The sequence below is a fragment of the Magallana gigas genome, chromosome 9 (assembly GCF_963853765.1).
Source record: "Magallana gigas chromosome 9, xbMagGiga1.1, whole genome shotgun sequence".
Taxonomy (NCBI): Eukaryota; Metazoa; Mollusca; class Bivalvia; order Ostreida; family Ostreidae; genus Magallana; species Magallana gigas.
This window is the reverse complement of record NC_088861.1, coordinates 29,472,624-29,542,225: the sequence shown is the minus strand read 5'-3', so window position 1 is coordinate 29,542,225 and position 69,602 is coordinate 29,472,624. Positions and strand designations below refer to the sequence as shown.

The following is a 69,602-nucleotide window of genomic DNA, read 5'->3' as shown; positions in this document are numbered from 1 at the left end:
CGTGAGTATAGACTGGACAATTTGACAAAGCCAAACACCAAGTCCATTAAAATCAGAAATCTATATTATACTGAGATGGCTTTCCAAGGGCGATAGAAGTAATTAAACCAACACATGCAAAAAAAAAAACCAGTGCGTAAACGGCGATAATCTACGCATTTAATGATATACGATTTATCAGGTGCATACTCCTATTGTTTGAATATCAAATTAGAGATTATATAAAACGGGATTTATTTATCAGATTTTTTTTATATTCTGCCTCCTATACTATTACTAAGAAATTGCTAAATAAGTTGACATCAAAACTCGATATTTATCAACTCAATGATAAAAACAAGTAAACAACACTTATTTGATTATTAATGTGCAACGCGTATAGTGATTTAGAAAAAAAAATACATGCATGCAGTCAATATTGTCAAATCATAAATACACCTTTATATTGAATGGGCTCTAACTTCACTAAAAATTTAAAAGTTCTCTATTTTAAGAAAGCAATCTTTGCCGTAGGTAATGTTATTTTAAAAGAATTTAATGGCAAAGGCCAAGGGTAAATAGTCGTAAACACTTACAGAAATAGAATACGCGGAAGATGTAATGTGAGACGAAACTGTATAAATGTAAACTATCAAGGTGTTTGATGGCACACGATGTTTGTTTGTGTTTAGTATCAAGACAACACAATTTTGGAATGTGCATGCATAGAGTGTATCTTAGCTGGAGGAGTGCATTGATAAAAAATGTAAGAAAGTTGCAAAAACCAACTTGATAGCATCACAGTAATTGAATAAATCTGCTCATAAAATGTGATTAAAAGTTATTTTGTACTAATGCATTACATTCTTTTTTTTAATTTTTGATTGTAGGAAGTGTCACATTTTAAATTTTGAATTTACCGGGTGGCAGTACATGACAGTAACATGACAAAAGGTAATATTTATATATTTTGTTCTAAATGTTATTTGGCTTACCTGCTGAATTCTAGCTCCAGAGGAGATTCGGTTCGACGCGGACCGTCAACCCGAATTTCCCGTCGAGATACAGTTCTGAAACTAATCTTAGACTAATACATGTATATGCATCCTTTTAAGAGGTCTGGATCTCAGAACTTACAGCTTTGACTAAATGTTGTTATGGTATACTGTAACTTGCTACATGCTCAGCTGTTTCATACTTTTAAAAATAAAATGTTGTCTAATTTACATTACATCCAGTGATCATGCAAAATTTAAGAAACAATATGTTCATTTTTGTCATGACTTTCACTTTTATTTCAAGGATAAATATATCCTTGAAATAAAAGTGAAAGTCATGACAATAAAGGAATTCGTCGTCTTTGGAAGCTTGTTAGATGTGTAAAAATCACAATTTTTTCTTCAAAATTTGATTTTAGCTCCGAATTAAATGCCTGGTAAAATCTTATCTATCTAGTGACTTTGTGATTTGTTGCTTATAATAACTTCTTGATTGGTTTATAACGCACGTGTTACAACAAAAGAGCTCAACTCGAATATAATTTAAATTCTTGTAATTTTTACTCCATTAAAAGCTTTTAAGCACCGTATCTTGAACCATTATTCTTTTTTTATTTATTGCATAATTCATAGCGCTTTTAAAATGTATGATACTATTAATAAATAATTTTTTTTCTACAAGTATAAAGAAAATAGGCCATGTTAATAAATCCTATGAAAATTGACCTATTCCCGTGTTAACACACAGGTACAGAGCTTGTCCCCCTAATCCTTGGGATTATTTTTATTGAATTCAGATGAAAGAAAACATTTAAATTTACACCTTACAAGGTAATGCCTATGATCCGTTTATTTTAAATTATATTATGTACTTATTAAGTCATGTCCCTAATCAACTGAACATTGCATTAGTTATTATTTTTTTCAATAACATTGAATTCATTCTAAATATTAACAATGTAGAGAAAATGAATTGTGTACAGTTGATAATTTCTTAATTGCATATTTAGGTCGGGTTGTTGGCTGCGAGACTTAGAGATGGAGGTAAAGGGGGGGGGGGCATAAACAGACACTAGACAATTCGCAATACATGTACGTGGTGCTAGCGAGGAATGCAATATATTTAAATATATAAAGCTCATCGCTCAAAAAAATATTAAAGAGAAAGGAAGTGTGGAAAAGGATTTTTAAAATGATTGGTTTTTATTATTCTTTAAAAAGTATGTACAAATCAACTTCCCCATGCCAACAACATTAATCTATTTTGTGTGTTTTAATTGGCCAATGGCCTAGATGAACATTTCACATGTATTATTTTTCACTGACAGAAAAACAAAAACAAAAACAAAACAAAACAAAAAACAAAAACTAAAAAGAAATAAAACCAAAATAAACTAATGAAATCATTGGTTTAAATCGAATTACATTTGTAGCATGTGCCTACTGAAATTTTATATAAAAGATATATTTAAATTCTTTATGCTGCGTCAAATAAAATGGCTTTGTGTGTGTATTTAATATATTTCATGTGAAATGTGGTAGAAAAAATATCATGAAATGACATCCATATCAATTTTTGGCGCAAAAATATGAAATAACTGAAAACTTTCATTTATTTTGAGAACCTCATGCAATTAAACAAACATGATTATCTTCGTAAACTGGAATGTAGAAAATATTTATAATTCCATTAATTTAGGAATAAAATTATCTGGATTATTGTTTCCCTTTAAAATTGTGCAGATTCTACCGGATAAGCATGATCTTACATGTATCTTTAAAATAATCCATTTCTATATTATTATGTGGTCCCTTGAAATCATATAAACTTATGTATTAAGTTTTAATTCAATAAAATGCAACAAAAAATCAAAATGTTTTGAAAAAAATAATCTCTAAGAGAATAGTGATGAGTTGACCTTATATTAGAATAATGTACAAATCAATGTAATCTGCATTACCTCATACTATCAATGACAATGATAATACAATTACCGTTAGAAATACTTACAGTAACGAACGCGATTCTTAATGATGATAGTAAAATGTTAAAATTCAAAACGTGTTTCTGAAAATATATTAAAATTTACCATAACAATTATCACAAACTACTTGTTTTCTTCTTCTTTGTGGTGAGTTTTTTTTATGCAAACAACCAGTGATTCATTTAACAATTACATATTTGACGGCCCATTTGACGCTTGCGTCATTATGATTTCTTGTATTTAAATGAAGTGGATACGAGATCTTCACTCAAACTACAATGCATTCATTAACTATTTCCTCGATTTGTGCTTACATGCATTTAGGAGTTATCTCGCTTCATCCATGGACATGTTTCTTCTAAAAGTATATAATTTTAGATCTATCTGCAATTAATTTTTTTTACTGCCTCAAACCATGGTTGTTTTGAAGGATTTAGTGTTGACACAATTTTTTTTATCTTAAATTTTGTGTTTATCACAAAAAATCTTTTCCAAAATTATTGAGGGGCACTTTAATACATACATTATACAATCCCACGTGTGTGTATATATATACATGTGTATATACTATATTTACTATATATACTATATTTACTAGATAAAAGCGTATACTATATTTACGCTTTTTCAGTTAAATCAATGACATTGACACACGGTTGTTTTCTGCATCATTGCATCATTCAATTCATTCCAATTTGTTTGCAGGAACAGTAGTCATACACATGTGTTTCTTAATGTTACTTTTTTTTTAATTTTGGATCCTGTAATTATAGCAACATGACCGAGATCTAGCTACTGTATACAATTTTGGTACGAATATTCCTCATAACAAAGACTAGAGTATCGACTGGACAAGTTGACATAGCCAAATACCAAGTCCATCAAAATCAGGATCCAAAAGTATACTGAGATGGTTTTGCAAAGGCAATTTTAGTGAACCAACACATGCATAAGAAAACCACTGCCCAAACGGTGATACACTACGCATTTAAAGGGACTTGGACACGATTTGAGATCAAAAATTTCATTTTTATTTTTCATGTATAAAATGGTTTACTAGTGCATTTTAAATGATGGACCAAAATATTAAATGTTATAGTCAAGTTACAAGCAAGATACAGAGCTAAGAATTGGTTGTTATGTAAACAAAGCTCGAGTCTTATAGTTGTATACAAAATATGTAATGTAGAGATTTACCATTTCTTAGACAAAATGACATGAAAAAACAATTTAAACTAACTCAGTATCTTCATAAATAGTATTATCAACAAAAGAAAGATACATTTGATTGAAACTTACTCTAATACAACACATATGAAAAAATGACAATATTCGAGCTTTGTTTACAAAACAAAGAATTAAGAACTCTGTATCTTGCTTATAACTTGAAATTTGACTTTCAAATTTTGACATAGCATTAAAAACTTCTATATTTATCAGTATAAACATTAAAAATGGAAAAATAAATTTTGAAAATTTTAAGTCAAATCGTGTCCAAGTCCCTTTAATGTTTAACTTTTATGATTTATCAAATGCATGCTTATTTTGTTTGCTTATCAAATTAGAGATAATAAAAAACGGGATTATAAGATTTTAAAAGTCTGCTTCCGAGCCACTATTACTAAAAATGTGCTAAATATGTTGTCATCAAAACTCTTCATGAAACCCCAAAATAAAAACAAATAAATAACACTAAACAGGTTATAAATATGCAACACGTATAGATATTTAGAGAGGAAAAACACGCAGTTGTTGTTACCAAATCATAAGTTCATCTCTATACTGAATGGGCTCTAATTTCACTAAAAATCTAAAAATTCTCTATTTCAAGAAAGCACTCTTTGCAGTAGGTAATGTTATTTTAAAAGAATTTAATGGCAAAGGCCAAGGGTAAGTAGTCGTAAACACTCACAGAAATAGAATACGCGGAAGACGTAATGTGAGACGCAACTGTATAAATGTAAACTATCAAGGTGTTTGGTGGCACACGAGGTTTGTTTATGTTTAGTATCAAGAAAACATAATTTTGGAATGTGTATGGATATAGTGCATTATAGTTTGAGAGTGCATTGATAAAGAGGCACGCAAAAATGAGAGACTGTCTCATCACCACAGTTGCTAAAACCAACATAACATCAGAGTAATTGAATAAATCTGCTCCCAAAATGTGATAAAACGTTATTTTGTACTACTACATTACATTCTTTTTTTAAATTTTAAATTGTAGGACGTGTCATGTTATAAATTTTGAACATACCGGGTGGCAGTGCATGGCAGTAACACGACAGAAAGAAATATTTACATATCTTTGTTCTAAATGTTATTTGGCTTAGCTGCAGAATTGTAGCTCCATAGGAAATTTGGTTCGACGGACCGTCAACCCGAATTTCCCGTCGAGGTACAGTTCTGCAACTACTATGGACTCATACATGTATATGCGTCCTTTTAAGAGGTCGGGATCTCAGAACTTACAGCTTTGACTTAACGTTGTTATGTTATAATGTAATTTGCTACATGCTCAGCTGTTTCATACTTTTTAAAAATAAAATTTTGTCTTTTTAGCTCACCTGAGCTGAAAGCTCAAGTGAGCTTTTCTAATCACATTTTGTCTGTCGTCCGTCTGTCTGTCTGTCTGTCCGTCTGTCCGTCCGTAAACTTTTCACATTTTCAGCATCTTTTCAAGAACTACTGGGCTAATTTCAACTAAACTTGGCACAGATCATTTTTAGGCAAAGGGGATTCAAATTTGTGAAACTTAAGGGTCACACCCTTTTTCAATGGGAGATAATTAGAAATAAATTAAAGAATTTGAGAAATTTTCAAAAATCTTCTTCTCAAGAACCATTAAGCAAGGAAAGCTGAAACTTGTGTGGAAGCATTTTCAGGTAGTGTAGATTCAAAGTTGTGAAAATCATGATCCCCGGGGGTAGGGTGGGGCCACAATGCAGGGTCGAAGTTTTACATAGGAATTAATATATAGAATAAATCTTTAAAAACCTTCTTCTCAGAAACTAACGAGCAAGGAAAGCTGACACTTGTGTGGAAGCATCCTCAGGTAGTGTTGATTCAAAGTTGTGAAAATTATGACCCCCAGGGGTAGGGTGAGGCCACAATGGGGGGTCGAAGTTTTACATAGGAATATATAAAGTAAATATTTAAAAATCTTCTTCTCAGATACTAATGAGCAAGGAAAGCTGAAACTTGTGTGGATGTATGCTCAGGTAGTGTAGATTCAAAGTTGTGAAAATCATGACCCCCGGGGGTAGGGTGGGGCCACAATGGGGGAGGTCGAAGTTTTACATAGGAATATATAGAGTAAATCTTTAAAAATCTTCTTTTCAGAAACTATTCAGCCAGATGATTCTTTGTGATTGTTAAGACTTTGGCCCCAGGACAGTTTGTCGGCCTCTCAAGAAGGTTCAGAGTTTGATGTAGTTTTATATCCCATATACATGTATAAACAATCGTTAAGGATCTTTTTGAGAACTGCAATACTCAACATGTGATATGACTATAAAATCATCCGGTTAGAAAAGGGATTAATTATTATAAACATAAGAATATCCAGGATTTTTTTTATACAGGATCTACATGTATTATTGTACATTGTCCAGATAGTTTGTATTATGACTCCATTGAGCTGATTTTATCATACCTATTGTTCCTCAGGTGAGCGATGTGGCCCATGGGCCTCTTGTTTAAATTACAACCAGTAATCATGCAAAATTTATTAAACAATATGTTCATTCTTATCATGACTTTCACTTTTATTTCAAGGATATATTAGCAATTTGTCGTCCTTGGAATCTTGTTAGATGTATAAAAATCACAATTTTTTCTTCAAAATTTGATTTTAGCTCCGAATTAAATGCCTGATAAAATCTTGTCTATCTAGTGACTGTGTGATTTGTTGCCTATAATAACTTTTTGATTGGTTTATAACGCACGTGTTACAACAAAAGAGCTCAACTCGAACATAATTTAAATTCTTGTAATTTTTACTCCATTAAAAGCTTTTAAGCACCGTATCTTGAACCATTATTCTTTTTTTATTTATTGCATAATTCATAGCGCTTTTAAAATGTATGATACTATTAATAAATATTTTTTTTTCTACAAGTATAAAGAAAATAGGTCATGTTAATAAATCATGTGAAAATTGACCTATTCTCGTGTTAACACACAGATACAGAGCTTGTTTCCCTAATTCTTGGGATTATATTTATTGAATTCAGATGAAAGAAAACATTTAAATTTACACCTTCCAAGGTAATGCCTAATGGCCCGTTAATTTTCAATTATATTATGTACGTATAAAGTCATGTCCTTAATCAACTGAACATTGCATTGTTATTTTTTTTTTCACTAACAGTGAATTCATTCCAAATATTTACAGTATAGATAAGATGAATTGTGTACAGTTGATAATTTCTTAATTGCATATTTAGGCCGGGTTGTTGGCTGCGAGACGGAGAGACGGAGGTAAAGGGGGGGGGGGGGGAGGGGCATAAAAAGACATTAGACAATTCGCAATACATGTACGTGATGCCAGCTAGGAATGCAATATATTTAAAAGCTCATCGCTCAAAAAAAAATTAAAGAGAAATTAAAAAAAGATTTGAAGGAAGTGTGGAAAAGGATTTTTAAAATGATTGGTTTTTATTATTCTTTAAAAAGTATGTACAAATCAACTTCCCCATGCCAACAACATTAATCTGTTTTGTGTGTTTTAATTGGCCAATTGCCTAGATGAACATTTCACATGTATTATTTTTCACTGACAGAAAAAAATAGCAAAAAAACAACAACCCCGAAATCATTGGTTTAAATCGAATTACATTTGTAGCATATACATGTACCTACTGAAAACATCATTTTATCAGTTATGAGGTTCCTTTCATAGCAGTGGGATGTATACGATCATAAGAGTTAGATTTCAAAAATGTAAAATTCACATTTTCCTTGCCAAAAAACAAAACCAAAAAAAAACCTTTAGCTAAGTGAGACCAGATTGTTGTTCGATAAACCCTTATAAAGGCCTGAAGTGATCTATGTGTTCGTGAAAATTAATTAGCCGTTTATTTTTTTATTATTGAGGTTACACATAATATATAACCAATATAACCATATTGTCAGAAAAATTACTTTCAAGTATGTTTATGATTCTATCGTACAATGGGGAGATCAGAGCGTGAGAGAGATCGGAATGTCTCGGCTATTTTCCTATCTTCTCTTTTTTTACGGCACCTACCCTCATTGGGGACTTTATATAATTATGGACTCATAGCTGTCAATCTTATGATTCATAACGTTCCTAAAAGTTAGGATAACATCAGTGAAGGAATTTGTAAAAGATAGAGAACAGAGGAAGGAAGGGGAATAAAAATTCTTGATTGTCTCGAGCGCTCTTCCAGGGCAGAAAAATTAATGATCTATAACTATATTCCCGCACGTGTTTTTTACTGCGTTTACATCGTTGAAATTGAAGAAGAAGAAGAAGAAGAAGAAGAAGAAGAAGAAGAAGAAGAAGAATCTGCACATGAGGAATTTGTACAAGAAGAATCTGTACATATATAATACTACAATTATTTAAAAAAAATATGTTCAAAATGTTCTGCGTTTGAAAAAAAAATCCCCCCTCGGTTTGCTAATTAAAAATTTACCCCCCCCCCCCCTAAAAGTCAATCAGTGATTCCTTATTAGTCCCCTACCGGTTTTCACCCACTTCACTTTCCACACTTTTTTTCTTTATGCGTTTGAGGAATAATATCAAATTTGCTGAACAGCTTCAAAATGTCAAACTACAGATCAAGTTTACACTTTTGTAGCGTCTGGTTGACACATTTTCGAGAAAATTAATTTTTTATATTCCAATTTTTTAATGTTCGGGTTCGATATTCTGCATAACGGTGCATCGTTTTCACAATTTCCACAAACCGGTAGGGGACGTGTATTGCTTATGCAATACTCTCAGAATGCTTGTTTCTTATGTAATTTTACATTTTATTTTTATAGTACAATTCAAGTTATCGATCGACATTTTACGTTTATTTTATTGTGTATCATTATACAAACATTAAACCCCAAGCAGTGAACGTCATATGACACATGTATCCTATTTAGAAGCTCCTGTTTTCAATTAGTTGCTTTGGAAACCTATGCACTTATTAGATTAATGAATCCGCTAAATAAAATAGTTCGTAAAAATGAGAAGCTATTGACGGTTATTAGTCGGAAGCATTATTATAGTTAAAAAAACTGAAATACATATAGCCTTCAGTACTACTCCGCTTAAGAATTTTGAAGAGTCAAAATGTAATTTATTCATTGTATATCATAAAATTCTATAATTTACTTCAGCAAAATGATGTTCAACTTACTCGTAAACCTTTGTTCAATTTCTGAATCAATACGCGCTTGCATGACAATTTAAAGAAATCATGAGATGAAAACACGACGGGAGAAATGACTTTGTGACTTAAATATTCAAATATAAAGGTTTGCATAGAGTCTCTGTTTTACATGTACATGTACTAATGTTAAACTATATATTTCATATTTAATAAGTGTATAAACTTGACAGAATGTAATTTTTATATGGAAAGGGAGGGTGGGGGGGGTCACATTGTGCAGACGAGGAAGAAAATTCCTCTTCAGATAAGCTGTAACAAATGAAACAGAATTAGCCGTGGTAAAAAAACAACCCATTTTACCAAAAAACAGCTTCCCGACCTTTCCCTGTATTTTCACTAATATGATTGCATGTAGTGCAGACATCACATGATGCTGATAAACACATCCAATCACAACTTTTCGGGCCTTTTCGACAGGCGGAACGAGCTCTGCCGGAATGACCCGAAAGGATGTGATTAGAAAACACTAAATCAGAACAAGTACCTCTTGTCGTTTTATTGCGTGGGCCCTGAGGTTCACGCAGAAAATACATGTACATCAATATGTAAAACCGCATGCGATTAGAAAATTCCAGCTTGCGCGTGAGCTAGCCTGCAGGTTCTTGTGCAGGATTATGGGTAGGCCAGAGAACCAGGCTACCACTTGTGGGTTTTTTTCTTAATCGGGATCGGCTATGACTTGATGGGGACGTAGAGGAAGCTCCTACAGGCCACCAAGGACCTGAAACGCATGGGGGACATCCCGGACAAGGACGACATCAAGGTCCAGATCCGACGGAGAATGGTCAAGAAGATGCAGTTGGTGGGTAGTCCACCAGTTTATATACCCTCGGGATCGGGATTTGCACACGATAAGTACACGTTCAAAGGAGCTAATATTTTTAAGATTTCGGTACACAGTACAGAAACAAAATATTCCCTCTAAAGAAATGGTTAATTAAAATATCAACTGTCAGCATCACGAAATGTTGTTATGTTATGCCGATGTTTTGTTTTTTTTTCGAAAGAGCTTAACGTTACATTTAAAAAACAAGGCTAGTGTACTTCCGAATGAAATTCTTACGCATGTAAGGCAAAACATGATATTAGATAATGACGAGACTGTATAAAAGCCTGAGTCTCAAGAACAATTCATCAAAATGAAAATAAAAATGCACACAAAGCTTTTATCACAGAGCAAGCATGTAGTACTGTAGTGCAAGGCGAACTGTGTGCGCAAACAGATAAACTTTTATGCCCGATGCCTAAAACGGACAAAGTCGATCAGAAAAATTATCCTCACTGACTTTTAAACTAAATAATATACATGTAATCTTCACCAATACAATTTATAATAATGTTAGAGGTATAGACCTTTTAAATTCTGAGGTAAAAAGATCATAGCTATACATATACGTGATTTAGAGCTTCAAGGCAATATCCTTGCTTCTATAAAGGTGTTAGAGTTGGAGAAACATAACCTGAAGGCTTCCAAATTCCCGTAAGACACAAATGGCATATGATCCACGTAATGCAGTCCCTTTTTAAGGAAACCATACAACGAAATTTGACTTGCAGTTTTTAATCACAGACAAGAGCACTGGAAAGTTTAGATATTACGTAGCTTGAAATCAGATGCATGATTTAAACAGTGGGTATCGCTGTTAGATTCACTGACCAACTACATGGTTAAAAATTAATCCAAATATTAAAAGTGGTAACTCTATCTAATAATGACGTAGTATTGTCTGCTTATAGCACACAGAGTAACAACGTGACACTCTTATTATTTAATAACTTAATTATCTCCGCCGATGATCGTAAACGAGGTCAAAGTTAGGTGGGAATCGTGCTCGATTGGAGACAGACGAGTAATTATTGGCATCAGACAACTCCAATTTGTATTTTAATTTTAGAAAGAAAATAAATATAGTTTTATAATGTGTTGTATTATGATACCATGTTACTCTTGTCTTCACAGGAATAAGCGAAAATTTGTCGATCATTATATAATTATAATTTCAGGTCTAGATTTTGTGCAATATGATTAAAATCATATTTTTCATCCTTTCTTTTAATGACGTGTTAAATCACACGTTTTCTTGAAGTTATTCCCTTTGGTCGTGTTTTCAAGGACAAAACTTGTGTGAATTTTCCCTTACTGAAAAAACCTCCAAAAATAAACATTTCATTCGTAAAAAAATAAAATGATGTTCACTTTAATCTCCAGTGTATATTTTGAATTATTGAATAATGGAGGAATCTGTATACGTTGACGTCAAACAGAGCATCCAACGTAGTGCTGTAGAAGAAGTTAAAATGTCTAATGTTAACGTACGGCGCACGACGACGGACGGATACCAATAGTAAGTGGTCATCTGAGTGACTCAGGTTACTGTAGTGTCGTGTTTTTGACTACGATTGTATATAGGAGGAATTCTATAACTCGCTTGCAGTGTGAGGACCCGTTTTGCAATGTCCAGTCCAAAAGGTTTGGGACGATGGCACTGAAATTAGAACAGGGAAGCCTTTAGAGAATTATAAGATGACGTTTATTGCTGCAGGTCTCCGATTAGAATGAAGTGCCCTAGCCTACCTAACGCTGGTGACTATCAGGATAAAATAAAATATATCGGAAAGGACATTACCTTAAAATGTAGATTTATAACAAAAATAGAGGGGATATACAAACTCCGTTCATTGTGTTGTTGTTGTCGATTTTTATTGCATAATAAAGATTTGATTCTTTTTATTGGATCAAATTGATTACACTGAGTTCCCATTGTATTGTCTTTTTAGATTGTAATCCTTATGACTAAACACAGATGAATAAAATGAACGAACACAAACGTTATACATACTCTCTCTCTCTCTCTCTCTCTCTCTCTCTCTCTCTCTCTCTCTCTCTCTCTCTCTCTCTCTCTCTCTCTCCAGATAGTGCGTACTGTTCACAATTTTATCTTAGAGCTTTAAAAGTTCATATATATAAAAAACAACAGTTTTTTACGATCAGAAAATATCACTGACCCAGTGATATAGAATAATAGTATAAAGTTTGCCCTTGAAACATTTAATCTGGGCGGTTGGCATACACAAAATTTGACAGTAAAAATGATTGAATCAACATATAATATCAACATAAAACATGTTACGTCTCTCTATGCTCTTTGATTTTTGTTCAAAACTTCAATAGTAAATCAATCATAAAATGTTGGTTTATCACGTGACACTGCGAATAAAAAGGTCAGACGACAGAAATTCATGGCAACCACTCCTTAAGTGAACATGACGCGATGACGTCATGCAAATTTGAAACACACATTTCCGAACATCTGGAGAAAATACGCAAATTCTAATTGAAATGCAACCTTTTAACCAGAATGTGTTTGATCGTAAAATGCACTGTTACCACGATGAACTCCCAAGTGAATTTTGAAATGAATAAAATCTAAATAATGCGATATAATTGATATGTACTTGTATTAATTGATTTTTCTTGTGTGATTTTTGTGGCATTTACATTACATTACGTAGTTCTTACTCCTTTCTGGGGTGTATCCTGTTTTGATCAGTGAGTTTTTCTCTGAAAAATAGACCAAACCGCTTCATGCCTGTTAGGGGTTTTTTAATTGTCGCAAAGAACAAATAAACAAAAACAAAAACCCTGCAGAAATATTGTTCACTGGAAGATTTTATAACTTTAGTTTTTTAATTTTGGAAATATCACATGTATGCATTATAAGTTTTCACCATGCTACTTCACAACAATTTCCTTCAGCTGTTTTCCAACACATTGTCGTGACGCCATCAGATTATTTCACGAAGACTTTGAAAAGAAAACCTCACCGGCAATGGTAGTTCCTGTAATTATTGTATGTGCATTATATGAAAGAAAGAGAACATGCACTTATAATTTATTTACATTCACTCCCAGGGTCCGTGATCAAAATGCCCCGACAACGTTAAAGCTATACACGCTATAATTTGCGTCAATTTTGAATGACAGTGAAAACGCATGTGCTTGTCTACTTATAAAAGTTATCCTTAATCTGTAAATTACAAGGGTGAATTCCATCTCGTTACAAAGATATAGATTTTTAATTGTTTATTTTTCTGCCAGGAAAATATACCTTTTCATGAATATTGATGAAGGAAGAGCAAACCGACCTCATTGCGCATGTCCGCGGAGAACTAGGTGGTCGTTATTGTTTGCCTAATTAAATATCCAACTTGATTTTTAATATGCTTAACAGTTGTTAATTTGAAATACATACATGTATAATGAGTAAAGTACGCTTGTCATTCACGATACCCTTACTTCTGCATTAACACTTATAGGATCTATAAATAGCACATAGGGGAAAAACACAGGTCTACGTCATTTTTTTAAAGGAAGTATTCATATCTACTCACAGGCTTGTATTTTTTTCTTTTGTTTATACTCGTATATCGGACAAATTTATGCTTTACTGAAAATATCCTTTCCTTTGTGAAACTATCACAATTATGAAGATGTTGACCCTTCACCAGTTTTGGTATGATAAGCTAAATTTAGCTGTCGATATCACGTGATAGATTGATATTCACGAGGAGGCATTACTTTCCTGGCAGGAAAATAAATATTTTTTATTGTTTAATATTTGATATATTTGTTACGTGATCGAATTGAGCATTATAATTAACAGAATAAAGGTAACTTTTATTAGTAATCAAACACATACATTTTCCCCTTTATTCAAAATTGACGCAAATTATAGCGTGTATAGCTTTAAATAACAGTGTCAAATAGACGCGATAAAAAAACCGTAACTTCCTATTGACAAAATGCATTATAATTATGTTTTTTCAAGACACAAATCAAATGCGAAACAGTCACATGTATGTATGTAGGCAGAGCAGCTCCTTTTCATGTTTTGAAACTTTTAAAATATTCAGAGTTTATTCATCTGTTTTCTTTAAAGCATTGAGACTGGTGAAAAACTTCTAGAATCAACAAGACTTTATTTTAATGTCAAATGCAATGGTCTTCTTTATATTTCAGAATAAGAATTATTTTGAGGTCACTTGCACACTTTGACACAAGAAGGACGTCTTTTATGTGCTCCCTTTGATAAAAGGGGCTAAACTGTGGCACTAAATAAAGCATAAATAGAGACGAAACAACCGTGCGTCTTGTTCACACATCATATTAGACAGACAGACCACCGCTAAAGGTTCCCTCTGATGTAGGTTGTCCATATCAAATGGGCGATTCAGCACTTTGTAACTCAGTTCCTGCAAGTCATATAATAATGATTGGTATTACGTGCTAAATATATTTTAAATTAAGCATTTTGTTTTTGCAGGTTCGTGGTAGGAAAATCTATTCGTATGCATGTGTTATTTCTTTACTCGCGGATCGATAATTGCTATCGATGGACAATTGGGTTAATCTTTTTATCAACTCTTAAATTACTATTCTGGAAATCACACGTACCCTTAACTTTCTCCTCCATTTCTGTCTTCGAGTTTCATTTTTATTCTGTATATTGCATGCAGCGCATGTCGACTTTTGGATGTATGTTTATAATTATGACCTTAACAGTTTTGGAATTTTTTTAAAACTAAAAACAATATTCAATTTTTTTTTCTACGTGAAGAAGAAATATAATATATCAGCATTCGGGTGCAACAGTACCCGAATTATTTAAATGGTTCAAGATAAACTTGCATCTGTATAGAGTATCTGCCAGGTAAAGATATTTCTATCAGATTTTCAGATTTATCAACGCAATTGTAGCACAAGAAAAACTCTGTAGTTTATTTGTGACTTTGATATTCGATTACAATGGTGACATTTACCGAAGATTAATTTAAAGTTTAAATACCCACTAAATTTGTCCCACGACTGGGTAAAAATAGACCAGCGGGTCAAGACAGTCTTTGTTCAAAGTTACATTCCTCCCAAAATGAAGCAACAAAATACAAATCTGTCAGACAGGATAATGAAATGGCGATGGTATCAAATGGCATCGTATCAAAACAAATATTTCTAAATTTAGCTTCAAAGAAAGAAGTGCACGAGATTACCTAAGCCAAAATCAACATGTTCCAAGAGGTGATTGTGAAATTAAATTAAATTAAAATTAAAATTAAATTCAGGTAAAAATGTACAAACATGGTTCCAGGTTCAATTTTTAGAAAAAAAAATTGAAAGTGTTAGAAAGTTTTTTTGCGCATTTGCATCTTTTTATCGGGCGAACCATCTACAACTTTTACGCATGTGCAACAACGTCAAATTGTCATCGCTAATCGAATGTTACAGAATGCCCAGCCAACGCTCACTTAATATATAACTATGCTCAGATGACCTTGATTTGCACGCTTACGTTATATCAGTGGTTAAAAGTTACCGTAGCGAATCAACCGGCCACCGAATGCCAAATGAAAGGTTAATGAATGCTGATGTGTAAGCTTTATGACCTGTTTATGGTTAAATTAACCATTTAATTCATTTCCTATAGAACTACCAGGTTTTTTTTTCTTTTAGAATTTTTATTTTTACATCGTAAGCAGAATCATAAAAAGCCAAAAAAAAAAAATAAATAATAAGAGAAAAAAAACCCACCAAAAACAAGGCACACTTTCGAAATAGGAGAAAAATAATCGCCTGTCAAGTCTTTTGCAACGACAGTTTCCCAGTATTCTTTTTTCGCAAGTTTATCATCCCAATGTGATATAAAAAAACGATCCTCTGCCAACAACCTAGAAAAGCGTCATTGTATCTGATCTAGATTCAGCTGAAACGAGGAGAACCTTAAATTGCATCGTAATTGTAATGTGTCTATAAAAGTTGGATCCTAGTTCATTGCAAACTACCCGAGTATGAAACGAGGATTACAAAGAAGCTATTACATGTAGATCACGTTTTAAACGTTTATTCAATTTAATTTTCACGCTTTTATGTCAACAAATTATAACAAAGTTGTTGGAATTTGTTATGGTCACCATGACGCAGTGATATTAATGTGCAATTTTCCTAACCTGTCTGGCGTATTACTTGATTATTTATTCCTTTTTTTGTACTTTTGGCCTCGTTAAAACGATGGGAAAACCTTGAGTGTTACATCATCATTAATTTCTCGTGAGGTTTTCCAACGAGCTTTGTAATTAAAATATAGTATAACAAAACCATCTGATATTTTGAAAGTTTATATGTCATTTAACGCCAATGGAAATTTGAAAAAAGTGTACTCTTTGTCGCACGAAAAATAAGTCTTATATCATTATTAATTTTTGATATAGTGTTACCCTTCTTGTTTGCTAAGAGTAATTTATGAAAATCAAGATAATTCCGGATGGTGGGATCAGGTTATTTGGTGAACAGTTTTTCGTTAAAATTTGTAAAACTTGTAATTTGTGTTAGAATACTGATGTCCAAAATAAAAAATTCGGATTAAATGGGAAAAAAAATAGTTTTTGCTTTAAAGCAATATAAGTTGCAATTTTCACGTCGGAAATTTTTATAATAGAATTGAAATTAACTTTTGCAATGATGGATGACAACAAAATCTGCTATTTTGGATAACCATTTTTAAACCATGAATTAGGCTACTAGTATGCCATGTTTTAGTCTTTCCATGCAAAAACTGAATTGCAATATATATTCATAGATTAAAAAATTTTGCAATTCAATTCAAAACTTTTTCATCGTAAGTATCATTGGGGTGTCAACTACTTTAAAAAAATCCTCACAACCGGTCGCATTCACAACAAAAAACATCTCTTAGAATATTACCTACATGTATATTCCTTTTTAAGACTACATGGGCGGATTAGTTGGCTATTACAGTATAAAATAATTGTCTAGTATACAAATCAAACATATCTTGGAAAATAATGGACTTTCGCCTACACTGTATTTACACCACCAGAATCGGTCTCCTTTCAATGTTACAATTATTCGATGCTAATAAAAACACTCTCTTTATGGGAACACAAAACGCCAACCAAATGCATCTTGGGCATGGTTAGAAAATGGTAAGATTTTGTTGCCGAATGACCATTTAATTTCAAGTATTACATTGGATGCAAAAGAAACCATCATACAATACAGAAGAACAGAAAATAATAGATGAACAAACGTTCTCAACAACCTAAAAATATAGTTAATGCAATATCACCGAAAATTTAACCTCATAATTGGCATTCTTGTCCAAAATTAATATTCACCACCTCGACGTATAATGTGCTCTAATCAACGGGATGATTTACTGCTTTATATCGCATCAAAAAGCATGTCAGGGATAGTCAAACCAGTGCAAATTGTCCTCGTAATTGAAGAGTGGTTCACCACAGAATGCTTTTCTCAAGGTGATGTATTACAATTTTGCTTCTTTACAATTTACTTCATCACTTCCATTATGCTTAATTTCGCAGACTGAAATAAGAGAAGAACAAACACTTTGTGGACACGTTATTGAGTTATAAAAGTATTTCATGATCCTAATTAAATATTAAGATAATTTACCTGTTTAGGGAATGTTTTAATTACACGGTGTATGTTCTATGAATTTTGTGTTTCGTCTGTGAGTAGATGGCAAAGGTGAAGTGTAATTATAATAGCTAATGAACTTTGTTTACATATTAATACAAAATAAACAACATTGTAATGATGCGGTTTCTTGGCCCACAACTTCGCTATTAAGAGCAGCTTTTAGTGTCATGAACGTAAAAACTAATTTTCCAGAGAATTTTTTGAGACCAACTAATTACAACCACAACTTGAATAATGTTAACCAAACTCAAAAAGTCAACTCAAATTAATGCCATTAATCAATGATATTTTACTAATTAATTATTTTAATAATTATAATTTGTCAATTATATAATTATGCCAGTAACCATTCTATTAACGAGTAATGATGATTTACCATAATTCCTAAATGTTAAACTAGTTGGGATTTTCTAGGATATATTTTTATATTTTTTAATAACGTATGTACAATTTTATCATATACCTATATTGTTATCTTTTTTCTATTATTATATTCGAGGAGTGTTTTAATATGAAAAGTAATGTAATATTTAGGCTTACGTGCATATACCCCAAAGACATTATTTTCTAACTACATGTATATACTCTCACATGTATCTATCAGCTACATAAGCCACGTATAAGTGTCCTTGGTAATGTCCTATTTATGATTGCTCATTAATAAAAATAATAATGAACAGGCAAAAATAATCCTACGACAATTATATATATATATATATATATATATATATATATATATATATATATATATATATATATATATATATATATATATATATATATATATATGCTATGATGATATGCATGCAAATATTTACGTAATCGGAGATCGGTTTTCTTGCTATATCAGCTACAAACTTCGGTATATTCATGACGAATGCATTAATTATTAGACTAGGTGATGTTGGTTTGAGTCGGAAACTTGATAAGAGCGTCCTTTATAATTACAAGTAAGAAATACTGATCCTGGATATTGATGTGATGTTTCTCACGATTTTAATATCACATTTCTGATATGAACTTGAGAGAAAAACTTACAATTAGCTACACTTAACCATCCAATCAGAATAATAAAATTTGCAAACTCTTTCAAAAGGAAAACCGTTGTCAACTAGGCTATTCTAGGACATTGTTAAAATTATATCTGGTTAATATTATTAATAGTTACACAGAAACAAACCTAAAGTATGATCAATATTATATAAATCTTAACCAACACCTTTGAAAAAAGCTGTTTTTCTCAAAATAATTCATTATAAAATTAAAGTATTTTTTGGATCGCATTTGAAGACATTTATACATTTCATACAATTCGCAATGTACATATACATGTGAAAGATCATTAAAATAAAGTTACATAAGCTGATAGAGGAACTTGACGGTTATTCAATTGCTATCATACTAATATACAATAAGAAATAAATAAAACCATCATGATGTTAACATTAAAAAAAATATTTTATGATACATACAAAAAATACTGTATGATACAAACACAATTTCTTTGCCTTTATAGACCCTTTTCTTCTAAGTATAATTTTTGTTGGAATAAGAAGCTGTAGTGAAGGAGGCTGTATGGTTAAAAATTTACCTGTTACTTTCAGATATACTCACTTTTGGCCATAAACTAATATTGAGTATAGAAAAACAATCTAAATATGTTGGCTTTAAAATGTTGTACATGTAATATCTTTATTCGTAGCTCTTTATTTCAAGAAGGTAAATACAGTCTAAAAACGGCCACAACCACCGAACTCTCGTAAGATTTATTAGGAATGTACAACCACGATTATTTTTCAGTGTAAAGACAAATCTTAAGTTTAATTCTATGAGCGATGTACGTCGAGACTAGAAATGCATAATACATGTACACAGGACTTATGACTGAGGATTGGTGAATGTTCATTATAGATATGCAAGGTGTTGAAGATCATTTTGTCGGAATGAAAAGATTATTCACTGTCATGTCTTCAAAATAGCTGCAGGTCTGTAGCTCCTGGTCTTAAAAAAATCAAATGAAAGACCTGTGAGCTACAGTTTTGTACGAGTTGAAAAGTTGTTATTTACGGTGCACAAAACATGGTGCTAGTTTTGGACTGATTGATCTTATTTCCGAACAGATTATGTACAAAAAATTTGATTCAAAAAAATTCCTCGGACGTTTTACTACAGATACAATGTTTAAACACCATCACCAGTCCCGTAAAGTGGGTGGCGCAGTTTGTTTAAATGTAAGGATGACGACTTTTGATCTCGACGTGAATTTGATATCATTTTCGGAGGTCGGTTAGCATGTTACAGAGTAAGTCTGAGGAAAAATAGACGAAGAAAAATAGACGATATCTACGAAAGACGAATAGGGCCACATAAAAAAATATTTTTTATCTCGTAATTACGAGAAATGATCTCGTTATTACGAGTTAATTATCTCGTTATAACGAGAAAAGATTTGACTTTAATGACTATGAAGTTTCAAATTCTGTTCATGCTACTAAGCGATGATTATGCCAAGTATGTGTATAATAAAAGACATTGCAGTAGTTCATACACTTGACATAAAGAGAATAGAATAATGAAACGCACCATTTTGACAAGATCTTTTCGCGTAATAACGAGATCTTTTCTTGTAATTACGAGATAATTAACTCGTAATAACGAGATCTTTTCTCGTAATTACGAGAAAATTAACTCGTACTAACGAGATCTTTTCTCGTAATTACGAGATAATTTACTCGTAATAACGAGATCTTTTCTCGTTATAACGAGATAATTAAGTCGTAATAACGAGATCTTTTCTCGTAATTACGAGAAAATAAACTCGTAAAAACGAGATCTTTTCTCGTTTTAACGAGATAATTGACTCGTATTAACGAGATCTTTTCTCGTAATTACGAGATAAAATATTTTTTTCTGTGGCCCTTTTCGTCTTTCGTAGATATCAGTGGTAAATTGCATAAAGAATTTAATGGCACTAATTTTTTTCCACAGACTATGTGTTTAAATTAGGTTATTCAGTCCAAAATAGCGAAATTTTTGTGTGATCCTTAACTACAGGTTTTTTTTCACAGGCACTCTACATACTGTATATGTAACTCGTAGGTCATCAATCCGACTTTCTTCAGACCGGGAAGTACAGACATGCAGCTAGTCTTTAAATGTTCTTTTGTAAAATAACAGAATGGACTCCGTTTTTCAAATTACTTACGATATCAAGTCGTATTTTTTGGTCTGATGGAATGGTCTTTAAGGTGCAAATTTTAATCATAACCAAGAGTAAAATTACAATATTGTTTCTTTTAATAATGTTTTACAAAAGATAATTAATTTGGTGGTTAATGATTAATGAGCATTAATTTTATAAGGGTCGTAAGGCGTACGTGTAAGTTCTTTTGTTAAACGCAGCTTCAAACGTTTTGCATATATAACAATGGAATCATCTTGGGTCCAGAACTGGCTACTAATCTACAGCGCTATTGTTTTTGTTTAATTTGGCACGGGATGTTTTGTACATTAACAACATTGTAAACAGTTATAACTGCCGTTTACTATAGCAAAATTTAATGTGGATTTTTTTGCTGATGATTGTTTTCACCATGTAAACTTTTCAATTTGTAGTTTTTCTTTATTGAACTCTGTGTTTACACGCTACACTTTGATTTATACATGATTACTTATTTGCAGATAAAGTGAATAGGATGTTAATATATGACACATACCTGCATGGTAGATTTTTTGAAGAAATAACGTGTTCGATGAAAAAAATGCACATATTTATGAAATTAAAAAAAATCCCTTTTACTTAAAAACAACTTGGGCACAACATAAAACGTATGCATTGAATTACATTGTAACGTTTAAGAAAACATTGTCAATGTCATTGCCCCTACAAGAAATGACGACAACACAACTTCAGATGGAAAGTCTATAACCGCTAAAATGTGGGGAAAAATACTTATAAATTGTACATGTGAAACGTCATAGTGACAACGATCGTTATCCAGGTCACATGCTTTCCTACATTAACGACATTCATTACGTAGGTAGACATGTAATATTGAAAAGCTCGTCGTGCACTGACCTTATTTCTTTAACCCCCAATAACCCTCGTTGCCTCATTCAACCAAGGACGTCCCCGATTTTAGGTGAAGAAAGCTTGCGTAAGAAGTACATTCTAGGGCACTGACTGATTGTACATATACAAGTCGGGGTGAAATTAACTAAACTTTCAGACTCGGGACACACGATTTTAATAGGGAAAATTACACGAAATTTATCTGACACATCCTTGTATAATTATTTTAAAAAATGGTCTATTTGTGATAAATGTAAAGAGTTTTAAACGTGCCATAGAATTGAAATATTTTATATTGAGTATGCTGTACTCTTAAAATTGTCAATACAATGTTATTTTAAATACAGCTAATTGCACATTTTAACGTAGTGGAATTTCTGGGTTTTTTTCAGGATGTCAAAGAATATGTACCTTAATATATAAAAACAAAAAAAGATTTCAAAAAAGACAATAGGTTCACCGTAGCTTAAAATATTGGACTCTCTAGATCGTAAATCCCCTCTCTCATCTTTTTGATAAGTTGTTTGTGTACTGAATTACCATTTACTTAAAAAAATTCTCGACCTACAACTGGGGATTATAATAAAAAAAATATAACTATGTAATGAAAGTTTTTCCACACGTAAAGTTTTTTTAAATTAATTTCTATTCATTATTCTCGGAAATAACATATCAAGCCGTCACCAGTGTTGTTGAAAAACAGATCAGAAAAATGCTTGCAAGAATATTAATTAGAATTTGAATTTAGAGACACAATTTATTTAAAATGAATTGATAACACTGAAACGCTCGGTAATTGTATCTGTTTAATATGTTACAAAAATTGTCAAATGTGAATAAGTGCATTTAATTTTAATTTAATCTTATTCCTTTTTCTCATTTTCACAGTTATACATGTAATGAAACAAATTATACAGTCAGATTTAGATACTCAGATGTTATATTTGTATCAATAAACTAATAGTACGGAGTATTGAATTTTGTAAAATTAAAGTTTTTAACTTTCTGTTTTGATTTAATATGTTAGAAACAATTTGATTATTTGAAAATAATTTAAAATGGTTAATATTTTTTCAACTCCAATAACATAGAGTAAACACTCCCAAATCTTAACGCTATAACATTTTTCTTTACTAAATGTTAGTTTATGGCTAAATATGTCAAATCGTAAAATCTAAAGCACATCTGATTGATATTTTGACAATATTCGAGTCTCATTAAAGTTATCTTAAATTGCTTAGCCATTTTTAATATTCGATAGTCTGTCATTATAATTTTGTAGTTTTAAGAATGCAGTTTGCGTATTTTTTTCAATAAACGTCGAGATAGCTTATTAATTCAATGAATGCTTTATTATTACAATAAGAATATTTTGCAAACATATAAAAACAGGATTTTTTCCCCTAAAAAATCAATTCAATCAGTGACTGTTATCAAAAGTGCACACAATGAATAAGAAACGTGAATGAAAAACGAATTTTGTGGAGAATGAGTGGTACCTGATGTAATTAAACTGATGCTAGTGTTACTAAAAAGCAATAAATGACAGTCAAATCGACCACCAAACATGTTAAATGCAAGACAAGAATGATTCAGAGACAAAGTAGAAGAAGGTTTTTGACAGATGTATGGTAATCAAAGAGCAAACAACAAAAGATTTGTTTGTCCCCCGTATGTTAATTAGGTGTAAATAACAAAGTGTATTCTGTTAGTTAAACATCATATAGACTAGGAGAGAATAAAGAAAACCCTAAAATGCGTCAACGCTCGTTTAAAAAAAATGACGCATTAAGATTTGAAACGTGTTTAAAATATAATTAAAACAAATTAAAACTTTTGAGTCTGCATATTTCCAAACATCGCTTTATTGTTGTTTGAGGCAATAAGAGCCACTTTGTGCCGTTTTGTTCGAGTTCCATTGGGATCTTCATAAGTTCAGTTTAAGTTAATTTTTTTCCATTCCTTCCGATCGGGTTTTCTGACTTAAATAATGCCTGTGGTATTTGAATATCATTGTTGCTTGATAATAATACATCTCTACTTTTTTCAAAGATTTAAGCTCAGACGAGCAATGGTCTACATTGTAACATGCACATGCATATGAATATGTAAGCATTCCTGGTCACAATTTGTCCGGATTCTGTCCGGATTCTGTCGTCGTTGATGTTTTTAACTTTTCTGAGAAGCAGGACAAGTTTCAATTAAAACATCAACACACATGTCTTTCGAGTTTGTCCATTTTGAAAGACCGCGCCAAAAAGGGGAGGACATTCAAAATCCTTACAGTAGGAAGGAAGTCTTATAATTCTTACATGTTGACCCTTCACCAGGTTTTCACAGATATTTCTATAAAGATTGCTTTTTTGGCGGGTATATATAAATTGACCCCGGACTAATAATAGGGCTCCTTGAGGAATACGCCTCTGTGTGTATTGAATTCAGTGCCTTTTCAAAATTCAACAAGGACAACTTTGCTTGTAGAGTTTACATACTGGGTCTAATCAAATAAATGAATACATCTTCAATTTCCTTCACTTACAGGATACACTACAGTTATTTTGCACTTATATTTGCTCTTTTCAAAATGATTTCTACCCTCAATGGAGGCATGAACAATGATAGAGTATATTTTTTTCTTGACCCTGAGTCTGATACCATTTTCTGTACATACTGTTTCAGTTCAAACTTTTTGAACCTGAACATGTTTTTGTTCTTTTCCAAAACAATTGTTAATGAAATTCTTTTCAAGATATACCAGTCTCCAAATTTGTTTCATCTTGACATCTGTAAATTAAACACTACTAGACGCAATAACAAAAAAAGCTGTGATACGCTTTTCACAATTTGTCTAACAATCAAAATATAAAAAAATAAATGAAAGTGTTGATTTTATGCTGTCATTCTTGCTTCAGGAGTTGAGGTTAATTATATATGAATGTCAAATGATTATTCTAGTAAACAACCATACGGCGTGGGCGATTTTTTTTAAAAGAACAACAGGATACTAATAAATTACTGCACATTGGTTATTTGTTTTTCTTTAGATCTATTTAAAGAAAAAGTTAATTGAAACAAGTGACCTGGTAAACATTATTCAGCAATTTAAGTTTATTAATGAAAATGAACAGCATGTGACTTGTCGGAAAAATCTTAACTCTGTAACTTTTAAATGTCGATTGCAAAATCAATTTTAACTGGATGACATAATAATAACATGTTTTCCACAAGTCAAACCTAACATCTTTTGAAAACTAGAATAAAGGACGTCTTGTTCGATTCTGCAATGCGAGAAAATTACCCATAATTTACGGTTTCTATTTTCCAACAGGTAAAGTACAAAAATCATTGAGATCAACAACGTATAAATAGATTTAAAACATTTGATTTGCATTCATCGTTGTAAAAACTAATATATTTTGATACACAATACGTCCTTATGCGATGGTCGTAAGGGATAAAATTCCTTAGTTCTTTGTGATAGTTTAGATATTTTTCAAACCGCATTTTGTCATTAGTATGATTATTTGAAGCTCATTTCTATTTTTGCATCTTCAGATGTCAAATAATTCAATTATTCTTTTTCGCAGAAAATATTTAGAAATTACCATTCAACACTGTAGCTAAATAAGAGAAGTTCACTGAAACCAACTTCAAATTAAGTAATGGAGTTAACAAAGAATCTTGTTCATAACCATTTGACTATCAAATATGACAGTTTTTTAAATAGAAAATAAATTTAAACTACTTTCTATTTTGATTTAAATATTTTGAATTATGATCCGTAAAAAGGTGGTATTATTGATTGACTGATGCAGGTAAAGCGAGAAAACTGGATTGCTAAGGTAATTGTTCAGATGAATTGAAAAAAAACCCCGAAATTTGCGCCAGGTGAAGTTTTCACCAGTCTCTGAGTTATGAAGGATACACATGGAACTGTGATGATAGTTTTATACTTAAGTTAATGAATATCTTTTATGTTGTTTTCTAATCATCAATAACATCGCCACACGTCATCCAATTGAATTTTTTGGGGGGTTCTTGGAATGTAATCCATCAAAGTATTGAAGTGCTTGTATTTACACAGTACAAAAGGTGTCTGTAGAAAAACAGAAATGTGAAATATAACTACTGAACAAAAATCGTGTATTTTCTCAATGAAATGAAATGTATGATTATGTAAGAAAACTTTGAAGTTTTAACTTTTTAATTTATGTTATCCCTTTGTTAAAAAAAAAAATGTTTGTCATAACGTGGAGATTTGGTTTGATTGAAAAATACATGTAGTTACTGTTAACAAGAACATAATAAAAACGTTTATTGCTGTATATCTAACATTTTCATGACGTAGGAAATCTAAAATAGCGTAATAATTGATTAAAGATATTTTAAGATTATCAATTTAAATGATTTGGAAAATTTAAAGCATGGCAAAAAATACAAGATCATAGAATTTAGGTTGCAAACAGGAGGATCAATTCTAGATTCTGACCTTTATTCATGGATTAAAAGCAAGGTAAACTGGGCTATTAATAATATTCTTTTATAATAGTTTCAGCGCGTCGTGACGGGAAGTTCTGACGATATTTGTAAAGCTGATTTTTAATAAACAAATATGGCAAAAGAATGTTTGCAATGGTAGATGCTAACCAAAATGTTGGCAACCCACGAAAACATTGTAAAGCATTGCCAACCGTCAAATACACCTCAGCTGCATGGAAAAAAAGAAACATCAGAGTTTCGAAATTTACATTGTCAAATTCAACTTTTGATTACCGGTAGGAACAAAGGAAAACAAATTTTCATACATAATAATAATGTAATAGAAAAAAAATGAAATTCCCACGCAATTACATGTATCATTTTTCACTCAATTTATGAACTGCGTACTAGAATGAAATGTCCAGAGGACAACGAAATTGAAAAACTAATGAACTTCCTACGCTTATGTTACGCTTATATTACGTCATCAGATGCACAAAATCATTGAATAGAATAAACGAAGTTATCCGATATCATTAATAATCTATATACCCTATCTTTCACATTAGCAGTTGTAACCTTTGGAATATTCTCAGCGAAGGTCTTGTATAATTGGATTCCCGAAGATGTCGATGACGTCACATTTTTTTTCAAAAGACTTTTTGAGTTTAGAGAAGGATTTTAATCTAGAGGTATCATATTTCATTGATTGATTTGATTCACCGATCACAGATATACCGAAGGGGTCCCGGAATATTGATGAAGGTTTGATGCGAAAGATAGATCCCCTTTTATCTGTAATCGACAGTGTTTCCGCCAGCCATTGCTGTAACCTTATATCTTACTACAGGATTTCCTCTTTCGTTTTAGAAACATATCTCTTTTCATTGACAAAAACTACGTACCCAAGGGTGCGAAAAAAATTTATTTTGACAATTAAAATGGCGTGCCAAGGAAAAGGTAACTCATATATGTTGACACAGAGCAAATAGTTATCCATTAAATTAATTTGATAATCATGTATTATCGATGAGTGTTGTTGTGGGTGGGATAAAAGCTGTGTAACTTATGAATGAACTCTCGATACAAAAATTAGTGTTCGTGGGTGTAAATGAATTTGGCATTCGGAAAATATGTGCAGCAAGTTTGCCCTAGAGGTTTGATAAATGTTCTTATCTAAGACATGAACTGCATGGGCTTAAATGACTTAGTAAATAGATTTTGATTAAAAGATCCGGCTTCATGTTAAATTCTTTGTAGCTTTTTCCACATTGTAAGACTATATGTTAAGAAAATGCTTCCGTTATATCACGATACCATGTTTGCTGACAGTTAAAAAAATATTGAAAATTAATTGCACAGAAGTAAGATCTATTCATTCACGCAATGTAACTTTGTGATCATTTATTATTTATCGACCGACAAAATTAAAACTGCTTATACGCGAATGCAGCATTCATTCAGAGTAACATTCACACAGCAACACGAATCGTTATAATGTAGGATAAGTCATATTATCTATTCTGAATGTATAGGGTGGGTGTAAAATAAATACAAATTGTAAAATTTGTCACGTTATGACAGCAGCTCTCACGTGTTGTTGTGTTAGAACGTTGAAATAGCGATACATTTTTAAACTTGTGAAAAAGTAACACAATCTTATCAGTAAAGGTGATATTAAGATACAAACAGTCAGGGTTTAGTCTCCTTTAATACCTGAGGCAATATCAAAAGCTCCCACACTTAAGCAAACATTTTATTTACAGAGCGAGCTACCTGTGTGTGTTTAGTGGTCGTTGCATCTACCACTAAAATACCTGAAATATTAATATATTTATTATGTATTTACACCTGACATCAACTTACGCATCATTTTGTTTATCAACGTACCTTGAGTAGCTTTGCTCATTGAAAACAGTCGGTATTTAAGGGTAACAACTTGCAAAGAAACTCCTTTGTAAAGGTTATTTAAGTCTTACAATGTACTTGTAAGCATTTAAATCGAAACTATTACGTAATGGGAAATTTAAATTTACAACTCATTGACTACTTATTGAGTCATGCCATCACTTTTACACCTTTAATTCTGATTTTTTTTTAAAATTTGTCATAAACATTGAACAGTCATTGTTGTTTAATTTTGATTTTACAATGCATCATCTCTTTTTTTACTCACACTTGGAAAATGATGCAACGATTATATTTTTAATCAACTGTCATAAGACCTAGGAAATCGCAATGGTAATGTTTATAGATAGTATACATGTTATACATAACAATATCTTAATTATAAATACAAGGTGTATCAATCTATTTACCCTTATAAATAATATTATTGTATTTTACAGCTTTAATTATTTTGTACATTTAAATCATAGTATTCCATAAATATTTCCCGTTAAAGCTACCACAGGAGCCCAAATGTGAGAAACTTTAAAGGTTTAAACACTTTAAGGTTATTAGCAATTAGTTTTATTTCACAAAATTCTGAAATATGCACGATTTCTCCACTGTAATTATTTAAATCAGATAAAATATCAGGAACTTACAAGGAAAATATTCAAACTTAATTGCCTTGTTTTCCCCATTAATTGATTGCAATCACAAAATTACACTTTACGCCTGAAAAAAAAAATATGAATGACATTTAAACAGTTTTTAGTGATATTTAAAAATCTTATCGAAAAAAAAATCATTGACGTAAATATTGAAAGAAAAAAAAAATACAACAAAAATGAAACCTTTGTGGCTTTAGAAATTGTTAACTTTTTCTTAATTAGTCTCTTTGCTAGAAAACATATTAAACTTGTTAGAATATCAGAGCTAACTTGATTGTCATTTCTTTTTCTTTCATTTTTCAAAAGTACATTTTAATAATAACGGAAGTTTGGATATTCAAAGAACGACTTAAAAAGCCTAAAGTACAGATAAGGTACGTACATTTATAGTAAAAACTACATTGTACCCAGTGCCCATGCCATGATGATGGTACATGTACGTAATTCATTAAACTAACACACCAAAAATACCTATAAAGACCCTGATTTATTCTAAAATGTATTAATACATAATTAAGAAAAAGTGCAACAGAGATCTATACCTGTGTTTGCTGTGATGTTTTCATGGCAACGAATGATATAACTTTGCACTTTTTGCATTTTTTTGTTTTTTTGCGATATACATTTCAATGACGTACATATGTACATGTATGCCCTTAAAGTGAACCCCAAGATGATTGAATTTTTCGCAATTTAATGTACCTGTCCGATACATAGATCTCCATTAAAACTAAATGTGGGACTCCAGCACATGGATTACATGAACTCTTACGTTTTTGCATGCATACCGTGAATTATATTCTGACAAAACCTTAATTGCAAGTGCAACTATAAACATGAACTTCGTACATTACAAATGACGACATTTACAATAATAAACAAGAGTGTGAAACACTTCTGTAACTGAAATAAATAATTACAGATTAACGAAGGCTGTGTAAATTAGTAATTTCACACATTAACGATGACAAGCACTTTTGCATGAGTGTTTAAGAAAAAAACACAAGCTGGTTAATTCGATCTTTAACTAAAGGAATTCTTGCTTGTTAGTCAGTTATCGGTGGCTCAAAAGAAACTTCACTCTTATAATTTCCTCACCAATCTTTGTTGAAATATCGCAATTTGCAAAAAAAAATTAAATTTTGTTGACCAATGATCCTATGAATAAAATATAATAGTAGATATTGCAAACGGACAGTTTTTTGAGCATCACCTCAACAACCATCGTCGCAAACCACGGCTAAATGTACTACTGTAAACAGGGTTATTTTCACCTTGTGTTATTTCTGCACTTCTTCACTTGAAAACGGTTTCGCCCCGTCGTGAATTCGCCCAGTCACTTTGAAAGTTTTGTTCTAAGAGAAAAAAAATTTGAGAAATTGGAATTTGCCCAGTCTTGAATTCTCCTAGTGACAACAAGGGCGAAAGGGGCGAAAAGAAAATGGGCCTCAGGGCGAATATTTCCTTGTTTACAGTGTCTTCATTAGGAAAGACTCAGAGTTATGCGGACTCCATGTAGTAGCTTGAGACGATGCTCAAGAACGGAATCAACGAAAACTGGTACTCAACGAATATTAATGAACAAAGGTATATTATCATCTTTTATATTTTTGATGAATTTTTCCCCTAAGTTCTTTGTTATGTAGAGTTTAAGACAGTCATATTTGGTAAAATATTACATTTATCAAACTTCTTAAAAGAACTTAAATGTAATAAACAATGACCAGACTTTGTTTAAAAAAAAATACAACTGTAAATACAGCATCTATTACTTTGTAAAAAGTTAAGCATTACACTTGTCTTATATATATGGTATATCAAAATTTAATGGATAGAAAAACATTGACTGAAAAACATCGTTATATGCATTGAAATGTGGAAAAAATCATGTTTTTATTCAGTTTTCGCATATTATTGGTAATTTACAGTATCTCCCAAACTTACTTAATACACTCATGAAAAATACATTTACTGTGTACCTGAACATGTTTAATTATGGAGAATTTATGGCACAATAATTACATGTTACACATTACATATGCACCAACTTTAAGTGCTGACAGAAAAAACTAAACACATAATCCTTTCCAGCACTTAAATGACCTAAAAGCACTAATCTTGATACCCGAACTGGACATTTCATGTTTGATAGGAGAATGCAGAATTTCTTGCTGATTTTTGTCTTCATATAGACCTATAGATCTTTATCACGTTCAATGTGATGTATCAAAAAAGACAATAGATCAGTCTGTAATAATGATAAAGCAATCAGGCTGCACAATGTCTTCTTTTGTTGCTTACAGTTTAAAATTGCAGAATTTTTCTATTTTAAACTTTTAACTGAAGGTAATTCTTTTTGTCATGGAAGTAAACCACTATTTGGGTTATTTTATTTGCGGGATGGGAGTTCGGTGCAAAAAATTAGATCGAAGATTTTTTTTTTCCATTTCAAACAGAAGTTTGACTGGAGAGGATTTATGCCTTAAACCTTATAATGCTCTACCTCCAAGGCTATTGACTGACCTATACAACTAACTTTAAGTGTTGACAGAATAAACTAAACACATAATCCTTTCCAGCACTTAAATGACCTTAACGCACTAATATTGATACCCGAACTGGACATACAAGGTTTACCAAAGCTTGCCCGGTTTTAAGAAAAATCTACATGTATTTCGGAAAGATAATATGAAGTAAAATACAAAATTGTTCCACTTATGGAGCTATATGCATTTTTTACCTTGCACATCAAATTACACATAATGTCTCCCTTAAAACTTATAGTTCTAATGATTGAAAATTGGATGGATTTATTTATGATCGTTCTAATATGCATACATACATGTATATGTAGGAGTCATTGCCTAACATCATTAAACAAACAAGAGACGTGCAAGCTTTTAAAATAATTTTAGAAAAAAAATCTTTAATATAGTTTATTTTTTTATTTTAGTCATCTGTCTAAATTTATACGGTTACACCTTTGTCGTCCTTTGATAATATTATAATGAGGATAAAAAAATATTACGCATTTTGGTACCTGTGCTAAAGTTTTCCTCCCTTGTTTGTTTCACATAGAATTTAAAATCAGTCACCTTAAAATGACAGCATTAATAATTTCTAAAATTATCTAATTAAAATATCTTTTTTTGTACTCTTTTATAATGACGTAATTAAGTACATTTTCAATGACATCCATATTTGCTTTTTAGGCTTCTATTTTTAAAAATAAATTGCACAAGCAAATTTTTATGATGTGAGAAAAAATACGTGCGTTCTTAAATATGTACGCATAACACAGTCAACATACAATTCAATTGAGTGTTGGTGTGCAAATACTAAGTCTCGTATTAAATTATATGAGGAAAACCTCTAATTTTCGACACTCATGCCTTTGATTTCAAATTTACCTTTAAATTGGGCATTAATCATCATATTGCAATTCAAACAAGAATATAGCCTATCTGTCAATTCTTTAAAAACCCATCCGGAAACAGCTTCCTTAACCGGAACAAAACAACTTACAAACTTCAAATGCAGGGCGTGGCGGGCAAGGTTCCGCTAGGTCAAACCTTTGAATTCATGTCCTGTTGTCAGAATACAATACTTCAAATCTTTTCTGTGCCCTTAACAAGAACTATGACCTACATTCAAGAAAAAAGACAAAATCTTTATCCTACTAAGATCATTTAAATCTAATCTAGTCGACTCATCTTTTTTTTTCTTGCATTATTCTTTACTGAATGAAAAATAAAATACGTTTTCACAATTACCACTGTATCGTGTGTGTTCCACGCTGAGAACTATTGCTATCGACGGGTTGCCAGCTTTTATCAATGACGGATTGTCTTCTTAGTCATTTAATTCCGGAGTCATTGTAAACCACAAAACCGGAACTGGTCAGGTAACTCGGTGCTCCAGGATAAACTTTTTTTTGAAGTTGTTTTATTATCTATTTACATTTTATTTATTTTTTTCCACAGACGACTTCCGGTGATTCGGATTGCAAGATATGCTAATTTTACAATCCTTTTAGATGTTATTTGTTGTATTAATAAGACATTGACAAGACGAATCTGTAACATTCTGAAATATCTTACCATGATGGCTGGTAATTAAGGAAGTATGCCGTTAAAAACCAGTGTTAGATCCTAATTTGTATTCAAATCGGCTTTTTAAAATCTTCAATAGCTGATAGCTGATGGTCTTTTAACGTCGATAGACTGAAAGTTGCAAACTTCGAATATTCTCGATGCACTGCTTTCGCAATGATAAATGTCGACAATTAAAAGTTTTTTCTTTTTTTGGGGGGGGAGGGGGGTGGGGTGGTGGAGCGGAGGGGAGGGGGAGAATAAGGAACGGTGTTAAGGGAATGCTCAGTAACTATGATTGTCACAACGTGTCTTACAAGATTAGGACTGTTAAGAAGTCCATTATTATATTACCTCATCACGTTTGATGCCAATGAAATTTACAGCCGTACAAATAACTAAGAATTTAAACCTACTTCACTTCATACGGAGCATGAGAAAAAAAGTTTGAAAGTTTTCTCAACTGATTCGGATGACGACATGAAATTCAAAATACGAAAGGGCAAACTGCGTATTGGCGCCCGTAGATAATTCGATCCTATATATGACGCACACTGTCAAGCCCCGAAATTGACAAATGCATGCTCCGGGATACATGCCGGTCAAAAGCTCACCCCGTTCCCATTGAGGAAATCCCTATATCCAGCTGTGCTTTTTTCAATCAATAACCTTCTTCAATAGGATATGTACAAACACCGGAAACGGAGGGGGGAGAAAATCAAATCTATTAATAGAGGTACACTGTACAGATACTCGGTTGTTGAATGTGTTTTTAAAGTTCGCTATCCTTATTTCATTCATTTGTGTATCTATATTTAGGATAGGGGTTCTTAAAACAGGACGATACACAGTTTGACTCCCATTGAGAAAGCCGTAATTATTTTAAATGCGGAATAAGAAAAATAACAGATGACTATGTATAATTTTTTAGAGATAAGAATACATTGAGCGAAGAGTAAAATAATCCTTTTTTTTTACTATTTACATTCTAACAAACGAAAAAGAAACCACAACATTTTTTACTTAACAGTTATCTAGGTAGTACATGTATATACATGCATATTTCAGTGCATGTGAACTTGTTTGAAATATTATTAAATTATCTGACTTCTTTGATTAGGTAACTAGCAAAGTTTCCACGCAAAGGTCATTCTTTCCGTATGAGGAAATCAGAATATTTCATTACATTTTTTCTCAAAGAGGAAAGATGAGAAAATCATACCCAGTCTGTAATAAAATTAAATATCTGAACAACGTAATAGTTTTCCATGATAGGGTGAAATATTATAGGTGTAGAATTCCAGGATTCAGTGGGAAGAATTGTCTAGAGAAGACGCGAATAGAAAGGTTAAATAAATAGTAAGAGTTAAAATCGTGAGAATAGTCAAGGGAACTCATTCATTATTTAAAATCTTCTGTTTACAATTACGTATGGTCAAAGAATAAAATATATATCATTATTGAGGCCGCAGACAAGGGCGAAGTATAGTTTAGGCTTTCGTAACTGGAGATGATTTGAGTACGCCAGCTCATTATTACACCGATACAGGTAAAATAATAATAGCAGCATGCAGAGCGACGTAGGCGAAAAAAAACCAGGCATCGAACTATGTATATCCAAGGCTGTTTCCGATTTCCCCCTTGATTATACATTTGAACAAATGCACTAATCAACTCTGCAAAATAAGAAAGCAAGACCTGTTCATGATTTTTTTTTTAACATACTACGTTGATTTAATTTGTGTAGATGGGTTCGTATATGTATTTACGACTAAAGAAATATAATACATAGTAAAAATAATAGTATAATTTTTTACAAGATATAAATTTTAATCAATTATTTGTAAGACTATCATATACGATTATCATAGTAAGTACAGTGTATGGGTAAAAGAAAGAGATTACCTAGGTTTGGGGATGTGGAAGAGGAGACGAAGAAATGTTTGGTCATCACAATACGGTATGATATTTCTCTATTAATAAGGAATGAAATCTACGAAAATCTGAAATCAAAACTCCGTGTTGTATTCACAACTGGGCCCCGATATCAACACTTTCTTCATAAAACCTTAGCAAACTTAACAGTCCAATTCAATTTCAATTCTTTAAAATTAAATTTCACTTCCTCGCCAATTTGTGGGTTTCTTTAACGTTTGATAAAGAACAATTTCAATTTTAACGAAATCCGAAATGATATTTTACCCGGGGATTTGTACTGCGTTGTAGGCATTGCTATATCTGTTCATTCATCGACCGCTTGTCTGATCAGGCGTCTGATCTTTCCATTGGAGGCAATGACCTTGGAAAACAATGTCACGTCGGCGTTAACACTTTAAAATCCACGATCATTTCATTCATCAGACTTCATAACTACGTCTACACATTCGTCTACGGTATGAATAATGACGATTCAACTAGCTCAGGCCCAATGAATTTTTTTTTAAAAATTGTTGCCCCCCCCCCCCCAAAAAAAAAAACGAAAACAGCTACAACGACAAAAAAAATGGGTGATGTCCCACCAAAAAGCAAAATAAACGAAATGTGCAAGGTATTTGGGCGCCACTTGAACAATGTTTGTGGGACATGTAGTTTTGCAAGAAATTATAATATAATAACAAGGTTACTACTCGAGCTTCTTGTAAAAGAATTCATTTTGACCCCCACATTCCGAAAAGAATGAAACGCTATAAGACATCGACGAGGCTCTTAGGCCTTCACAGAGACAACCCCCGTAAATCTCAATTAATATTATAATAAGATGAAGAGAAAGATAGTGGTGTCTATGAAAACCCCCCGCGCGTGAGGTGAGACAAGGTGTTGTAATTTAGGAAATCATTATATGATATCAAAAATAATATACCAACGCACTCATCAAGATATTGCATTTAACCGTCTGAGTGTGTCTATCAGTAATCTACCTGACAGGTGTGTTAACCCCCCACACGTTGCCCTGGGCAAGCCTCGTGGGGGTACCCCACTGTGTGACAAAGCATGTACAGTATATGTGCTAAGCAACATATTAGATATGAAAACCTATAGAAATGCCCTCATTAAAATGTGCATTAATCAAACTTTAAGGTGGCTTTCCAAAAAATATTGATTAATTAATTTTGATAGTTTATGTAACAATGAGAAATTTCATGTAATATGATTAAGTTCCTCTATCAGTTAATTAAACGTCAAGCAAAAAGAGAGAATTTGTTTTCAATAAATGTCAATGTCTGCAGATGTTGTGTTTTTGGTCAACAACTATTGATTAACATTCAAGACCTTTGATGAATACATAGTGCAAATATGCAGGAAATATCGAACAAAATACATTGTGAAATTACCGAAAAAAAACCGTCCGACATTGCTAATGGTCGAAAATAAGCTCTGGAATTCCAGTTGTTTGATTTCAAGACGCCTTCGTTGTATTGTTACGCTATTTGTTGAAATGGTTTCCCATAAAATTATTTTTTTGTTTCAGCGTCAGTTAAGTGCAAAACGAGTGAAAAAAAAGTGTTGGCAAGGTCGAGCCAAACACAAAACTATGCTTCGAAACCTCTTATTTATTAGTCTTTTTTAAGTATTCTCGAAGACATAACAAGAATCCAAGCGTGTAAATACCATCATTATATTTGATTAGACGCAATTGTGTTAAAAGCACGACATCACATACACCTTTTGATGTTTCTCGGTCAGTCTTTCTGCAAGTCATTATTTCTTGATTTGGAGATATACAAGAAAGGCAATTTCATAAATCACCAAGTCCATTTACTCCAGAATAAAAAAAAAATACTAAATACCTGACCTTGTCGTGGAATGTACTTTAAAGAGTTTCAGTGTGGCCCGTTTTAAATAAACGACCATCAAGGTCGGTGCTTATTGCTGAATAACTCGTCTTTACAGGGGCTATTATAACCGTTCCCGATTTTATTCAAATTTCCCGTTCAATACCAAAGATGTAAATTGAATTATTAAAAGAAAATAAAATCAGGAATGATATGTATATTTTCAAATTATTGATTAACTGCTTCTTCGAGAAAAGGAATAGGGAAGCTTCTGAATTGCTATCTTATTTCCTTATTCATGCAGCTTTTTAATGATTCCTGATAAATATATACATGCACGTACATGTAGCTTTACGACTGCTCAAAAGTACTTTTAACATCGTACGTGACCGAAGAGATATCTATATGTATACACGATTATAAAAGAATAAAATAGACGAGGACGACACCCATCATGAATAACCACAATCAATTTTGCGTGAAAATTGTTTCATGTAAATTATAAAACTGATCATGATTTTCAAGAAATTCAACTTCTTCTGTTATGTGAGACAAAGTATGAACCCTTGGCAGAAAAGGAGGAAGGGCAACAAGTAAAGTGAGTAAAACGAACCCGAATCTACTGTGTTTTATAAGAGTTATTGATGATGTGATTCAAGGTTGTTTCGTCATTTGTTTTACATACAGAAGATTGACACTCTCTGTACCTATCTCGAATTTGCTCGGAGATGTCACGAACGGTGTTCGGTGTCATAAGCCAAGACAAATTGCCCCCTTAATTCTCAACCTCATCATTCCTAATCTTTTTTTTTTACTTCACTAAAATTCTTCACGGTGAAGTATTTAAAACATGATTAACAAGGTTGATGCATAGACTCCTCTATGTAGGACACGTGTGAAGAGAATTTGCAATCAATTACCACTCATGAGAAAATTGAGGAGAGTCTAGCTTAGTAAAGGTCAAGGTTATTTTTATCGGTGTCAGTTTGTGCAAGGAGTTCCTGGCCTAAAGACACAATGACAAAGACAACAAAAATTTGAAAGAAAAACTGAAAGTATATATAGGCTGGATATTGACCATAATCATGCATTTTTATCGGTCAAAATTTGGCTGGGATGATTGGCAAACACTCAAAATGTGAGTTACGTAGGCGCAAACTGACCCTTGCACAGTTTCTAAGAAGACCTCCAATATAATGTAAAGACGTAAATTGCATTTTTCCTGAAGACATCAACAACAAATCAAGCTACTTCGAAACACTCCCAATTACCGTTTGTCACCTTGAAGAAAAAATATCATTAATGTGAGCTTAGTTCATTGTATTCTTGGTTAATGACAAAAAACATTTTTGTAATAATGCACTGCATGAGTTAATCTTATTCATAATGTGTGTATCAATATTGCAACCGCTATATTAAGGCTTCGAGCAATCGCTTTAAGAACCACAAAGTGTGGAAACTTATCCAATTGGATGTGCAAATGATAATAGTTTCCTTTGTCATCCCAATGAACGAGATAGCTAGAAATAATTTAAAAGCTTATAATTCAAGTGTAAATCTTACATTGAGTATATCCGGGAAATTAGTTTTAAAGCCATTGACTAAATTGGTTCACTCAATCCTGTTAGTTTTAAGTCTAGGATCGGAAACTGGAGCAACCCCCTGGCTATTATACCTGAAAGTACAGATGTAGAAAGAGTACGCGTAATACCGTCTAGCAGATTGAAGTATAGTATATGATAACGATTTAACCAAGGTTCTCAATGTCCTCCAATCGTGTTCATAGATAATTTATAGGTGTCGCTGAACCGGAAGTGAGAAAGAACAAGGAAGTTCTTATCTGAATAAACTTTGACCATTGCTACATGCAGATGTTTGCGTGACCGTTGTACCATTGCAAATTTTATGAACATTTAGTTAGTTTGATAAATAACTTATTATTCTTACCAGAAGTTGAAAATATTTGTATATAATTAATTTTTAAAATGATATTTGACAGTTAAACTCTATTTTTGGGAGTTGATTTTAATTAACTCTCCTGTGCAGTTACTCTGACAAACCGAAAGTGAAACAGTGTTTGGACCAAAGCACAAATCATCGCTGCTGACAAAAATTAGTTCTTGAGAAGAATTGATAAATCTTAAATAATGCATGCTAAAGCATTGTTTTTCAAGGAAGCATATTTATAAATACCTTGAAAATAGTAAGATTTTAAATGATACGAACAATTTAGATATTTTTTGTAGTTGTATGTATTCTTACGCCAGAGTTCAATATACTCTTGTTCAACTTGACGCTCGGCTGTCTCCGTAAATCTCCGACAAGCAGAGAGTCTCTCTTACTTGTAGGAGATTAACGGCGATAGCGGAGCGTTTGGTTGAACGAGACGAGAGTTCAATATTGCTTGGATCCATAAATTTTCAAGAGATATTTCTATCACTGATACATAGTTTGATTTAATTCATTATATCTTTAAATAATACTTAACATGATTCATATGGGGTTTTATCAACATTCTTGTGTCGAAAAAGTCCGAAAATTCATATTATAAAAATGTGTGTAATTCAAATACAGATTAGAAACTACCTGTACTTGTCATGCAGAATAACATTTCATTGATTTTAAAATAAATAACCATCGATAAAATCAACTCCAGTCAGTTCTTCGGTACTTTGATTACAAGTTACTTTCTTTAGCAGCAACCATACTGGTATTTCTTCTTCCTGAATTAAACAGGTATCTGCATTTTAATGTATGTATAATTATGTATTCCGTACAAATTTGGAAAGGTTAATGCTGAACTTATAAGTAAGTACCTTTTTTGTTTAATGACATTTTTATCATTTAATGTACTTGATGTTCAAATAAATTGTATTTCTCAAAAAAAAAAATGCCACAAAACCAAGATTTTGCATGTGATTGTTCAAGAATTATTTGTTTTCAACACTCAATTTTCTTCATAAGTTGTTCATCAATTTGCTTTATTCTTATATTTTTAACTTATTTGAAGCAAGACAAGAACGCAACATGTGGTAAACCACAATTCTTTCAAATAGGCAAATTCAGTGCTTTATTTAGCGATCTTGAGCAATTTATCGCCACTTGTTGCCTCCCTGCTTCTTAAAAAAAAGTCGCCAGAATAAAAAAAAATCGGAGCAATTCTGATTCCTCATCCAGCTTTTCTATAATTGATTTCGATTTGTTTAACCTTCAACTATTTAATGTTACAAGGACAGTTAGGCACCTTTTTAACACGGTTATTTACTGTCTCGCTAAAATTGCATTGCACCAAGACCTTGTTGATGCTGTATCACAGTTGTTACTCTTTATCGCCTTGGTAAATCAATAACAATGGTTAGTAATGCTTGGCCTGGATTTTAACTTTCTTCCAAAGAAACAATTCTCGTAAAAAATAAAAAAAAAACCCAATGAAATAATTCATATTTAGAGCTTCAATTATTCGACTGTAAATTTTTATTGTTATTCTGAACTCATACAGATACGCATGTATACTTCTTTGGCATCGTTCTTGTCAAACAGGTAAATTTTAGACATTACAGATGTAGGGAACTTTATTTTTCGAGACGGTAAGAGTTGAAACACAAAACAGAGTGCCTTCTATCGTATTTCATTTATAAGCTTACAAAGATCAAGACCTAGTGTCTGGCTTTAATTCTACAATACATAATAAAACCAAAACTGTGAAAAATGGAATTTTTATTGTCTTACGCAGAGACACCGGTTATGTTGTTATTTCACCAGAAAGCTTTTAAATTCTGTCCCTTCTATTAATCTTTAGCGTTCTTTCATGGTGATTCTGTCTCTCTCTGCGTTCTCCAAATTCAGGCCTAAAATAGAAAATAATGCCCATTTATTACTTAACCACAGATTCAAGCGGTGTTCCAGATAGCTTTAAAAAACCCGAGAGACATGTTCAGGTTCATTAATTTCAACAATGTAGCAAACAATATTTGTCACATGCATATGTTTACAGGAATTCGGGTTAAGATAAAAAAGGAGAACGTTTGTTATTTGTTGATGAAAATGAAGTGACACTGTGTGAAGTATATACATGTTTGTTATATAAATTATGTGGTTGTGGTTAAATAAAAATAATGTTAGAATCTTTTGAAAATATGTTTCATAGTAATTTGTGCTTGTCAAGCAATATAATAATGCAACAAGAAAAAAAAAACAGTTTTACTTGTATTATTGCAAATAAAGATTTAGGACCGTTGCAATTTTTATTGATATACAAACATAATACTCAAATGACATCAATTATACACTTATCTGATATACATTAATCTGTTAAAATTATTAACAGCAAACGCCCCATACTGTAGATTCCCATTTAAACTCTTGTTAATATTTTTCGGACACATCCAAAACTACAAATTTGACATTCACGATTTCATGTTCTCGCGAATGAATGGAAAACGATCGAATTGCGGAGTTTAGTACACGCGTAAAACAAGAAATCTATATTACAACGAATTCTGTGGAAAGTGAATACACATGTATAGTCTATATACATTTATAAACCCCCTTTAGATTTTTATCATATAAAATATTACATGTCTGCACTCCGTTGTGCATCTGTGAAGATACGGTGTGTAGGGTATCGGAGAATAGTTTCTCAAATCATTAAACTTTTGATATTTTTATATAAATATATCATCCGACTCATTAAAATCAAATGTGGCTTAACTGGTGTCTTTACATGTAATGGTCTATAATATATAGTTGGTTTTATGTATGATTTTGTTTGCAATTCCACCTATGACATGAACAGAAATGCAACCTTGACATTGGTACACTTATCCGACACAAAGCCACATACATCTACTTGCCTTAAATGTCTTCTTTTTAAATGTCAAACAATATCATCACAGTGACTTGATACACTTCCTACAACGATCTTTTCCAGGAATACATGTTACTATGACACACGAAGTTGTTATGTATACTGTTATACACTGTTTATATTCGAATTCTACGTTTACAGGACACCCAATTTTCGTTGGAATTACGATTTATAATACCATGTAGGTTCAAACAACGAAATTATGAAATTAGACTTCAAAGGTGTGTTATCTAAAGACTTTTGTCCACAACCAAATGTTTACAAATTTCAACAATTATTTAAAATTGAAAACTGTTAATTAATCTTTGTTAATTCATTAAAACTATAATAGAAAGAATTATCTCTCTTAATGATCGTCAATTCTTTTTTTTTACTCTGTTTACCCTTTGACGATTGTAATATATGTATTATTGTATTATTTTTTTTATCTCAACACTACAATAGCAGTTAACAAAGGAAGTTTCATAATGTTTGTCATAGTCATTGGCATAAAGTCATTGTCAGTTGATTAATGTATTCTCACGATTACTTCAAAAAATATTTCTTACAGGACACAAAAGTCAAGGTATTTTTTTTATTTAATTATCAATCTAATTAAAAAAACGATTCGGGTAATGAATGTAATAGGCATACCTATAGCTGATCATTTCGCTCGTTTGTAATACCATGGAATATGAAATATCACCTCACTTTTTGAAACGAATTTTTGAATGCTATTAAATTGACAACATTTCGGTTAAAGGATTCATTAAAAACCTTGACATCTATAATACGGATGATCCGTGATAAATCATGAGCTCCTTTTTTCTGATTTGTGACAGAAAACAAATCTTTTTAACGTAAACTCAAATAAGGGCGAGTAGAATTTGATTTATAATGATAACTGTAGGATTTTTCCCTTTTCTATGAAGTGTACAAATGATTTATGACGAATATTTGAAAGGTCAGACAATACTAAGTCACGTAAATTTGTGTGCAAATAACCACTATCTCTGTGATATCAGAATTTTCTAGTAGCTTGTTTTAAATTTGCACGATCGTGGGATTTCGTTGGGTTTTTTTTGTTAAATAATTAATTTGTTTAAATGTTATTGATTTTTTTTCTACATCCTTGTTGGAAAGTAATTAACTGAATGTAAAATAAACCGTGTTTGGTTACATACGAAAATGTACAAAAAAACCGCGTTACACTATATCTTTAACGGAAGTCTAGTTTACCTATTACATCGAAATCGTAGGTGTGGTGTGGTAATATTGATAAATCACTAACAAAAACATGGAAGGAAAACTTGTTTTACTACCAGCATGCCAACTATCAAATGTACGTTCTGGGAATTAAAGACAATGTATTTAGTTAATTGATTCTTAAGTTCACTTTTTCTCGCTAGTCCCATCTGCTTACAGCCACAGAAGGCAATTGAAAATGGAGCCAAGTGAACAGTGCATTTTGCGTTAGTTACGTTACATCAAAGGGGACAGTCTGGAATAAGCTTTTCATGCTTTAAGGCTGAAAACCCTGCACTTAAAAACTTATTCAATATTTATTTTTCATTGTTGTTTAACATTAACAATGGGCCAATTTTAGAAGAATAAAAACAAACATATAAACAAATATAGTCATTTATACAAGAACAATACAAAACTCAATAAACTCTCCAAAAATCAAACAAACAGTCACAAATGTCAAATAAGGTATTCGAACCCTTTCAAATTACAGCTTGTGTCTTAATTGTTAATATAAGATGTATAAGTATTGAAAGTCATTAATTGTAGCATAAATCGACAAAACTGCAAAGAATAGACAAAGTTATAAGACATTCAATGCTGCAACATTCCATATCATAAATGTCCTTCATTAAAATACAAGCCTCGATTTGAATTCTTTTATCACTCATCAACAGTTTCCAAAAAGGACCGAAGGAATGTCTTATGGTCAACCACAATAATTCATGCTGGCTCAATATCAGGAAAAGTGAAGAGAAAAAACTATCAAAATGCATTGAACATGTATGTATCAAAGCAAACACGATTCCGTTTGGGGAACATAAAAAATTTAAAAAAAAAAAGACGCATCATCAACTGTCAATATCAGGGCATAAATCAAGCTTGGTATTTAAATGCTGTAGAGCTATACAGATCATACGTTGTCCCTTTATCAGTTTATACATTGCAATTGTCTTCTTATACAAAACCACTTACACCTTAGGTTCAGTCAGTTTGACACAGAATATCTATACGAAAGTTAAAGGGAATCAAGATTGTTAAATTTAAAGGGGGTGTAAGACCCCCTCCCCCCGTAAGAAAAGAACGTCTTTCAAAAAAACATTTTCAGGACCTACTGCAGCACTAATGTCAAAATTTACAACAACAACAAATGTGTACAACCCATGTAAGCAAAAGATTCTAAATTTGATCGAAGTTTTTTCTTTTCTTCTTGTGCTTTTTGATTTAAAAGCTATACAGTTGCATTTACCATCATAATTTTACAAGTTTATAAGAAAGAAAAATTGTTTTTCTATTTTTTAAATTGGTATTTTTTTAACACATGGATACAAAGTACATGTAGTCTTTTTTCTCAAAATAAAACCATAATCTTAATACTGAAGGCATGTTTTGTAGAAACAATAGCTTAAGCTTATAATTAAAGATATAAATAGATCATTTGTAGTTGATTTCGAGGTGTAAAGAGGAAACCAAATGCAAGCCAATTTTCTCAAATTAGATACTAGTGCATGTCAATATCTTGATCCTGAGTTCATGAAAAGGCCATACATTGTTTTCCCAATTAAAAATAATTTGTAGATCAATTTTGCAACTTGTCAGGCAGAATTACGTCAATCAAAAACGTAGATATTTTTCTCATCCTGGGCTTGGGGAATTTGTTTCAATAATCTGTGAAATCACACAGCTTCCGGTGACATCGACAAGCGCACCGATATTAATGGCACTGCTATTCAAGATGTCCCCAGGCGCCCACAACGGGACGGAGAGTGGGAGGCTAGTGAGTACCAGTGTGGTTAAAATTAAACTCTCAATCAAGAAACGTAAATGTCAAATTAGCTTCGTTCTTGTCAGGGATGTTTGGTCCAAGGTCTACAGGAAGATTTGGTTAAGGAGTTTCATGGCTTCCGGCCGGTAGCATGCCCTCTGCGCTCACTGCTTGCGCAGACAGATGTAACAGTTGAGGTAATTTACAGTCTAACAGATTTAAATGGATCATTGATGTATAGACTGGTACACAATAGTCTGTCTGGTAATGTTCTGGAAAATATGAAAATCGATAACCGAAAAACCATGTTGAATTTAACTGGGATTTATCATTGTGGGTAATTATAGAACAGAAGTTACATTTGAAATGATGTCTTGCAATTTTTAAACTCTTTAATTAATAGAAAAAAATGTTACTTTTATTGTTTGATGCAAGATGATACATAATTTTTGTGCCATTTTTACAAGCATACTATACAAAATTATTGTTCGATAGCCCACAATTCAAACCAGTTTTGTTTTCGAATGTGAGTGTGGTACCAGACTACCCTTAAAAACCCATTACAAAAAAAAAAATTAAGATTAAAGGCTGCCTTTGACATTCATGTTTCTATGAAGGTACAGGGCATATTTAAAAAAAAAAGAACAACTCGTACATCACGTTAGCGTTACACTTCACTTCAATTATTTGAAAGTCTAACACCAGTTAATGCTCCAAGCACAAAATTTCCCGCTGAACTGACCATAAAAGTATAAATCAAGACACCAAACAATGCATATATTATTCTATTACATAGGTACTTGAATAGAAGGTGTCACTTCACTTATGCACTAAACACTGATAAATAATACAACTATATGTTGAATTTGAGGGCAGGTTTAAATTACACAATTGCAAGAAATGTGTACATTCTAGTTATATCTAGATTTTGTTCTGTAAATAACGGTATAAACAGCAGTTCGGTTCTCTTGTCTTCAGAATTCCACAGAGTAACCATAAAGTAAGAACGAATCGAAGAAGACTCGGTTTTCACATGTCCATTACCTCAAGTAGAAATATTCTTAAAAAACCACAACTGTATCCAAATATGTCTTAAATTTGCAATTAATCACAGAGGGGGCAAATATGAATGTGCATGAGATTTATGTAATAATATAAAAGAACGTAAGGCATAACGCATGCATACCATTTGATATAAATTTGCAAGAGTAGACACATTCTTTATGAACATTACCAGGGAAATAAAAACAAAAATTAAAGACCCCCTGACCAGAATCCCTTGACAGCATTCGTTATGGTTGAAAGATTGTATAGTTCCAACACTTATTATTTTTGTAAGATACCTTTTATTTAATATTTAGAAATACACTTTTGTTAAGGAATAATCAGTTATATTATCTCTTTTACCAATAGTAAATTTAAATCAAACAAAACCAGGGCAGTAACCAGTGTTTTCTTGGCAAGATGAGAATGAAGCCTGGAAGCTTGAATAAAGTGGAATTTAAAAAAAATCTGAATATTGTTTTTAGGTTAGAGAACAAAAACTTATTAATTAATACCTACTAATTGAAATGGACGAAAATCAACAAAACTAAATTTTTAATTGTATTGTTAACAAGGAGGGATGATAAGACATGTTGAGACATAACAATTTGAAATAGGCATAAAAAGCTGGTAAAAATCAGTATTAATAATCATTGTATAAAGGTTAGGACAACTATGGACAACATTTAAGGAAAATCAAGATCTCTGATTTGTCCAGGTTCTTAAAGAGATCATCCGAAACAGCTAAATATGTTAGCAAGAAGTATATTCAATGTTATCCAAAATAACATAATTATGAATAACGGTAGATCTAAGCATGAAAAATGAACCTTAAAACACATCAATAATGGTTGTGTGGTTTGAAACAAAATTGAGGAAAGTTTCATTTCCTTTAAAGCGGAGCCTGGATGATGAGTTACTGCTGTGCTACTCATAACCCTGGTGTAAACCTGGGGTGGGAAGTCTTTGAATACTTTTGATGTTATTAAATGATCAGGTTATTAAATTAATCCTTAAAATCTTAAATATTAGAGCTGCTAAATAAATAAAATGTGGAGAGGAACCAAACAGAAGTGTAAAACAGGGTGCAATGGCAAGTTATCACAAAACTATATTTTGTACCTGCAAAACGAAAAACGTCAAGTTAACCATAGGACGTTTTTCTGCTATTTTGATGCTAATTTTTAATTTCCCAGTTCTGTTATGTAAAGCACGCAAAAAACACTTAACCTACATAATATAAAATTGTATCCCTTGTATATTCATACGGTATGTTTCACTAAATTTAAATTTGTTCTTCAAAACCGTAATGGATAACTAATTTAAAAACAGTATTAGATATTTTGGATCACCCTGTACATGTGAATGTAATATACACACCAACATGTTAAAAATTGCAGTAGCATCACGATATACTTTTTTCTTCCTCAATAGCTTTGACCAATCAAAATTCGCTAAGAATATTATTTGTTAGTTGGACAAGAAATACGAGTATTGAACCATGTAAGTCACACTTTACAGCGACACATAGTTTAACATGTCAATGATGAAGTCTAAAAAAAAAAAGCCGAAGCATAAAAAAAATGTCGGCAAAATAAATTATGATAGTCCTCCCCCCTCTGTTCTGAAAAATGTGAACGCTTAAATATCTATATTTTAAACAAGGCGAATTAAGCTTAACCTTTTTTTTTTTTTATAGATATTCAAATGTTGCTCAATACATGAACTAAAACATTACTTTCTGGTCAAACTTTTATTAATTTTTAACGTCTTTTTCTGCAGATATTGATATCTATTAAAAATTCCATATTATGCATAATCCCATTTCGACAAAATATATATAAATCTGGCATTTGTACTTAATTGTAGTAAGTCAATGCGAATGAAAAAAGAAATTGAAAATATATCTTTTAATAAAGTGTTCAATTTCAATTTTTGACACTTATTTTACAGCTATTTGAAATATGTCGTATCTCGATTTTAATAAAAAGCATGTCAAACAATCTCGTACAAGAAGTCAGGCAAGGATTAATGGGGGTAACATTGTTTTCTTCATTTTGATAAACAATTCACTTGTTTAAAGTACTTGTTGCTAATAGGATAAGGATATCCGATGTGAAAGTATATACGTAAAAGGCCAGCAAGATGCACACACAGCAAGTGAAAATAAAAAAAGTATGCGGTCAAACCATTGCACTAGACGAGAGTCAGCAACCGTTCCAATTCAACAACCTGTGACGTCAATTATATATTTTTTCATTAAGTATTTAATATCCAGCGCAAATTAGCTATAGATCTGATGTAATGCAAGGCCTGTCCAATTCATGAAAAATATGAACGTCATTCATTATCTTCAACTGCGTGTGATTTTTCCTGAAGGTTTCATAAACTTATCATTTTTTTGGTAAAAATAGCTTACTTGGAGACACGGCCTCCTACTGTAGTGGGTATATGATTATATTTATTTGTCGTAAGGAAACCTCAATTTCTTGGAGATCGCCTACTCGATATATTAGAAGCAGAGAACCTTCGAGGCTGCACTACAAAGAATGTCCATCATCAGTGTATTCCTATCAAATAGCATCATAATAAGTATTCATTAGATTTGTAGTAATAAAATATTTCACATGATGTTTCAGATATAGATTTAGTCAAAATTACTGTCTGTTCTTTTATAGCAATTCCATTGTATGTATAAAAGTTATCATTTTGATAATTTTTGGCGGGGGTGGGGGGATATTGAACCAGAAACTAACAATGGCGTTTTTGTATTGGTAAATGAAATACCACTTTTCAATCTTAAGACCCATTTACCATATTGCAACACCTTTCGTTACACCTTAAAGTCAAGATATGTCTATGATATATGCAAAATAAAGTTAAAAAAGGTAAGGATATCATAATACATGTAATAAATATAATCTAGTAGACATGCCTTATATATCATTTTTCAAAGATACACATGAAATAGTTAAAAGCTGTTATGTATTCTTCGACACAACTATTTGATTAAGAAAAAGGGCTTTTATTCAACTGTGATACTGAAATAAATTTAAAAAAACAATATTCAACTACCTGTACTTTGAAAATAAACATCTCATCATTTATGCATTTGTTTTTTATCGAAATCAGTTTAAAAATTACTCAAGAGTGTGCAACCAAGATAAGGGGAGAAAAATACATGATTTTTAATTGTAAATTACATGTACATATAATGATGTGTTTTAAAATTTAAATCAATCTTAATGATTTTCACATATCGTACCTTTTGTTCGTTGAAACATAACGTACATTCTAAAAGTTTTCTTTTTGATTGTATGAACATATCGTACTTTTGATGATGTGTACATATCGTGTGATTTTATTATTTGAACATTTCGTACTTTTGATGATGTGAACATATCGTATAATTTGATTATTTGAACATATCGTACTTTTTGATGGTTTGAACATATTAACATTTTGATAGTTTAAACATATCTTAAATTATGTTAGTTTTAACAATATTTTCTTGTGTTGGCCATATTGTTCATTAAGTTGTTAATCTGTTTTGAAAATACTGTATTTTTTGATGGGTTGTACAATTGAAATATTTGCTAATTTAAATATATCATGCGTTATATCTTTATAATATATTGTATTTTATGTAAGTTTGATCGAAATGTACTTTTCGCCGGCATGAACATACATGTATTTTTACTGGTTAGAACATATTGCAATATTTTTTGTTTTAAACACATTTTTAACACATTACTTTTTGATGAGTTTAATTTCGTATTGTTTGCTTCACAAAACATTATTATATATTTCGTAGGTTTGAACAAAACGTATTATAAAGCACTTTGAATTGTTATACTTTAGAATGAAAATATTGTAGTAATTGTTGGTTTTTACGATATTACCAACAACAAATCAGATATAATGTCTTAATACATGAAAATTGTACTCCCTGAGTATACTTCAGTTGTTAAATATTACACCACGTTCAAATTATCCGAGAATGTATACTGATATACCAGCTATTTTTAGAATACAATAACCAAGATAAAAGTACACGAAGCTTCAAACATTGAAAACAACAAGCATAGAACACCTCCTTTTCAAATTCAGTACAAATTTATTAATGGGAACTGCACTTTTAAAGGGGATCCCTATTATATGCGTCAAGCACTTTGTGAATGGAGCTGCCCCTAAATACTATAGTAGAGGTGGTGGACCACATCTGGTACGTGCACTAGTATTCATCTTTCCGTCGGTTGACATGTGACGTAATGATACCAGTTCGTAAGACTGTTTACATCCTGTAACAATTCTATTGGACCAGGTTTATTTGGGAGCCACTGGTACATGTATCTTACGGAACTGTATACCACCACAATGTGTACTGAAATGCTGAACTTGGTACTTGTTTTTGGCAAAAATGCTTCCTTTACATATTGCCTAAATATGGAAACGCGCCTATCACGTATTATAAATAAAATCAAGGAGTTGAATCTTGAAGTCATGTTCTATATATGGAAATGAAAGTACTTTATTACAATATGTGACGATTTCCATATTTTTGAAATTGAAAATGTCAACAATGAAAATTGTTTTGTTTATGAAAAATCAAATTATGTATGACTTTGAGGATTATATTTAGTATTATGTATATTGAAAAAATCTAACATCTTGGTTTATTAATGATTTAATTTGGGTTGTAAATCGCTTTTTTATTGACCAAAAATCAGTGTATATTGTATAATGAATGTTTCCAATGTCACAATAATACTATCGTCAAAAATATGAATACGCCTGACTTGAATTTTGTTCAATTTAATGTCATTTTAAAGGAAATATGGTCTCCCCTACAATTAATAGCAGCTAATAAAGGTATAGGCATAAATTAAATAGCTTCCCAGGTTGAAAAAGTTAACATTTTTTTTTTCATAAACTGCCCATCAATGTTTATACTTTTATAAATTGGGTATCTATTGAATTCATTCTTTAAAACGATATGAATTTGATCACATTTATTCTGGCTTTTATTTACTGGAATTGTTCTTGATTTGTTTTAATACATCAAAAGAGCTTTAAATATAGAAAGCAAACATGTCTATACATAAAAGAAACAATTTTCTAATGCATCACATTAAATCATGTATGTAAGACATTCCTATATGAGCTATAGTATTACAACCACCGTCAATAAATCAAAAATAAAGTTGCAATTAGAAAAAAGCGGCTTAAATAAATCACAATCTGTAAGCATAAATCAACAAAAAACATTTCAAGCGAAATCGGAAGTAATTACGCGTTGTGGTTTTAAAATGCAAGACGTTTTTCATAACAGGAGTAAAATTTCATTTTTCAAAGGATATATGGTCATGCTACGAATGAGTGACAATCCGCTCACAGGTTATATACATAAATTAAAAATTGATACACCATTCGGCGTTTTCCTTTAAATTTCCTTCATAAATAGCTCTATGTATGATTACGTATAGCTTCTTTTGAAATGGAAGACAGAAAGTGGTATAAATTACAGCTATTATTTCTATTTTCAAAGGGAGAAACCCTGTTCCTTTCTCCCTCTCTCTCTCTGTTTCTGCGGTGTCTCGTAAGGTTTACATCTGCAGGTTGAAATTTATTACTTTCCTGTGGAAGTGTCACCTTTAGTTTCAAAAACGACTTGTGGAGCAGGGCTGTCTGAATGAGACCCCAAGAGTCTCAAAGACTGGCATTGTGTAATTAAGACGACAATAAATCATTTATCAAAGTTATATAAATAGACATTTGTGTGTATTAGGAGAACATTTTTTTATGTTGTTGGGAAGTTTGTACCATTCAGTTTCACTACAGCAAAAGCGAACCAAAAAAAAAAAAAACCAAAAAACAAAAAACGATAAATTGGGCGATGGAAAGAAATTTGGTCATGAATTAATTAATGATGAAACAAAAAATATTTACAAAAAAAAACGAAACTATTTAAAGGATCTGGAGTAATGGTAATCCGTTCAGAGGTGATTTAAGTATATTTTGAATTGGTGCACTAGTCATACTAATTTTTTTTTCTTTTTAGAAGAGTTGGTGGTGGGTAAGATACAGTTACTGGGCCAAATCTTCATATCGAATGAAGATTTATTTTATCATATGGACAAAGCTACAAAATATCAAAAATTTCGAGATTTTTGCTATACAAATTTGTTTAATTTTTTTTTTTTTTTTTTTTTTTTTACCAATTTTCCTTTTATATTTTCGTCAAATAACGAAAACAAGGTGTCCTCCTACGTTTTATACAAATTAATAAAAGATAAATAAATAAATAAAATGTGCATACATTATTACGTCATTTCCACAGACGTCATAGTCCAACTGAATTTTAAAATTAATTGATTTTAACGTGTAAACAGTTATAACCTATCATTTCTCAATGTTCCTCAGGCCACGTTTCGTTCGCACACTAGGTGCACAAGGTTCTTCCGACGTATCTAAAAACAAATTGACCAGATATTTTAATCAATTATTTTTCGCATAGTGGTTTTTTAATGAATTAATTGAATGAAAACGCAGCAAATGATCAGAATGACTAGTAAGACTTGCAGACTATTAAATTAGTGTGATAACTTAATTAACTCATTAATTAAAAGTATTAATTTTCAACTGAATATTTATACTTACATATTTTAATTGTATTTCTTTTAAAACTGATTAACGAAGTCGTTTTCATGCAATTAAGGTAACGTACATGTATTCATTCATATAGATAGTTATAATAAAAATTTGAAAAGATTAAAAAAATTGTTAAGCATCCATTAGACATTGCCATATTTTACTGACTCCCTAATGCAAATGTGTCAATACAAATAGAATATTATATATCTATGTTATCTTGCAATTTTTTTTGCTGTTTATCTTGTCTATTAAAGAAAAACATAATTGTCTTTCATAGATAAATAACATTATTGAGTCCTGAATATATATCTTTATATCTTTATTAAGGTGTATGCTTGTGTTGATTTGCTTATCTATTTAACAAAGAAACTTCCATACTAAAGAGACAACAGATGTCATTACTCAAATAAAAAAAAAATCAATAAGCTTTGTATTGATATTAATTTCAAGAATATGAAAGTTTAAGCCTTTTGTAATAACAACACAGTTTTGTATAAATAAAGGTCAAAAGGAGAACATAAAACAAGGGCAACAGGTTTAGACTGAAGTGTTAACAAGTCCCACTTAAATAACAAATCATGACTAGAAACCATTGGCGTACATGTACATCGCGTTCTAGAAATTATTTATCAGTACGAGAGGATTTCCCAAGGTATTTCTGCTAAAGCATTTCATGCATTTTTTAATCATAATAAATTCGTTTTACTGATCTGATAAGCAATTCATTAATATCATAGAAGTTACTGTATAACAAGCATGAATGTGAGATGCCTGTAAAACCTGTGAATCGAGAGACAGCAATTTGACTGTCGTCTGCTCATATCGGTCGATTTAATCTAAAGGTAGTAGAATATTTGTTAAAGGCACGCCGATCTGAAAAAAGTATCGGAGTGATGTCTTTATATCAAATAAGTACAAGGCGACGCAATTTTTAATTATTGACAGCACAAAATAGTCATTCATTATTATTATTTTTTTAGAATAATAACCATTTGACAAATTGGACGGTTGCCAAAAATAATCAGAGGTCTCTAGAAGTAAACAGCTTAATTATCGGTTAATTCACCGGTGTTAATTATAAACAAGGAGAGAAAACAGAAGGACAAATAATAAATAAACTTACTTAATATTTCAGATTTCATGTTTAGCAAAGGAAAACCACAGATACATTTTGAAGATTTATTTCATACACTAACACCATACATCCAACGAATAATTAATCTGCAATTTTCTAATAAAGCTTCACACTCAGGATAATTAAACTAGTCAGGTATGGTATCGCTAGACGCTGTTGTCATCCCGGCGTGACAAGCACGATATCATAAAGATGACTTTTCCCCCTCTTGCAGATCTCTCGCTTTTGTGAAAATCTAAAGAATGCAGCCCAATCCATCATCTATTCTCTGGGTCCAAGGTCGGTATACTGCACAGGTAAACGGACACACTGTTGAGAAACGCAGGTCACTTGTCGATACGAGAAGCCACGTGGGCAATTGTGTTGTTTATAAACAAAGCCACGTGATAGACTCGACCAATCAGAAATCGATGGAGTACTATACCACGCGGTTTGTTACTCCTTATAAGATAGTGGAGTGTGAATATTTCTCGCAAATAAAAACGCTGAAAGCAGAATGTTAACATCGTACAAGAAATGATGAGTGACAAGTGAATACCTGGAACGACAAATTACATAACAACTTTAGAAGTGTTTCATTGACTTTTATCTTGTTTAACGTTTCACAAGACAAATATACCATGCTTCTGCTTAGCTTGTTATCCATGGACTGGGCCATTACGGGGGTTATTATGATAGTTGTGTTCTACTTGACTTCTGTGTATCTAAGAGACAGGCGACTGCGCTCTTTCTTACCGCCTGGACCCGTCGCGTGGCCACTAGTCGGAAACTTGCCTCAAATTATTGGGCAAGACTTACACATAGCTCTAACAAATCTTGCCGACATATTTGGGAATCTAGTCTGGATGAAGATGGGGAGTGAGAATGTTTTAGTGGTGAACAGTATGGATGCTGCCGTGGCCAGTTTGGTCAGACAGGGCAAAGTGTTCTCCGGACGTCCGCGGAAGAGGAAGACCGTGGAAGTTCTTCTGGGGGAGGGGAAAGACATTGTGATGAACGACGTCCTCCCGGAGCTAAAAATTCATCGTCGTATCGTCCACTCGTTTCTTTCATCACAGACTCATTCCGATAAGGACAGACTCAAGCATATCATTCTGAACGAGTCCAGAAGCTTAGAGGACAAAATGAAGACCTTCTCTAGTGAAAGTGTTTCGTTCGATCCCAAGTTTCAAGTGGCCCGTGTGGTGGCCAACGTGTTGTGCCAGTGCATACTCAGCAGACGATTCGATGACGTCGATGAGCAGTTCCACGAACAGTTGAGAATTGTTCAAGACATTGTGGACAACATTGAAAGTTTCAATATCGTTGATGTCATTCCGTGGTTAGAGGTAAGGTGGATTTTTTTTTATATTTTCTTTTACCGCTACTTTATTATTTTGAGATCAAGCTCATTAAAGAAATCGTCTTGATGATTAGCACAAAATGCTTAAGAGTCGATCTTCTATTGAAAAAGAGAGGTTTTAAATATAAGCCATGGATCGAGAGGGTCAGTCATTTTTCAAACCATTATAAACAATTTCTTTTATATAGGTCACCTAAGAGAGTCTTCAAAATATTAAGCAGACTAAAGAATTTTGCACCTATGTGTTTGACGGTGCCTAATCTAATTTGATTTTATTTTCCACACTGAGATAATTATTATCAATCGTAAAAAAAAATATAAGTTAGGAATTGTGGTACTTGTAAGGAATTCGTTTTGGAATGGACCACAAAGTACATTGACAGGATTATTAATAAAGGAGAAAAGGGGGGAAGAATTCATTCAAATATGAATTCAAGGTGCATGATAATTGGATGCCATGAAATTAATGATGTAATTTATAGAAAGGATATAGAAGGAATGATTGCTACCTTAAAATGTATTGACGTATTATATAGAGGTGTATTTTAGTTGTCAATAATATTGGCAAGGGTCCAGACATGAATGAAATAGCTAAATCGCGAGGTGTATAGAAGCTTATTGACTGAATTTCATTCATTAAATTTTTTTACGCTGTGCGCATTTTCTTACCTGATAGGATATCCTTGCTTTTGTCTCATAGGATATTTTTAAGTCTAATCAGATAGACGTGCAACGAAGACCATGATAAGTAAAATAAAAACTAAGTATCATTAAAATAACAAAATCTAAACAAATTGATCGACGTACACCTGTTGTTAACTCATGCAATATCTTTAAAAAATTTCATTAACCAATTGCTTGACGTGTCAAATATCTCTAACTGACGATGATAGAACATGGAAATTCTTCGGAGTATAGCTTCTCAGTCGTACCCTAGCATTCATCATGTTTATTTTTAAGTCTACTACCACGATCCGTTTAAGGACCTAACCGTTAACTATCAATTGCATTGCACGGCGATGTAAAACGTTACCCATCCTTATTTCGAAGGGGTGTTTACTTGGAAGGAATTTCAGGGACACTTGAGATTAGAAATCCCCCAACAGTTGATAGATTGAGAAAAAGTGTTCCGGAATGTACAGGAGCGACTTTTTTTTTGTTTAACGCTCTCTGTCTCGAATTGCACATGCAGTGGTTTTAAATGCCTCATGTTTCCTATCTATTGTCTGTATGCATATCGTTTTCTTCAGGCGTCTTATTTTATAATTACCGGAACAAAACCCTTCAATGGAGAAAACAATACGATAGCGAGCAATGCATTAAATATCTAGAGTATTTTGTTAAAGTGAGTAAATTTTTCAAATATTTCATTTGCGACACTTCAACTGGAGGTCAAAATGCATGATTTTAAAAATTCTTTTTATACGGGCAAATCGTTCAGACAATTAAAGGCTCTAAAATGGGAATGACAATAAAAAAAAAAACCTACCTACATCGGCAGATTTTTTTTCCCATAAAAATACACAGTCTTATTAGAATATCAAATAAATTTTACATGCAATAAAAATGATTTAATTATATTGCTTACGTAGCGTTTATTTGCCCGAATTATTTTTTTTTCTTTCTGCGAGGTCAAATAGCGTATCGGTAGCAGATGGTTAGAGTAAATTTTTGGTAGATTTATATTATCTAATAAAAAAAAATGAAGTGAACCCACGCTATCCGGGAAACATAGATCAGTTTTTTTTTGGTGTATCAAGAAATCAGAAACGAGCTTTTGAATCAATTGTCATTATGAGCGCAGCAGGTCTTGTTGAATTGGCTCCAATGTCACCTAATTGATAAAGTTTGGACAAATTTAATTACCTGGTACACGAAATTAAATGATAATGAGGACTGTTTTAGTCTGTTTTTAATCTGGAGTTATTTTCGATCATGAATGGACTAGTACTGACAGTGATATCACAAAAAAGGAAGGGAATCATTTTGATATTAAATTTATAGAACAGTGATTGTTGTAAAGACAAGGAGCAAATAAATATATACATGTTCAATTAAGAGACAAGTCGAGATTGGTTTCGCGAAGGAAATTCTCAACTTTGTCCATATTAAGGCATTTTGAAATTAACAATGACCTTATGCAACTACACTAATGGATAAACACGACCCACTTGAAAAGGGTGTAAATATTTAAGAAACACGTCTACTCCCCCATCTGCCCACACAAAAGCCCACTACTGGTAGGGGCTAGGTGGTCAAAGTCCAGATAAGGCCATCGGCGACAAAACAAACCTGCCCCCCATTCGTTTGGGGGTCAGAGGCCGCTATCCTGCGTCGGAATGTTTACTTTAGCTTCCTAGACACACAAACGCTTAGTAGACAAGGTGTCCTACTAAACTCGATTGACCATAACCCAGTTCACAAATTCTTTTGATTTTTCAAGACTGTAACACGAATCGGATCTTTAACAGTTTAAATCTCTAAAAGCAAGTCTGGATACACAAGTTATTTAAAATGACGGGGAAATGAAATTCTTCTCACAGAAAGAACACCTAAAGAGTGATAGTCAAACACTGTTGCTTACAAGACCTGCTGAAAATATATAAATACAATCTACTTTTTGGAAAAAAAAAATTGCAGTTTTATTTGACAAAAAAATTAAATAGGGGTATTAGTGTTATTGATTTCAAAAGTAACGTGTTGTAGGGATTATTGAGATTAATGCAAGAAAAATGTTCATTTTGATTCATGATTTATCTTTTCTTTTTCAGCATTTTCCTATCCCAAGCTGGAGACGATTTTTAACAAGTCTTGAAAAGAAGGATATCTGGATAAACCGGGTCATCCGTGAACACAGGGTGTGTATTTTTTTAAGTTTGTTTTTAAAAGAATATAAATTTATCTCGCAAAAAAGGGCCATGATCTAAATTGGTAAAACAATAGTTAACCATTAACGTAACCTTTAGGACTATTGAATATCCCTTGAAGTTTCTTTTTTATGGCCTTTCAGTATTTTTTATTTCACTCAAATACTGTTTTGGGATCAATTACAGGGATCAAACACCTTGTAATGTTTAATAAAAGATATAATTTGTTGAATTCCGGAAGCCAAAATTAAAGTTAACATAATTTTTTAAGAGCTGTAGGTAACATTTTCTGCTTCCTTTAATCTAAGTTTTATGTACCGATAAAGGGACATAAATTCATTTTGCTTAGCTATCATGTACACTAATAGCAGTCATTTTACAGATGTTCATATACGTCAATTTTACGGAATTATTGGTTTCGGTCTTCGGCATTATATCTTTTATTTCCACAAATTATCTCAACGGTAACTTTATCCCTCTAGCTAAAAAGAGAGGTTAAAAGTTTTATGGTCTTTGGAAATATATCAAATGAAAAAATAAAATCATAATTAAAACGATGGAAGCACACACGAATGCTCAATATATATATCACAGTAATAACTTGAACTTTCGAGGATTGGAAAAACTTTCTAATTATAGAAATTTGACGTCATAAACATGAAAGTCATTACGTATTTTGATTTTTTTTATATAGGAAACGCGAACGGAGGAAAAGGATAGAGACCTCGTAGACATAATGCTAAAAATACAAAAGGAGGCCTTGGAATCTGGCAATGAAGAAGAAATTCGGTTATTGTCAGACCAAAACATCGGCCACATCGTTCACGAACTGTTTGGCGGGGGGATCGAATCGACAACAATGACCATACTATGGTTTATTTTGTACCTGATTCATAATCCACAGGTGAGAGAAAAAAATGATTTTCTCTAAAACAAGATTACATGTATAAGAAAAGAATCTCAGCGATGCATTGTACAAGATTCAAAGTGGATATCCCATATTACCTTTGCAAAATGCAGAGCATTCTTTTATTTGACTTTTCAGTTTCATCTCCTACTTTAAGACACTAAATTATATAAAATTTACAGTATGTTAGAGTGTCCGCCTTAAATAGTACCTAAATAACTTTAGCACTGGCCTAATGATAATTATGGCATTTAATCAATTAAAAGGATACAAGAGATAAGTTCCTAAATCATAAATTGTTGTCAGGTTTCATATAGTCTATCATAATTTATATACATCAAAATATTCTGTAAAGCGAAATTAAAACGGGCAATAATCATTTATTAATTACTTTCGTATGATAATTAGATGGTCGTATACATGCTTTTTTGATACAAAGGTATCTTAGTAGCTGACATATTACATCTTGGTTTCTTTAATGAAAAGTATTTATGAGACAGCCTTTCTTAATCTTTGACATTATTTTTAAAGAAATCTAAAACGAGTCCGTACATTATGGAAATTAAAGTACGGAAGAAAAAAATATTGTACTATAATTCAATTTTAGGAGTTTGAAAGCGCAAAACCTTTGTCTATACAATGTTTGAAATTTTGATTTATTATAGTCATTATTATTCTTTTAGTGGCAAGAAAAAATTTATGAAGAAATCCACGAAAACTCGGGAGAAGACGAGCTGCCGAATCCTTTTGAACGGGCAAACTATCCACTTTTAGAGGCAACAGTCAAAGAGACTCTGCGCATGGCATGCATACTTCCTGTCGGTTTCCCCCACAGAACCCTGCGCGATACTGAGTAAGTATTTTTTATTGTTTAATTCAAAACATATTTTATATGTTACGAATATTTAAAATACATCTGGGGGAGGGGGTACATCCATTTAAAATTAACAAATTTAAAGAAATAATGTCTGAAGTACATATATTATATTAAATCCAACTAGAAATAAAGACAATTTTTTTTTAGCGTCTGACCTCCTTTCTTTTGCCGCACTAGGTCAGTAAGAAAAATCTTATGTCCAATGTAAATACTGACCGGCTTATCACCAAGTTCAAATTCGGCCTTGAACGCATGACACCGTGATCTCAATAAGACCAGACAAAATATCACTCATGAAAAGGTTTAAAATGAGTAATGCTGATATAAACCGCCTTTAATACCTCGTGAAAATTACAAAAAAGCTCACGAGATTTTCCCGTTTTCCTTTGCCAAAAATTTATTTATTTATCTGATTATAGCAATTAGAAGCGGTGTATATTTAGACGCATGAAGTAGTATTAATAAGTCCGTTGGAAGTTGTCCAGGTAGACCAGTTTTTCGAATTGACCGGCTTTGTTATGGTCAGGTGTATCGACCTTTATATAAAATAAATTTGTACCTTTACAAAGACAAGGTATAGCCTTAGACCAAAGCTTAATACAAATGTAACATCGAATGTCTTCATAACAAGAACGTTTATCTAAGTTATTAATTGGCCTTGTTTTCCGATCACTAAACTGTCTAACAATTTCAAAATTGTATAGGTTCTGAACTTACAGATGAATAAACTGAAATTACAAAATAAATGACTTCAGTGCGAACATTAACTGTACAATGTAAATGGTAATTAAAAGTCTTTTGGGTGATTTCCTCGGTTATAAGTTTGCAAGTAAAGAGTTTGGAAACTGAAATGAAACCAACTAGACACGCTTCTGACTCCGCTGTCATCTTGTACAGAAAATGAATGTGTAAATGTAAATTCATGATATATAAAATTTATGCTCTTCATTACTTGCATTCCTTGGACTCAAACAAATTAGCATTCGCGAGATTCCTCTGCTATAGGTGGCGTCTGGGATAACAAATTAGTTCCTCGCTGTGAGATATTGCAATGTCATTTTTGGGGATGAAATTTCAAATGAATGAAGTAAAGGGTGTAAAAAGATACTTTCTCGAAGTCTTCATTAAATGTTTTTAGCAAGACGATTGACACATACCTTTTCACAAAGGAAAAATGTTTACCAGTTGCACAACGCATTAATGTCGATACATTTCAACCATAAAGTGTCTAAAGAAAGCATTTAAAACACGAGTACCTTCGGCCCCAAACACGAAAATTATATAATTAATCATTTAAAACCCGTTTTTCTCGACAGATTTTAAAAAGCTCTGAAAAGACATTGAGAGGTTCTAAACAGGAAGCGAAAAAAAAAGATATGTGTGGCATTTTTAACTGGATTTTTTTTCCTATTCAAATGCGTCAAAAAAACCCCAGTAAAAACTTAAATGTACATTTACATGTAGTGATCTGACGGAAAATACGAGAAAATCAGAACTCAATGATGACAGAAGAGCTTGACAATTTCCTCAGTATTTATATTTACTAAGGCTCTACATCGCATTTGTTTTTTTTATTTATTTAATTTGACAGCAAGATGAGATCAATATGATTAATGAATGACGTTTCTATACATCCTTCCGGGAAACTGACATAAAAATGCGCAGAGGAAAAACAAACAACAAACAAAACTTTAATATAAATAAGCCTCTTCCGAACCCATGATTAATTAAGACATCCCCATTATGGATGGGGCTCATCCTATACGTGCAGGTTAAGCTACATTTATAGATATGTAGACCTAATTCTGAAATGAAATTATAATGTCGGAAAGTGACTCAGAATCACAGAGGAATTTTAATGAAATGCATCAAGGACGTGCTAATTATGGAAGACTAATGAGCTGTCTTTAATTGTCTTTCAGACTTAATGGCTATTACATCCCTGCCGACACAATGGTTCTTATGAATATCTGGGCGATTCATCACGACAAAAACGCATGGAAAGACCCCGACACCTTTAATCCAGGTATGTGCAAAGATGACTGCAACAACAAAAATTATGTCACACAGTGTCATACATGTAAATAAAGATGAGAGTGTGCGAAACATTAACAAAAGCAATTACGTTCTACAGTTGGGACATTCATTTTACTTTTGTTGACAAAAATGTTTCAAAATCTATTACCTCCAGAAAAATGTAACGTTGCTTGACATAAAATGTAAATTCAAAAATAATACATACAAAGGTCTATCTTATTTTTTAGAATGTGTTTTCAATATTTGTTTCTCTTGGTGTTTTTCAGAACGGTTTCTCTATAAAGATTCTGGAGAACGCTACAGCTACCTGCCCTTTGGCATAGGTCACCGTGTGTGTTTAGGCTCGAACATTGCCAAAATGTCTGTTTTCTCGTTCTGTGCCACTCTGATCAAAAACTATAAAATTACTGTCCCGGACGGCTCCCCTTTGCCAGACATGAAACCGAACGCAGGACTAACAAACAGACCTAAACCTTTTGAAATTAAACTCGTCAAACGCTGTTGATTCTGAGATGGTATTTGCAGATGATTTTTTTCCGGTGAAAGGTTGAAAGACTACATCCAATGACGAGTGCTTTTGATCTTAACGATACAGAGATGGTTTGACACATCTTTCCCCCCAGAAATCCAAATGGACCTGTATTTTGGTTTATTCTCCGTTACTTGACTTACGAAGGGCAGCATTTATATTTATTTATTCTTTGTATGTACATGTTGAAGGATTGATTACCTATGTTGATATTTATTGCGTTCCGTTGTCAATGTCTTTTATTTATTAACTGTACTCTGTTGTATTATATATATTGAAATTTACCTTTATCTTTGTACAGCTTGCATTAATATTTTCTGAGATAAACAATGTTTTAACGGCAATTTGTTTAAAAAAAAAGAAAGTCACATTATTTATTCGCAATATTTGCAATGATATATATTAAACTCTATATTTGATTTAATGTTATGTCTGTGTTTTGACCAAAGATGGTTGCACATGAAATTAATTTATTAATGCCAGAAGCTTTTTTATCCATTTTCGTCCATAGTATTAATTCTATTCATTCATTCAATGCATGTCAAATTCAGATGTTATTTATTGTTGTTAAATATATTTGAATAAAAAATATTGTACGAAACATAACTCTTGTTGGGTTTTTTTTTTTAAATCATTTCGTCGGAAGGTAATAAAACCCAGTGATGACTTTATATCTGAAACGATGATATAAACCTTTAGTGCAGCAAATCATAACACATAACACAATATCTTATATGTATACTAGTAATACTAACTGCAATCTTTACAATTCAATGAATTTAAAATTAGTAAATAAAAGAATAAGACTAAAACACTTAAGTATAATGGCTGTTTTGAATTTGTACGCAAAAATATTGGCTACGTGGTTAACATAGATATTCGTACCTTCAACAAAGCATATAATAAACCCTTTCACCAGAGCAGATGTCAATTAACGAATTTGCTTGTGTGAAGTTGTGTAATTGTTTTACCTAAGAAGGTTAGAGGGTCAACAAAATAACCATCAGATCTACCTTAGATATTAATGTTAGACATGATTATTTTAGCCATAAACTTTTATTTAAATATGGTAAAGAAGAGTTCCATACTTTCCTATATATCTATACAAAATTCTTCTTTAAAAGGAGATAAATTTTTGATTAAATAACTACGACTTTCAAAACTTCTTAAAACTGAATAAGAAACGGCTGTGAAGTTCATAAGCACTACTAAAGTTGCAAAGGTAAATATATGTATAAGACAAATTCCGTCAAAACGAAATTAGCAAAATCGATAGATTCTAGTAAATAAATATTTATTAAATGCGCTTAGAATAAATACAAAAGTAACTAATGAGCAATAACATTTGTTTGTTTGCAAGCAACAAATTAGTATTAAATACAGTATAAAAAATGCTGTATTTAGGATTAAAAATAAAATACTGTTTGAAAATGTTGCCATTTGAGTGAAATTTAAATTTGTCTCTCAAAAACAATAGTTGCGGCCCTTGAAAGAAGAAGAGTTACTGAATGCTTAAAAAAGATTAAGTAACGTCTAGAAATTCTATATTGTATAACGTATATAATGGCACTGTAATAACCAAAGATACAAGCTTAGAATGTATAATTGTTTATGTCTCAATGCGATACATATGAAATATAAAGACAATGGTTCATTTTCTTCCTAAACAAATGTTTTATGACATCAAAGAATCGCAACATCAAAAAAAGTTCACAACTTTATCAGCAAATCAAAGATAATATTTTTTGTTTGACAATTTTAAGCATTACACCCCGTTATACAAGGCTTTATCAATTGACCCAGTTTACAATAACAACACAGCACAACTGGCCTTCTTATGAAACATGTACAATCTACCTACCCGATTGATGTTGCCCTCAATGTTCATGACCTCTTTGCACCGAACTCCCACATTACAGACGTTTAGATGTATAAACCTTGACCTGTCACAAGATATGAATTGAAAATTATCCTTTGATTTTTTTCTTTTGATACATTGCCTTTGGTATTCTGCAAGGTGATATGGATTTAGTTTGTTCTCGTTTTGTGATAGTTTATATGTTGGTTATCGTAATATTCATTCAGAATCCAAATTGTGATAAAAAAAAATGTAAATGATTATTTTTGGCCATACAAAATTACGTTATTTTTTCAATGGTGCAATTAACAAATAAAAATATTTACATGTGTACTTGTAGAACTGTTAAATATCGTTAAAATCGTAATGTTAATCATCATTGCATTGGTTTTTTAATACTTACCTTTACTGGTACATGTACGTATTTCGATAAATTTTTCCTGTGATGATAATTTCTGATCTTTTTCTTAACTGCATAGCATGGTATTTGGATATTTGACACAATTTTGGTTTGGGATGATGATGTTAAATATTTCAAATAATATAAACACTGTGTTATATTAGCCATTCATATGAGTATAATTTGATTAGAGTGTGTATCATTTATACGACTATGTCTGACATATGTACATACAGAAATTCACGTTGAAGGGTTTATTTGCAAATAAAGAACCCTAAAGTTCAAGGACGAAGACCGATATATGATAAAAAGTTAAGAATCTACCGTTTGATGTCAAGCAAATAAATGGATCATAAGACGCGAAAGTTCAAGTAAGAGATAACAAAATTTAAAGTACAACCAAACCAAACATAAACAAATCAGGGTCACGTGTCGTTGTACAAGGGTACTGTAGAGTTACAAATTAGCTCAATGATCTACTTTGATTCTTTTTTAAGAGTAAATTGATTTATTCATTTCTAAATAATATGTATCGAAATAGTGTGTTGATACCGCTTTGTACATGTTTTTGATTTAATGCAGAAATATATATATAAAAAAAAAAAAACTCCCTCAAGATTTTTGAGTGTCTTGTTAGGTTTTTAAATCTGCGTTGCCTTCGTAATTCTAGATTAAATATATCATAATATCAGTTACAATGAAAAATTAAAAATTAAATGACTTTGCATCCCCAAAGTAAAATGAATTTTATCCAAAAGGCAGTACATGTAGATTAATTTTCCTTTTACTTCACCTTCATCAATACACATTTAATATTGATTTAAAAGATCTTATTACTGGTAAATCTCAGAGGTGAAACATTTTCTAATTTTGTTTTTATTTTATATATATATATATATATATATATATATATATATATATATATATATATATATATATATATATATATATATATATATATATATATATATATATAAATTCTAAATCCAATTTTAAAAGAAAAATCATTTATTTAAAAAAAAATAAAAACAACAAAAAATCCACTATTTTATTTAAAAAATGCAACATGAAATGCATTACAGAATTATTTGAAAATACATTATGTCTGTTACATGTACATCATTATAAATGAAACACAAACTGTCAAATTATAACATATCTTCCTGTAAAATTAGTTTCCAATACATCAATTCTTGAAATTACGAAATGAACGTCATTTCCCCCGCATTCTATAGCTAGTCCTTAACTTATAAGGCATTTGTAATATCATCACAGATTACAACATCTTCTAAAAGCCATAGACACGAAGAGCACAGTAAACTATTCCTTTTTACGTCAGTATCATCTTAATTAATCAGGATTCCGGACAGACAACACAAAAACCGTGACAATGTTTTTCTTCCAACCCAGGAGTGAGACTGGGAACCCTATGTTGCACTTTAACACTGTTTGCTTTGAGATTCGGTTATCGTCTGCTACTACTGATATCCTTTCATCTTGATAGAGTTTGTCTTACTATCTAGATTTATGTATATTATTGAACAACACATCAAGGAGCAGTCGTGGATATCTATAAGGAGCAGAAGAGAGGAGGCTTATTAAGGTTATGTTTGCGTACCGCTCCTATTTATATGTTACATTTAAATTTTAGTCAACTGAAATGGCTGAAAATCAAAACAAATCAACCACCCTAGTGTCTATACAAGTAATATATTGTGATGAAACATGAATTGCAAAATACAATGAAAATACAAAGATTCAATTAAAAAAAAGGTCATAAACGAGTTGCTGGGGGGAGGGGGGGGATCATAAATTGAAAAAAAAATCGAGCTTTGCAATCTGTTTGAAACTTGAAACCTAAGTTTGTTTCAGAGTTGATTTAACTAGACCTTGGTGTTTAATATGATGTACCTATCTTCACATCAGAATAACACAAACTATGCTAAAATATGTTGCCATTGCGCTAAATTGGGAAAAACTCTGAATGGTCAACAATAACATAGACAGGGCTACGTCATAATGATATTTGACACAACAAAAGTCAAAGGCCTTATTAATTTTGTCTTAGTTTCTGAAAGATTCCACAAAAGACATACTTATCACTTAAAGAAGTTTCATAAAAACCCATACATATATATGAAAGGTGTCCGATTTATGCAGAGGTGTTTTATTACATATCATTATGAAAATCAAGTCTTGAGGGAGATATGTGTTTACCCTATATAAATGCAAAATTCAAAATGATTTGCCTAACAAAAAATAAAACAAGGTTGATTTTCCATAATTGAAAAATCATTTAAATTCGTACTAATTTATTATTGGTTAGCATTTATAAAAAAATAAAACAAGGTTGATTTTTCAGATTTGAAAAATCATTCAGATTGTGAAATACCAATTTATTATTGGTTAGCGTTTGATTAATTGGTTGTTTAAATAAATATACTTATTCGACATGCATGTACTTTGTATACTTTAATATATCATATAGCTTATTTTATAAATATATTGTATACTGTATACAGGTAAACACTCCAATTTTGGTTCCCTCTTACGACTACATAACTGAAGCATTGTAAACAATAGCAACGGAAAAACAGTTTTTCTTAATCGTGATGATGTCCCTTTAATAAATTAATTTTTGAAATGACGTTGTTCTCGTGTGGGTCAGTAGAAAATGCTGACCACTATCCTCAACATTGTCCAAAATACTGTTAATTCCTTATTTAATGCGAGGAATTAATATTCGCGTAAAGTCTCGCTTTAATTTTTCAGAGAAATGTAAACTAATAGGGAATATGATAAAAAGAAATAGATGTTCACGATTTTATATTCTCGTGATTTGATGCATAACGATAGAATCGCAAAATTAAGTACTCGCGTAAAATAAGGAATCTACAGTATGCTACTATACTAAACATAACAATAAACACTCTTGCAAATTCTACGGATCCTAACTTACTTCTTATCAGATCATGTTTTCTTAGTATTGCAGAAATTCAAAAACTGTTTCATACCATACAAAGATTTATACTAGAGAGCAAAAGATTCAACAACCATTTATTGTAATATTTGTAAAAAAAAAACTTCCATATCATTAAGAAGTCATTAAGGACACGCCATATGCTACACATACATGTACATGTACATCTTTATAGTGTTGCTTAAATGTTATTTTGTTTATAACTGACATATTGCAACAAATTGGATGTTGTCATAAGGCATTATTGCCCAAAGTAGAGGGTGTGGGTCTAAATTTCACTCCATTGTACATGTAGATGACATTGCGGTTTTTTTTTTTATATAAAAAGGCACAATAGTGGTTTTTATCAATAATTTTAAGTTGAACATAAAATATTCAGTTAAATAGAATACCAGTATGCCTCTATGTGTAGGCGATTTACAATTATCAGTCTATAGATATAAAATTTTAATGACCTGGACATTAAAAGATACTGCGGTTTCATCAATATTCGTTGAATACCAATGTTAGTGGATTTCGTTATTTAGTTGATCCACAAAATTAAGTGTTCATTGAAGTGCAATTTCTAATAACATTTTGTATTGATAAGACCATTGGCCACGAATTTACGTATCCTTGAAACTGTGATTTTCACTTTATCCACGAAAATTGATACCCTTGAATATTAATGAAACCAAAGTAGCATCAGTACCAAGATGTACACAAAATAACGATACAGGTATGTACATAATCATGTTTTACATTCTAAAAGTTCTTGTTTTTGGTCAGCAACCTAATGTGAATTTGTATAATTTGTGTTTTTATAATTGTAAAATGTGGAAATAGGTATTGTTAAGCAAAGGAAAGGTATATGTATCTCTTTTTTGATATTAGAACTGTCAATCCAATTTGGTTAGTTTTTAAACATTGTACTCTTAACCATACTTAATGTAAAATGGGTCATGTTTTTTTCTAACTACAGCAATGAAAACATGCATGTTTAAGTAGTATTTTTATAGTTTTTTGGGAGGAACAGGGAAGACGATTGTCCCAGAGACAAAGTAACTGTCATCTTTAAACTAACAATATTTTTTAAACATATTAATTGCAAAAATCATATAAAGCACAAAATTGTTGTTTAAAAATGTATTACCTTTAACTATAAATAAGGATATTTTCAATAGCAATTATTCTTAACCCAGGTTAATTCTTAATCCCGATAATTATGTATAATTTAATATTGTTTGCCAAAAGAGGTCAATCGCATTTGATGTACCGTTTCAGAGAGATGTATGCTTTTTACAGGAAAACACTCCGAGATTTTCGGTTTGTTCCCCCATCCCCAAGTTTTATTGGAAATGACATTTTTTTACATTTCGTATCTTATATTTTGGCTTTTACAATCACTTTTAAACTGCCATAGCAAATATTGATGTTCTATATTTTAATCAGCACCAATCAACCCGTTTGAGTTAACTAATTTAGATGATACCCATAAGATATTTTGGACGTTAGGAGCATAAAACCTTTAACTCAAGCCCTTATAAACTTGATAAACAACATTTATTATAATAGGGCATTATTGAAAAGAAAATCATATCGGAATTTTCAGAAATTGTAGGCTCATTTCATTAAACATATCTTGATATTAACAAAAGCTGATAAACTAATAGCCACCCGATAGTAAACAGCACTTAAAAACTATGAAAAACTACACCTCTACGAATTATAATATACAAAGATGTATAGGTATTACATGTGTAAACATTCTTAATTACAATACAGGTACGCGCTTAATCATCTTTTGCAGTCATCCCCCTTTTAAATATCCTACTAAAAATTGTAAAATTCATTGTTCTTAAAAATTTTAAATGAATCTGAACAGTTTGAATTTCTTCAATTGTAAATATTAAAATAGCCATTGTAAAGTCAAGTTAGGGAATATATCGTATGAAATTAACTTTTGCTAGTGTTACAACAGTGTTATCTTAATACTGACCCTGTAATGTTTATGTGTACTTTAAAGAAAGCTATTTTAGGTTGCAATGCACAGTGTTAGATGAAGTACCAATATCTTTTTTGAAATCGAATAGTGCAGTCCTTGAAGGCTTACGGGTGTTGCCAAAATTTAAGAATTGTTTGGTTTTTTTTAATTACCATCAGAGGGATCTATGAAATGTCTAAAATCCTAAAAAATCATAAAACGTGGACAAAATATGAAAAGTTAAAAATATCAGAAAAATACGATATAAAAAATATGTACCTATTCTGACA

The 69,602-nt window shown here is 31.7% G+C and overlaps 1 protein-coding gene and 1 long non-coding RNA gene across 2 annotated transcripts; one reads left to right on the top strand and one right to left on the bottom strand.

Moving 5' to 3' along the window:
* Positions 1-53,582: 53,582 nt before the first annotated feature.
* LOC117691294 (uncharacterized) lies at positions 53,583-56,033 on the bottom strand. The gene is made up of 2 exons (XR_004603041.2): positions 55,564-56,033; positions 53,583-54,037 (listed from the first exon to the last, which is right to left on the bottom strand). It is a non-coding gene; the product is annotated as an uncharacterized lncRNA (long non-coding RNA).
* LOC105337314 (steroid 17-alpha-hydroxylase/17,20 lyase) lies at positions 53,960-62,406 on the top strand. Its single transcript, XM_011441995.4, has 6 exons — positions 53,960-54,880; positions 57,666-57,752; positions 58,456-58,665; positions 59,352-59,521; positions 61,468-61,571; positions 61,849-62,406. Exons 1-6 carry the CDS (start codon positions 54,173-54,175, stop codon positions 62,085-62,087), a joined length of 1,518 nt encoding a protein of 505 aa, XP_011440297.3. The 5' UTR covers positions 53,960-54,172; the 3' UTR covers positions 62,088-62,406.
* Positions 62,407-69,602: the final 7,196 nt, after the last annotated feature.

Bases quoted from the DNA above. Each gene is read 5' to 3' on its own strand.
- LOC105337314 (XM_011441995.4), top strand. From the start codon at position 54,173: ATGCTTCTGCTTAGCTTGTTATCCATGGACTGGGCCATTACGGGGGTT. The intron at 58,666-59,351 runs GTGAGAGAAAAA...TTATTCTTTTAG, and splicing joins ACCTGATTCATAATCCACAG to TGGCAAGAAAAAATTTATGA. The intron at 61,572-61,848 runs GTATGTGCAAAG...GGTGTTTTTCAG, and splicing joins CCCCGACACCTTTAATCCAG to AACGGTTTCTCTATAAAGAT.